The following is a 72,089-nucleotide window of genomic DNA, read 5'->3' on the forward strand; positions in this document are numbered from 1 at the left end:
ATAGCTAGAGTTGACAGATTTATTTTATAAAAAAATATGTTCAACTTTTAATTTGTCCTTCGCCGAACGACCACCAGAGAATGAAACCCACGCATTCCACCGTTGTCGGAAACAACTGCAGACATTTGTTTTACCAATATATTTGCAAGTGCGCGTCATTTCTTAGAGATAACTTAAGAGTCGAAACGGTAGCTCCATTATGCCGAAATTTTTATGATTACGGCGCTGTAGGAGGGAGTTAGCATCACATTTGAATATTGATCCTCATCACGTCCAAGTATACGTCCATACACTGCTGCAAAATTCCACGAATAATTTTGAAGCATTTTCTGTGTGAAATTGAAAAGAATTCCCGACCCTACGTTGGCTCCCTCGTCTCAGCACATACTTTTCTGTCTATAAAGAATTTTTGGAGCACACTGCAAAAATTACATAAGGTAAGATTCTTGTTTTTCCCAGTTAACCTATTCAACCCCTTCTTTCCAGATTTTTAAAGCCTCTCACTTCTTATCTTTATCTTTTCCCCAGCTGTTTCAACAATACCTTTATTCATCGTATCTCTATGCTGTCTTAATCAACATCGTCTGTTTTTCCTATTTATTCTAGAATGTTCTTCAGTCTCTTTTCGTACAGGCCTCTGATGCCAATTTTTTTCAATATGGTATTTCAAAAACTTCTTGTTGTGCTTTTCTTTTCCATTTATTTTCCATTTCTATCTTTGATATCATCAAGTAATCCTATATCTAGTGATTATATATCACATACCCTGAATACTCTTCTATGTTTACCTTTCCCCGCATGTTTCTGAAGGTAAAAAATATGATAAAGATGTACACCTATCGTAAAGTAGCTAATTAATTATACAGTTAACTTTGTTGGTGGAAAATTATTCTGTTACTTAGCCTGGTACCTTATTATGGGAATTTGCAAGTAAATTGGGAATTTGTTACAGAAGATTCTCAGGTCGCCATCTGAACTGGTGGTTCAAATGGCTCTAAGCACTATGGGACTTAACATCTGAGGTCATCAGTCCCCTAGACTTAGAACTACTTAAACCTAACTAACCTAAGGACATCACACACATCCATGGCCGAAGCAGGATTCCAACTTGCGACCATAGCAGCAGCGCGGTTCCGATCTGAAGCGCCTATAACCGCTCGGCCACAGTGGCCGGCCATCTGAATTGACCTACCACTTAATCACCCTGAACATTTGCTTAAAAATAGCGAAGTGGCCTCAGTTGGAGAAAAATCAATGAAATCTTGATATACCTTGATAGTTCTTGATTAATTCTGTAGCAGAATCAGCCTGGGAAATGCTCTTAAATATACTAATAATCATACGCATGTGTGCTGGTCCGGAAGACCCTCGATAGGAAATTGGATAAATACCACGGTGAGTTGTTGAACATTAGGAGTGCCTTTCACCGTATATTTATTTCAGGATTAATTCTTTGAGAGGGAAATATATGAACCAACATATATTTAACAGAAAAGCCTTAACCTACCATGCAGCGATGGTGCTGAACACTGCTGGTAAAAGCGAACTGAGACGCATACATGAATAACACGATCATCTGAAATCGGGAGAGCTGTGGGAAAGATGGATTTCACAGACACACATTCACACTAATCCTTCGCCACAGAGAAAGAGGATGTTCAACTATTTAATAAAGGAAACAAGATCTAAATTGGGTTAGAGAGAGACCAGCATTGATGGACGAATACTTTAACAGAAAATTATTTCCAAATGTATAAAAAATTACGCGAGATTGGAATTATGAACAATGAACGGGAACTACGTCCTGTGAACGATTCTTCCAAAAGACAGGAGCTATCGAAAATTATTAGTAACCACGTGGATACCCACTCAAAAGAAAAATCGATAAAGTATAAGAGAAAATTACGACAAGAAAGATTACGAAAGCAACGTAAAAAGGACGAGAATTTAAATAAGGAAACTAGTTTATTTGGAGGCATAGAATAATAAGCACAATCTTACGAACACAAGCTGTGGTAACGGCTTTTACCAACCATGCACAGAGAAAATCAATCAAATCTGCAGAAAACGCAGTGGCTTTTTATTAATATGACTATCAAATGTTAAAACCGTAAGCACCGCCCATAATAATTTACACTATTTTTGAGGAATCTAGTCACACTCATAAATCCACGTGGCTCTTCCTGGCCCACAATCATAAAGTTATAGAGCACAAAGAAAATACTGCCGAAAATCCAAAACTCGCGAAATTATTCTCAATTCCTGCATACGCAAGGTATCCTGAGTTATTCCGTAGTGGCCGAAATCTATTAAGAAATGAGCTGAGAACTCAGTTTAACTGAAACTTACACATTCACAAAACTACAGCACTAGGAATTAAAGCAAGATGTTGGCTCTCTGATGATTCCCAGCGCAATTAGCCTGCTCGCTACTCACTCACAGGAAGCCGGTGCACAGACCATATGATATTTCTACCTGTGCCAACTTAACAAAAGGAACGTATCATCGCTCGATGGTGCCTGTCTGACCTATAACACTTCCCCTTTGAAATGTATAAAGGTTGACTAAGCCGTCATTACACTCAGAGAAATTTACCCAAATTCCAAAGACACAGAGACACTCCAGCACACGACAAAGCCGTGTCCAAGCAGACAACCAGACAGATGGAAAAAAAAAAAAACATAGCGTGACAACACAAGTATATGATCTGTATCAAATTAAAAAGTTAATATCTCTCAAGCTATTGTGGAAAGTGATTAAAACACTAAATACGGTTCAAAGGTATGGTAATTATGATATTGAAATTTATAGGAGCTCGACACGTAAATAATACTGTTCAGAAAAGTAAAAGTGAGTATCAGTCCTGAAAGTCAATGAAGCGACTTTTATAAAGATGCTTCACTGCATCTTTATTTCTAGTTCGGCAGTCACATTTCGATGTGTTAGGGAGGATACTTTTGGTACCACTTTAGTTTAAACCTTTGCCTATTTCATCTGCGAAAGGTGAGTGGAAAGTACGATGCCTGGTAAGGGCATCGTATTAGCTCCTTTTTATTTAATTTATGAGATGTATATTGCTTAGATGCACTTCGTGTTGTTCAATAAAGGTCGTCATCAAAAATACATTAAAATAATGAAGCAATTCTGTTCTCTGAAATACTTCTTTTTCTGGGTCGTCAGTCATCTGAATGACTTGATCCTGCCCGCCTCGAATTCCTGTCCTCTGTCAAAATTCTTCATCTCGGAGTAGCACTTTCACTTGAAAAAACTCCTCCCGAACAGGCCATGAAGGCCCAACTGTACCGACCGGCCGCCGTGTCATCCTCAGCCCATAGGCATCACTGGATGCGGATGTGGAGGGGCATGTGGTCAGCACACCGCTCTCCCGGCCGTATGTCAGTTTCCGAGACCGGAGCCGCTACTACTCAGTCAAGTAGCTCCTCAGTTTGCCGCACAAGGGCTGAGTGCACCCCGCTTGCCAGCAGCGCTCGGTAGACCGGACGGTCACCCATCCAAGTGCTAGCCCAGCCCGACAGCGCTGGTGATCTGACGGGAACCGGTGTTACCACTGTAGCAAGGCCATTGGCGCACTTTCACTTATCGTCCTTAATTATTTGTTGTATATAGGCCAGCCTGTGTTTTCCCCTTCAGTTTTTGACCTGTATGGCTCCCTATACTACTACGGAAGTTCTTCCATTATGCATTAACACAAATTTCATCATCCTGTCTCTTCGTGTAGTGAGCCCTCTCCACACGCTCCTTTGCTCGCCTGTTCCTCCCTTCACTTAACTGTCAGCACCCTTCTGCAACACGTCACAAACGCCTTGATTTTGTTCTCTTCCCATTATTCCACAGTCCGTGATTAAGACAATGCTCTACTTCGAAAGGAGAAATGAGAAATGCTGGCAACGGGCTCTACACAACGCTGGTGACTACTTTGAAGGACAGTAACAGGTGCAAACATGTAACTCTTTTGTATCGGTTGTGAATAAATAGTTGCCACTATTTAAGTTCCAACCTTAATATTTAACAAAAAGGTGAGTGAAGGCTTCAGTTTAGAATGGAATTTCCACTACGGCGCTCATAGCGACCCCCCCGCCACCACTATTGCCGCTCTCCCCTCTTCCCCAGCCGACTGCGCATCCAGCGGCCACGGCATTTTGCGCGCAGTACACTAATGTAGAGCCCCATGCCCATTGCTGCCGATATTTCGCTGATTCCGTCAACAGTTCAAGTTTGGCGTGCACCATCGTTGGCCGTCCTCGCCTTGATTATACTGATATACGTGGTGTCTGGACGAGTACTTGGCGGCACGGCAGTTGGCCTGCACCTGGGACGCACTGCCGCCACAGCCAGACGCGTATTCACAGAGTCCCCGGTGAGTGCGGTTGGCAGCTCTGCCGTGCTCCGGCGCTCCTGTGGGTACACGTGAGCGCTGACAGTGACGGAGCGTCGCTCAAATATTTGCGTCCCGTCGCGCCCTGTGCCACTGTCCCTGTGGCTGTCTCCTGCTGCCTGCAGTACACCTGGGACGCGTACCGTACACTGCCTGCTGGGAATACCTCCTTACAGCCTTCCTATGTTCTCTCGCAGTACTTCCGAAATACGCGGAAGCGATAAGATTCCGCGCAAAGTCTCCCAAGAGAGCGCCACGTCTCTGTCACACGTTCGATTAGCTATCAGCTCATCTCGTCCTCAGAAGCACTAGTATCTCAAGTGAATGAGTTTTAGACTTCGGTCCTGGGGCGCCATTACAGTCGAGAGATACGGAGCAGTAGTTAAGACACTTGTGTCACGTATCATTCAGGCTGCGACGGCGGTCCCGTCCCCTTGGCTATTGAGCGCTCAATAGCCGGTTTCCAGCACCCTTCGGATGATACTAAGATCATGGGCGCGTCTCTCCGACTGTATTAATGTAAAATTGTATTGGAACAAGCATATCACTGAGCTTTTATAATAATTAAGTTCAGCTATTTCTGCTCTTCGTGTAATTACTAATCTCAGAACCTAACGTATCAGCCTTCTGACATACCCCGAAAAGCCAAATAAACTGGTACACGTGCCTAATACCGTGTAGGGACCCCGCGAGGATGCAGAACTGCTGCAACACGACGTGACATGGACTCGACTAATGTCTCAAGTAGTGCTGGAGGAAATTGACACCATGAATCCTGCAGGGCTGTCCATAAATACGAGCGGGTGTAGATCTCTTCTAACAGTACGTTGGAGGGCATCCCAGATATGCTCAATAATGTTCGTGTCTGGTGAGTTTGGTGACCAGCGGAAGTGTTTAAACTAAGAAGAGTGTTCCTGGAACCACTCTGTAGCAATTCTGGACGTGTGGGGTGTCGCATTGTCCTGCTGGAACTGGCCAAGTTCATCGGAATGCACTATGGACAGGATAAGACAGGATGCTTACGTACGTGTCACCTGTCAGAGTCGCACCTAAACGTACAAGGGGTCACACATCGCTCGAACTCCACACGTCTGACACCGTTACAGAGCCTTCGCCAGCTTGAACAGTCCCCTGTTGACATGCAGGGTCCATGGATTCATGAGCTTGTCTCCATAACCGTTGACGTCCGTCCACTCGATACAATTTGAGACGAGACTCGTCCGACCAGGCAACATGTTTCCAGTCATCAACAGGCCAATGGCGGTGTTTATGGGCCCAGACGAGGTGTAAAGCTTTGTGTCGCGCATTCATCAAGAGTAAATGAGTGGTCCTTTGGGTCCGAAAGCCCATATCGATGATGTTTCGTTTAATGGTTCGCACGCTGACATATTTTGATGGCCCAGCACTGAAATCTGCATAGTTTTTTACGTCTTTGGGCGGGTTTAGTGACATCTCTGTGTTGTGTCTAGACAAGACAGCCTAGACACAATGAGAGGACGCCGACAGGCACGTGCTAAGCCAAAGCAGGGTGCGTGAGGTCTGAAACAGGATACGTAATGAATGCTATAAAGAAAAGTACGTAGCTTCTGGAATACTTAACTTTAATCCATCCTTTTGGTACATCTGGAGATTGTGGCGATACAAGTGAGACTCTTTAGATACACGCAATAAACTACTAATGGCGCCTTGCTAGGTCGTAGCCATGGACTTAGCTGAAGGCTATTCTAACTATCTGCTCGGTAAAGGAGCGAGGCTTCGTCAGTGTAGTCGCTAGCTACGTCGTCCGTACAACTGGGGCGAGTGCTAGTCCGTATCTCGAGACCTGCCTTGTGGTGGCGCTCGGTCTGCGATCACACAGTGGCGACACGCGGGTCCGACATGTACTAATGGCCCGCGGCCGATTTAAAACTACCACCTAGCAAGTGTGGTGTCTGGCGGTGACACCACACTCAGAATAGTCAAAGGAACTGTATCTTGATACAATTTCCACAGTCAACGTCTGTCCTCAGGAGTTCTGGGAGCTGGGGTGAGTATCTTATACAATAGAGTTCTGATGCTTTCCTCAACAGTAAGTAAACACAATGCTACTAAAGTTTGCGGAGTATATAAATTTTTTCTCCTTGCTACCTGACTGGTTTTGAATTCTCTGCACTCTGAAGACCGATCTCGAACCTCGTGGAAGTCGAATGCACTCCACAGAAACGCGACGGGACGCAATTTATTTAAGTGTTCCTTGTTTGTGAGACTCGGCTTGTCGCTCCAACGTCGCTTTCGAGAGTCTTGTCGCAACCGGCTTGGCTTCCGTGACGGATTCGAGCGACAGGTGATAAATCTGGTACGCCCGCACCAGATAAGCCACGAGGCGGGACGCAGCGCGGTATCTGGCGCCAGAAAACACGGCGGACTGCACGGTGCCTCCAGAAATCCGTGTCTCGCGCAGTACTGTTATACAGCACTCGTAAGTACAAACAGCATTCCACGTTTCGCAGTCATCTGTGGATCTGAGCTTTCTAGTGTTAATAGCAGAATACCTTTGTCCTTGTTCTTTTCCCTCAGCAGCTTATATCTCGAAACAAAACTTCTCCTTCAATAAAACGTTCTCGGTTTTCAAGCCACGTTAATTCGAATGAAATCCTCGAGCTTTCGATGACCATCTCCGCCATCGTCGTCAGTTCTCTAATTGCCGGGGCGGCTACGGTTTCTCGCTTATATAGGGACATCAGCAGCAGCCAATCAGATAGACCCAGCCTGCCGGAGTGGCCAAGCGGTTCTAGGCGCTACAGTCTGGAACCACGCGACAGCTACCGTCGCAGGTTCGAATCCTGCCTCGTTCGTGGATGTGTGTGATGTTCTTAGGTTAGTTAGGATTAAGTAGTTCTAAGTTCTAGGGGACTGATGACCTCAGAAGTTAAGTCCCATAGTGCTCAGAGCCATTTGAACCATTTTTAGATATACCCAATGTGCACGCGCTCGTAAGTAGACCCGGGCAGCTAGCGGAGCTATTGCCCGTGGCAGCACTGGTGACGTCAGGTGGCGCCAGGGGCAGGCGCCATGTTTCAAACTGCAGCTCCTGCGCCGCGTCTTTGCTTTCTTTCGATGTCCAACGCCCGCTTCCATACCCTTCTGAGTCTCTGTTGAAATTGCTGTTGTTTAAACGAATCTCGGCCGCATACTTTATAACGGAGTCTCAATATGTAGATGCCTGAGCCAACACTTTTGTGTCCGCTCAACCAAAACATCCAAGAATGGTAGCTTTCCGTGCTTCTCTATCTCGACAGTAAATTTAATGTTGGTTGAGCGGATGGCAGGAGGCCAGCTTGGTCTTTCAGTGTACCGGAAACCAACACACACTGATCGGTACTTGAACGCCAATAGTTTCCACCACTCTGCACACAAGAAAGCGGTCCTGAACACGTTGGTTCACAGAGCCAAGATTGTCTCTGACGACGACCACCTACAGTCTGAATTGCGGGACTTGAAACCTGTTTTTCGGGGAAAATGGATACAGCAAAAGAGACATCGCAAACGCTTTCAAGGGCCGCCGACGAAAGACACCTGGTGAATCAGTAGATGAAGCCAAACGGACTGCATTCGAGCCATACTGTGCAGCAACTAGCAGCAAGTTAGGACGTCTGCTGCAGAAACATGAGCTAAGACCAGTGTTCCGTTCCGCCCCCAAGATATATGTTGCGCCCTGTTAAAAACGACATTGCTCTTCGAGTGCACGCGCGTCTGACTCGATAAATTTCTGTACATTGCACTGGTCGACGAATCTCCTCCTTCTTATCAGAATGCACTTTGAGACAAAGAGGGAAAAGCGGCTCATCACGAAAGGATTGTCTCAACGGGACGCAAATCCGTAGGTGTGATGTTCATCTACAGATAATTATAATTTCAGAAAAAAAATCTGTGATTTACTTGAGAGAAAGAGCGTCATAAATTGAGCACGTTAGTAATATGTTGGTCCACGTCTGGCCATTATGCAAGCAGTTAATCAGCTTGGCACTGATTGACAGAGCTGTCCCCCCCCCCCCCCCCCCCCCTCCTGAGGGAAACCGTGCCAAATTCTGCACAACTGGTGCGTTAAATCGTGAAAATCCCGATCTGGTTGGTGGGCGCTGCCTGTAATGCTCCAAAAGTTCTCGATTTGGGAGAGATTCGGCAACATTGCTGGCCAAGGCGGGCGTTGGCAAGCATGAAGAGAAGCAGTAAAATCTCTTTATTATCTTGCTGAAATACGCTACTGGCCATTAAAATTGCTACACCACGGAGATGACATGCTACAGACACGAAATTTAACCGACGGAAGAAGATGCTGTGATATGCGGTTCGAATACTTTATTGTGTTATTTGTGTATGCCTTTCAGAGGGACTCTGAGGAAGACTTGAAAGGGATCAAGAAAGCAAATGCCTTTTTACCATTCCGGTCCCGCTCTTAATCACAGCGCATTCTCTTATATTCTTTATTATAATTGAGATAAGGGACTTCATCTGTCATTTGGTCAGCGCCATCCAGCATTTTTAATATAAGATCATAAATCAAAGTGACTGAAGGATTAGCATGGTCTCGCGATAAGGAGGATTGAGTAACTTATTTGAATTAATGCAGACAACGACACGCTTTTGTTTCACTGGCTCAGACACAAAGCAGAACTGAATTTTATCTATAGAAATACCTCTGACTTCTCGTTAATCTTGATGATGTCATATTCTGGTATTGACTGTCGATGTTATAAAACTATTGGATTGATTTATAAACTCTTGAAAAAATATTTGTGGAACGTATTAAACGTACCTCCGAATATGTGACGTCACCATGTAATTATTTTGAGAAGTAGTTAGATAGCTAGACGCAGCACGAGATCAGTTTCACATTATAAAAAATACAACTGCCAGAGGAAAGATAAAGAAGAAAGCTTGGCGGTACTTTCTGATTCAGGAAAAAATCTCGACAAGTTGGCCGACGAGTAGTCTAAGCTAGTTATACAAATCTGGAAAGGCAGCGGTTGTACCACGTGGAGAGAGGCAAGTTCGTGTTGAAAACGTCTTGCTACTATTCTACTATTAATATGCAGGAGAAAGAGATACAGTTGTGGAAGGGAAAATAGAGTTGTAAGAATTCGTCTTTGGGACGAGTACGATCATGTTTCAGTTATGCTAAATATTTCCCAATTTTTAAACATGGATGCTCACAATCCTTGTTGGCCTTTCCCAAAGGTAGTTCATGATGAACTGTCAAAAAATTGAAAACGTCGTGACAGCACTGTAATGCAGTGTCCTACCAACTAAAGCTAAACACGCAGTACTCGATTACTTTGAATGACAGTACAACGAAAGCCGAGAACATCTGTACTGCGCAGGCTACGGTTTCCCAAACTGGGTTCCGGGGAACATCGGTGTTCCGCAGGTAGCGAATAAGTGCTTCGTGAAAAACTGTTAATAATATGGCAGTTTTTCTGACACTTTGAGAATGCTAATTATTTTTTTAAAATTTTGTTGTAATATTTGTGTTATTAGATATGATTAAAAATTGAAGTAATCACTGAATAAAATAAGTTATTCTCATTTTTAAAATTTTATTAACGTTCAACATAAACAAGGAGTTACGTCAAAGTATCAGATTTCTCAAAGCGTCCCGTCAGAGGAAATCTTTGGGAAGTCTTAGCATAAGCCTGCCGCATAGCTTATGGCGAAGGCCACACCACGTACCACCGTATAGCTCTTCCCCCCTCCCTCCCTCTTTCCGCTTGACGGATGTTAATTTTAACAACGTATCACACCGTCGAAGCTATGTTGAGGGAATTAGTACGTTTACTGCCTCATTTTGAGAACTGACTCTCGGAGTGTTGTGAGTAATCCTCTCCGTCAACCGCAGTGACTTTTTTGTAGTTTCTGTCACTGTTGTTTGTTGTCAAACCTATGACGATTCGTATAGGTCTTCTTCGAACATTTTTCTCTGTTTTCGATTGCGAAGGATCCGAACTCGACGAAAAAAGACCTTCAAAAATTGACTAATTACTAAGTGACCACTGCCGTGCGTACTTTCTTGGAATTAATCCAAAAAATAACATCATCTTTCCTCAATGCTAGATACACTGATGATCCAGAATGATATGACCACCTGTTTACTGTTTAATAACGTGTCAGTCCATCCTTGGTATGTAAGAGAGCAACAATTTAGAGTGTCACGGAATCAACAAGTCTTGGTAAGTTTCCGGAGGTGTGTTGTCCACGCACACGTCACGCAACTCTCGTAAATTACGACCCGGTAGTTTGTGGCGTGCAAGTAATAACACACTCCAATATACCTGTACATATATAAACGACGCACGACAAAGAAATTATCCTAATGGGGCAAAAATTGGTAGATGTGATGTACATGCACAGGAAAAAGAAATGATTACAATTTCCGGTAAATTCGATGATTTATTCAAGAGAACAAGCTCGACAAATTGAGCAAGTCGATAATGCGTTGATCCATCTTTTGCCCTGATGCAAGCAGTTATTCGGCTTGGCATTGTTGGACGTCCTCCTGACAGGTTCTGCCCAACTGACGGGTTAGATCGCCAAAATCCCGATCAGGTTGCAGGGTCCTCCCCAAAATGCTCTAAATGTTCTCAAGTGAGGAGAGATCCGGTGACCTTTCTGGCCAAGGTAGGGTCTGGTAAGCATGAAGACAAGCAGTAGAAACTCTCGTCATGTTCGGGCTGGCATTATCTTGCTGAAATATAAGCCCAAGATGCCTTGTCATGAAGGGCAACAAAACGAGGCGTGGAATTTCGTTGACGTACCTCTGTGCTGTAGGGGTACCACGATTGATAACCGAAGATGTCCTGCTTTGAAAAGAAATAGTGGCTCAGATCATTACTTCCGGCTGTTTGGCCGTACCGCGGGCGACAGTCGGGTTGGTACACCATCACTGTCTGCGGTGTCTCCAGACAAGTATTTCGCCTGGAATATCATTGACTGGAGTACACTTGTCCTCAGTGATGAGACAGCTTACTTTCTTGTATTCATATTTGATCATTTAAGCATCTTTTGAGAACTAATTTTATTATTTATTCGATGTTATACTGTATCTGTTTTATTCGAGCCTATGTACGTCTTTCATTAGACTAGTGTCTAAAAAGATTCCCCGACATGTAATTGTACACGGTGGGCAAACTACGACGGCTATTCGTTTTCCAAGGTCTGATCTGTCGTGAAATAGAAACCATTGTGAAAATCTGGTGAAATTTTGCACAGATGTATTGGTCAGTATGCCGATCGCGTCATGTCGCTGTTTTCAGTTCTGAGGGCACAGTGAGCAGGTAAAGATGCCTAGAAAACAGTGTCTGCCGCCAAGTATGAGTGCCTGCTACGACGTTTTTCCTAATTTCATGCAACCCACATAACGCAACTTCCACATATTTCCTTCTTCATGACAATTGTCGCAGCACACTGCTGGGCCAATGATGAGGCTCTGCAGCGTTTTCGAGGGGAAGTGTTTGATCATCCACCATATAATCTAGACTTCTCTCCCTCTGAGTTAATCTCTGCTCACATCAACCTCTGGCTAGGAAGACAACCTTTTGGCACAGAGAGGGTGCTGCAGACCAGCGCAGAGAATAGTCGGGTAGCACAGGCGGCTAACTACTAAGGCGAGTGTATTGGGAAGTTGGTAAAACGCTAAGACAAATGTCTAAGTCGCAGCAGCGACTATCTAGAGAAGTTTTGTTGCAGATAAAACTATTTTTGAATTACACTGTGGTTCCCTTATCGAGACCGACTATTCTTTAGTAACGAATAGCCGCTGTTAAAGCTGGCCAAAAAGATACTTCACGCACCTTAAGAGAGACACCTCGACTTGCATCTGGTATGGATGATGCAAGTTGGATTGCCTATCTTCTTAAGGTGCTTGGCACATGTTTCGTACCAGTTTTGTTTTATTTACTTTTTTTTGCCCATCCTGTATATACAGGGTGTAAAAAAGAAAATACGTATAGAATATTTTAGAGTCTTTTGGGGAGACAAAAAGAAATACTTTTTCACATGCCACAAGTGTCATAGGTTTACCGTTTCCCCACTGACTGGTCCCTGAAGGTTTTCACGCTAGCTGTGTTCAGAGGCCGGTCGATGTGGCCGAGCGGTTCTAGGCGCTTCAGTCAGGAACCGGGCGACCGCTACGGTCGCAGGTTCGAATCCTGCCTCGGGCATGGATGTGTGTGACGTCCTTAGGTTAGTTAGGTTCAAGTATTTCTAAGTTCTAGGGGACTGATGACCTCAGATGTTAAGTCCCATACTGCTGAGAGCCATTTTTTGGTTCAGAGACGAATGTTGTTTCAGAGATGTTGGAAATGTCGTCCGTTTACATTAATGGACAACTGGCATCTGCGTGTGATGATTGCCAAATTACCAAAATGTCTCACGAATAACGGCTGGAGGTTAAGCCAAACGAGCAACCAGCTCTTCTGGAGTGTGTCTGTGTCTCGTCCACCAAACGCTTCATCCTCACCACAAAAAGCAATCCACAGGAGGTCTGCAATCTCTGTAAAACTATATTCATCAAATGTCAGTCAGAACGCCGTTACGGAACATCACTATTGTCATGGACCACCCGAGGGTAACGGTGCACCTGTTACATTTTTGTCACAAAAAATGTGTCTTTTTATCTGGTACCAACGCTCTACGACTTTTATAGATTTCTCTCTCTTTTTTTTACTTTTTTTTATTTTTTGCACCGTATACAGTTATGACAATTCAAATGTCACTAAGATGATCCTAGTACTGATCGGAAGTTTTCAGACACATTAGCTCTTTTACACTTATTTTCAGAGAAAGCAGAACACCTTGAACGACTAGACATAGAAAATTTATATTCACAGGACATGTACCTTACTATGTTCTGAAGAAATGCTTAGCATTTCAGTCACCTCGGTTCAGCATGTGTCTGTTGCCTAGTTGGCACGGGGTCCGTAGTGGGCCCTGATAACTGTTCCATCCGTGATGGCATCGACACGTATAAAGCACGACTGGCGTCCACTGATATAGCCACTCATGCTGCATTCACCTTGTTCCGAAGTCCATATGTGGTGGTTGGCGTTGGGTCATACCACGGTTCCTGTAGTTTCACCATAACCCACACATTTTCGATTGGAGACAAGTGTGGCGATCTGGCAGGCCAAAAAAGCAAAAGGCTGATACCCTGTGACACCAAGCAGGCACATGTTGCTGCAGCAACACGTGGTCGTGCATTGTCTTGCTGAAAAATGGCGTCTGGGGTGTTGTGCAGAAAGGGTAAGGCTACGGGTCGCAGGATGTCGTTCACTGCTCATAGTGACCTGGACTCGCACCAACTGTGACTTATAGTTGTACCCAAAGCATCCCACACCATAAGGATTTGAGTTGAAGGTGTATGATTTGTGCGAATGTAGTCACTGTGATGCCGCTCCCCTTGTCTGCCGTGAGCCAAAATGAGGCCATCATTTTCAAACAAACAGAACCTGGATCGTCCTGAAACACTATCTGATGCCATTCCTGTCCTCAGTGACGTCATGCCACGTACCATTGCCGTCTAACATGTTTCTGTACATTCGTTTAACGTGGGCGGAGAAGTGAACGACGCGAACGTAACCCATGCCGTGATAAAAGGTGACGGACTGTCACCCCTCATAGTGTACGACACCGTTCCACTGTTGCACCAGAGCCCAGGAGGACGCAGATCTGTCGTGGAATGCCATTCGGATGAGGTTTCGATCTTCTCCGAGGCTGCTCTGGGTTGTGCCACCTGACGCTTCTGGTCATGTTCTACAGCCTTCCGTGAGCCATTCTGCACACACCCGTTGCACTGCCGATTCACTTCGTCCCACACGAGCAGCAGTTTCCAGGACGGATGCATCACATCCTCTTATGCCAACAACGCGCCCTCTTTCAAACTCAATGATCTGACGGTACGGTTGGCGAATGCGTCTTCGAGGCATCCTGCACGTCTGTTCAAGTCAAGCTGTCCATTACCTTCCGTTTACAGCGACAACGAGAGCAGCAGGCACATTTTTATCGGTAGGCGGCGTTGCCTCGCGATATCGATTAACCTGCCGACATGGTGCAAAAGCTAAACATTTCTGCAGAACATTCTAATGTACATGTCCTGTGGATGCGAACGTCCTATCTCTAGTCGTTCAAGGTGTTCTGTCTTTTCTTAAACATGTGTAATTCAACTTGCCTGCCGACCGAAGATGCTTGAGCACAAGCAGAAAAAAAAAAAAAAAGTTCACAAACTTTCGAGCCTAAATTGTTTTTTCTCACTTCACAAGAAGAGATTAAGGTAAAATCAGCGCTGTAAAACCACGTTCAAACTCGTTTTTCACCTATCTAAAACTAACATACTGTCTTGGACAAAGTCAGAACAACTTGTTGTAAAACTAGTTTTATTGTCAGTCTAGATCGCTCGCTTTAATTTTCTTTTTATTAGAAACTCCGGTTCACCTGGACAACCCTAAAGACATATTGTATCGGTTACAGCCCGTGCCTCGTACCGGGCGGAGGGACTGGAAGCATTGCATTTTCCTGGAACAGAATGAATGTTGCCGAGTTTGTTTTGAGTACGCTGCATACGTTCCTCTGGGAAGCCCTTTCACATCGTCCATACAGTTTCCAACTCTCTCCATTCGATTTTCATGTTTTTAAAGCCATGAAGAAAAACATTCGTGGCCGTCGATTTGCTTCGGACGTAGAGGTGGACGACTGGGTACAACCACGGTTCAAATGGCTCTGAGCACTATGGGACTTAACATCTATGGTCATTAGTCCCCTAGAACTTAGAACTACTTAAACCTAACTAACATAAGGACATCACACAACACCCAGTCATCACGATGCAGAGAAAATCCCTGACCCCACCGGGAATCAAACATGGGAACCCGGGCGTGGGAAGCGACAACGCTGCTGCACGACCACGAGCTGCGGACGGTACAACCATGGTACCGTAGGCAATCGCAAACGTTTTTTTCCATGAAAGTATTGATCGTCTTGTCTCCGAGTAAGATAAATGTATTAACAGTTATCTCGATTACTTTTGAAATAATGAGCAGTTTATTTACTTTTTCCACCAGTCACGTTTTTATTTCATTGTTCGTTACACCTCATCCGTCCTGAATGCAGGTGGTGTAATTTGGGTCAGCTATCTTAAGGGGCTTGAAATATTTTCCTGGCAGATTTTATTTCGCCCACACTGTCGTAGGAAGCTGGACTTTGTATGAATCGCAGGAAACCGTGGTTGCTGAAGAAGTAAAATAAGTATATCGTGTACGGCAATCGAACAAGCGGCCTTTTATTTGGTCGCAGACTCGAACATGATAAAACTATTTGTAAAGTATGGTGCTAATAGTCCCAACGATCGAGCTAATGAGCAAAAAAATGGTTCAAATGGCTCTGAGCACTATGGGACTTAACTGCTGTGGTCATCAGTCCCCTAGAACTTAGAACTACTTAAATCTAACTAACCTAAGGATATCACACACATCCTTGCCCGAGGCAGGATTCGAACCTGCGACTGTAGCGGTTGCGCGGTTCCAGTCTGTAGCGCCTAGAACCGCTCGGCCACTCCGGCCGGCCAGCTAATGAGCACTTCGCTATTAAGGGTAGATAATCACACAGGAAATTATGTTATCGAACTTGGGGATCACAGGAGAATTATTAAGTAAACAGCGCCCCCTTGACAGCAGCGGGCCTCGTAAGTGGCCAATTACCGCTAAAGCAGAAAGAAAATGAATCTTCATGGGGCGCTGTCACGGACGGACTCGGAGCGAAAATGAGGCGTGACGCGCTTTATCGGGTGTCATACGGCGATGATGCGGGTGGTAGAAGGGCGGCGCTGGAGGGGGGGTGGGGTGGGGGAGGGGTGCGCCGGACTCGCAATTACTGCCTGCGGAGGCGCGCCGCTGCCGTCAAAGCAGCGAGGACGCCGGCGCCGTTGCCATGGTAACGCTGTTAGCGCTCCGCGACGCCGCCCTCATCAGCGGCCGTGTCGCCGCGTTTTAGCCGCCATTACTCTTTGGGGACGGCGGGCGTCGCCGCGGGGGACGCGCGCCCGAGCAAGTGTCGCGGAATAGCTGATGGCGCAGAACCGTCGCTTGCGGCTCCGCGTTTCATCAGACGCCGTTCTTTCGCAAATTGTGACAAAGGCCAGATGGGGCCCGCTTGCGGCAAAAGTTGACGGGGTGCAATTATCTGGTCCCGAGCGGGTGAACAGTTCTTCTCCCACTTACTGCGTAGTGAACCAAGAATTCGCCTTTGTCCAGTGCTAATACCTACTGTGAAAAGATATAAAGACGCGACTTCATTTCGTTATCTTTTAGCTCATCTGAGCTGGTCTACCACCCGTTTTATGTTGAGGCGTGTTCTTACCGGCCGGCCGAAGTGGCCGTGCGGTTAAAGGCGCTGCAGTCTGGAACCGCAAGACCGCTACGGTCGCAGGTTCGAATCCTGCCTCGGGCATGGATGTTTGTGATGTCCTTAGGTTAGTTAGGTATAACTAGTTCTAAGTTCTAGGGGCCTAATGACCTCAGCAGTTGAGTCCCATAGTGCTCAGAGCCATTTGAACCATTTTGTTCTTACCAGATGTTACCCAGCAGACGGGACAACACTTACAGTCTAGATTTAGAAAATGCTACATTCTATACATTTTTAACACGATAAACAGGTGTCCCACAGCAAGCAGGAAAGCGGATTGGGGCCAGGAATCTCATTCAAACGTCCGTGCAAAGCGCGTGGCGCCAGTGATAAATTCGAGGAGAAGTAGGAACTCTCTTAAAGGACGGAGGTAGTAAGAAAGGAAGTTTGCCGCCGATGGTAAGCTTCCGTATGAGCGCCAGTCTCTGACGTTGTGTTCATGGTCTATTCGCAAGAAAGTACGCTCTTGGAATTTTTATCACAACGTTATGCACAGCGCTTCCCTTGAAGAGTTTGCCACTAGAACTGGATGAACAAATCCATGACGCTTTCGCGAGTTCTGAACTGAACTATGACGAAATGGGCTGTTTTTCTTTTCATCATTTTTATTCCCTTTATCAGTCCTGTTAGGTATGGGTCACAGACTATCGAGCAACATGCCAGTACTGGTCGAACAAGCGTTATTTTGCAAGCTAGTTCTTTTGCGGGTGGGCAGTAAGTGTAGCATCTGCCTCACTGACGATTACTTTTGCAGAGTCGTTCCACTTTGAATCGTTCCGTACGCTCACTCCCAGATACCTGGTGGACGCGACTACTTCCAACGCTTCTTCGACAATCGTATATAGTAAGCGGGCTTTCTGCCTATTCATGCTCAATACATTACATTTGTTTATACTGAGGTTCAACTTGCAATCCCTACACCAAACATCAATCCACTGCGTGTCTTGTTGCATTACGAGTTTCTGGCGTGGAATCTTCTACATATAAAACATCATCACCGGCAAACAGCCTATAAAACTTTCGACATTATTCATTACGTTTTTTTATACGTGCTCTGTACGGTAAAGGTCCTACAACACATCATTCAAAAAATTCATCGCAGCTGCAGACCCTGTAGCAAATGAAAGTGTTTGAAGTTATTTTTAATTCTGATGGTTTCTCTCCTTTAAGGGCAGGCTCTGTTCTTTTTGCTAACAACTCTCAAATATACTCACAGAAAGGGTTGTCCCGAGCCTGTACTCGGTGAAGATGGCTGGAGAACGATCTATAATTAAATCTCATGCGAATTATGGAACTTATAAACCTTTTATTTGCCTTACCACCAAAAGGGATAGGGGTATTAGTCAACACAGAGTTGTCGTAGCGAGACTGGATACCGTAACTCCTAAATCCACAAAAGATAAACGAAAAATATATCTATTCAAAAAAGCAGATAAAATTTGGATTGATGCCTTCCTGAGAGACAATCTTCACTCCTTCCAAGTTAACAATGTAAGTAGACCAGATGTGGCTTGAATTCAAATCCATAGCCATTGAGAGACTTATACCAAATAAATTAACAAACGACGGAGCTCTTTCCTCATGCTACACAAAACAGGTCAGAACACTGCTGCAGAAAGAACGAGAAAAGCACGCCAAATTAAAACGAACGAAGTATCCCCAAGATTGGGCTTTACAGAAACTCGTAATTTAGCGTGGACTTCATTGTTCATAATAATTGCAACGACGAAACTTTGTCTCGAAACTTGGCAGGAAAAACAAAGAGGTTCCCGTCGTATGTAAAGTATGCTCGCGGTAAGACACAATCAATGTTTTCTCTGGGCGATGGCAATGAAAACACTGTCAACGCCAGTCCAGCTGAAGGAAACTTACTAAACACAGCCTTCCGAAATTCCATCATCAAAGAAGACGAAGTAAATATTCCAGAATCCGAATCAAGAACAGTTACCAACACGAGTAACTTAAAAGTAGTGAAGCAACTTAAATCACTTCATAACAACAAGTCTTACGGTCCAGATTGTATACCAATTCCGGTCCAGATTGTATACCAATTAGTTCCTTTCAGAGTACGCTGATACGATAGCTCGCTCGACGATGGGTCGGTACCCAAAGACTGGAAAACTGGAAAATTCAAGAGGTCACACCAATATTCAAGAAAGGCACTGGGAGTAGTCCACTAAACTTCAGGCCCATACCATTAACGTCGATATGCAGCAGGATTCTGGAACATATATTGTGTTTGAACATTATGAATAATCTATTGAGACACAGGCAACACGGATTTAGAAAACACCGTTCTTGTAAAACACAAGTAGCTCTTTACTCGCACGAAGTGTTGAGTGTTATCGACATGGGATTTCAAATTGATTCCGTATTTCTAGATTTCCAAAAGGCTTTTGACAGCGTACCACACAAGTGTGGCTTGTAGTGAAATTGCGTGCCCATGGAATAGCGTCTCAGTTATCGGAATGGATTCGTGATTTCCTGCTAAGAGAGGTCACAAATGTAGTAACTGAAGGAAAGTCATCGAGTCGAACACAACGTATTTCTGGCGCTCCCCAAGGTAAAGTTGTTGGCCCTCTAAAGTTCCTTATCTAAGTAAAAGACTTATGAGGCAATCTGAGCAGCCACCTTAGGTTGTTTTCATACGTTTATTGTCTACTAAATTCATTAGAACATCAAAACAAATTGTAAAACGATTTAGAAAAGATATCTGTATGGTGCGAAAATCGGCAATTGATTCTAAGTAATGAAAAGTGTGAGGTCATCCACATGAATGGTAAAATAAATCGTTTAAACTTCGGTCACATGATAAATCAGTGAAATCTAGATGCCGTAAATTCAACTAAATACCTAGGAATTACAATTATGAAGGATTTAAACTGGAAAGAACACATACAACATGTTGTGGGGGGAGTCCAACCAGAGACTGCCTTTTATTGGCAGAACAGTTGCAAGAGGCAACAGATCTACTGCTGAGGGTACCTGCATTACGCTTGTCCGACCTCTTTTGGAGTACTGCTGAGCGGTGTTGGACCCATACCTGATAGGACTAACGGAGCACAACGAGAAAGTTCAAAGAGTTGGGTTGGGGTTGTTTTGGGGAAGGTGACCAGACAGCGAGGTCATCAGTCTCATCGGATTAGGGAAGGACGGGGAAGGAAGTCGGCCGTGCCCTTTGAAAGGAACCATCCCGGAATTTTCCTGGAGAGATTTAGGGAAATCACGGAAAACCTAAATCAGGATGGCCGGACGCGGGATTGAACTGTCGTCCTCTCGAATGCGAGTCCAGTGTTTAACCACTGCGCCACCTCGCTCGGTAAAGTTCAAAGAAGGGCAGCACATTATTGGGATAGGGGAGAGAGTGTTACTGACGCGATAAAGGATTTGGAGCGCACATCATTAAAACGAAGGTGTTTCTCGTTGCAGCGGGATGTTATCACGAAATTTCAGTCATCATCTTTCTCCTCCGAATGTAAAAATATATTGTTGATGCTGAGCTGCGTAGTGACAAATGATTATCATAATAAAGTAGAAAAATCAGAGCTCGCACGGAAAGATATGAGTTCGCTTTTTCCGCGTGCTATTCGATGACCCTCTGCCAGGCACTCGAGTGTCATTAACAGAGTAGCTCTGGCTCTGAGCACTATGGGACTTAACTTCTGAGGTCATTAGTCCCCTAGAACTTAGAAGGACATCACACACATTCATGCCCGAGGCAGGACTCGAACCTGCGACCAACAGATGTAGATGTAGATATTAATTGTGTATACTCAGGGTTTCAAAGGAATGTTTGGCAATGTCCGTATGCCACGTATCAGAGATTGTAATTCTTCTTCTTATTGGCATCTTGCACTTCTATATATGGTGATTCATAAGTTAGCGCACCAATTGAAGGAGCTGTTAGAGGAGTCGAAATACAGCGAGATGAACTTACTTTTTCTGACGTAATGCTGAGTTACTGTAACCTCTGGAATTTCGGGAACAAGAACAACCAATGCAGAGCGCCAAAGATGATGTATTGTTTATTCAACAAAGTCATTACATTACAGAGTGTATGCAAAATGGGGAGCACGACAATCAGAAAGGACGTAACATCTTATCAGAAAATTCTGGCGCACTCTACCAAGCACGACACGCATCACACGAACCTCATCAGATGCTGCAAGTATCCAGTGAGAAACATTTCTTAGGTGGAAAAAATTTGCAATTTTGTGATAGGGTCTTGTGGGACCAAACTGCTTGAAGTCATCGGTCCCTAAGCTTACGCACTACTTAATATAACTTAAACTAACTTACGCTATGGACAACATACACACACCCATGCCCGTGGGAAGGGTTAGGGGTGGGGGTGGGGAGGGGGAGGGGGGGGAGCCGCCCTCTTAGGTGGAAACTAGTGTCACATGGGTGAGGTTTTCTTTTAATAAAATCAAATAAGAAATGAATAGGTGTGAGGTCAGGGGTACGTTGTGGCCATGCAGCTGGACCTCCAATTTTAATCCAGCTCCTTGGATATGTGGCACTGTGTACGTAACGAACTCGCACAGGTATGTGAGCAAACTGCCACTGGTTGGTTGGTTGGTGTGGCGAAGGAGGCCAGACAGCGTGGTCATCGGTCTCATCGGATTAGGGAAGGATGGGGAAGGAAGTCGGCCGTGCCCTTTCAGAGGAACCATCCCGGCATTTGCCTGGATTGATTTAGGGAAATCACGGAAAACCCAAATCAGGATGGCCGGACGCGGGATTGAACCGTCGTCCTTCCGAATGCGAGTCCAGTGTCTAACCACAAACTGCCACTGTTAGAGGATTACTTCAAAGACCATGAGTTCGTATGTCAGAGTGGATCCGTCAGTCACTTCCTTCAGCCTTTATAATCACCCTGTGGGTCTAATGCCACCTTCACTTCTGGTCGTGGTCTTGAGCGGCAGTCTTCGCTATAGACTATTACATTATACAGTGTTATATGTAGGTACCTGCGAGGTTTGAGAAGCGACTCAGTGAAAACTACGAGATATATAGGAAAATGAGACATATCAGGAGATAAAGCATTTCTCCAAGTTTCGATTCACAACACACGCTGTGACATAACGGCGCACGGTCAGGCGGTAGGCGTATCAGAACATATTGTCGCACTGTATAGCGTGCTCATAAAGTCCTGACCCATGTCTAAGAAATAATGGATTCATTTATATAACATGCATATACACTCCTGGAAATTGAAATAAGAAAACCGTGAATTCATTGTCCCAGGAAGGGGAAACTTTATTGTCACATTCCTGGGGTCAGATACATCACATGATCACACTGACAGAACCACAGGCACATAGACACAGGCAACAGAGCATGCACAATGTCGGCACTAGTACAGTGTATATCCACCTTTCGCAGCAATGCAGGCTGCTATTCTCCCATGGAGACGATCGTAGAGATGCTGGATGTAGTCCTGTGGAACGGCTTGCCATGCCATTTCCACCTGGCGCCTCAGTTGGACCAGCGTTCGTGCTGGACGTGCAGACCGCGTGAGACGACGCTTCATCCAGTCCCAAACATGCTCAATGGGGGACAGATCCGGAGATCTTGCTGGCCAGGGTAGTTGACTTACACCTTCTAGAGCACGTTGGGTGGCACGGGATACATGCGGACGTGCATTGTCCTGTTGGAACAGCAAGTTCCCTTGCCGGTCTAGGAATGGTAGAACGATGGGTTCGATGACGGTTTGGATATACCGTGCACTATTCAGTGTCCCCTCGACGATCACCAGTGGTGTACGGCCAGTGTAGGAGATCGCTCCCCACACCATGATGCCGGGTGTTGGCCCTGTGTGCCTCAGTCGTATGCAGTCCTGATTGTGGCGCTCACCTGCACGGCGCCAAACACGCATACGACCATCATTGGCACCAAGGCAGAAGCGACTCTCATCGCTGAAGACGACACGTCTCCATTCGTCCCTCCATTCACGCCTGTCGCGACACCACTGGAGGCGGGCTGCACGATGTTGGGGCGTGAGCGGAAGACGGCCTAACGGTGTGCGGGACCGTAGCCCAGCTTCATGGAGACGGTTGCGAATGGTCCTCGCCGATACCCCAGGAGCAACAGTGTCCCTAATTTGCTGGGAAGTGGCGGTGCGATCCCCTACGGCACTGCGTAGGATCCTACGGTCTTGGCGTGCATCCGTGCGTCGCTGCGGTCCGGTCCCAGGTCGACGGGCACGTGCACCTTCCGCCGACCACTGGCGACAACATCGATGTACTGTGGAGACCTCACGCCCCACGTGTTGAGCAATTCGGCGGTGCGTCCACCCGGCCTCCCGCATGCCCACTATACGCCCTCGCTCAAAGTCCGTCAACTGCACATACGGTTCACGTCCACGCTGTCGCGGCATGCTACCAGTGTTAAAGACTGCGATGGAGCTCCGTATGCCACGGCAAACTGGCTGACACTGACGGTGGCGGTGCACAAATGCTGCGCAGCTAGCGCCATTCGACGGCCAACACCGCGGTTCCTGGTGTGTCCGCTGTGCCGTGCGTGTGATCATTGCTTGTACAGCCCTCTCGCAGTGTCCGGAGCAAGTATGGTGGGTCTGACACACCGGTGTCAATGTGTTCTTTTTTCCATTTCCAGGAGTGTATGTTAATTGTCGATGTACGTATACATTTTCGTCGGGCTTCAATATGGCTTCCGTCATTTTGGAGCATTGGTTCCATCGCTGAAGAGAAGACCTGAATACATTCTGACGCCTATCTTGTGAAATAGCAGATGCTGCATCCCAGATTCAAGCTCCTAGATCCTGGGGATCCCTTATCTGTATTTTGTATGCCCTTGTCTTTATATTCTCCCAAGCGAAGAAATCCGATGGTGTCAAATCAGTCGAATGTTATGTTCAGCCTTGTTGGACTGTACACCTGTTAACGAATCTTCGCTGTGAATATGGTATGGTGCCGACACGCATCATCTTTAATACGAGTTAAAAAGTTCAACGATATTCATCTATTTTCTGTATCTCACATAGTTTTCTTCTATGCATCTTTTGAAACGACGGAAGCTCTTATGAACGCTGCATTTAATATGGTTAGAAGCTGAAGCAATGAATTAAAGTTCGCGCCACAGCCAGGACTCTTAGTTACTCGACAGCTGTGCTAACCATCACGCCACCGTAGCATTGTGGCTACCTCAGCTGCACAGAGTAGCGATAACATAACGTTGAGAGTCGTATGTCTCCAGGAAAATGAAATTCCGTCAGATCAATAGGTCACCCATGTCTGAGGTACAGGCAGGATTATTCCATTTCATACAAAGCTCTGTTTCTATTGTCGGAGAACCTTGGCAGTACTGACGATTGAAGTAGGGGAAAATGGGCTGAAGATGTGAATTGAAGTTTGTGTACCGTAGGATGTTGTGCAGCTGTGTTACGCGCAGTCGTGCAATGTTGTCGTGGTTAGTACATCCAAATAGTAACGTGGACTCCTGGGTTCTAGTCCTGGCCACAGCAAAAATTTTAATTTATCACTTTAGATTCTAACCTTATCGAAGATAACGTTGAGAATGATACGTCTCCAGGAAAATGTAACTGCAACTGTATTTAATATTAGAGAATGCTTCATTGCTCCAGAGATCTATGGCCGGTTTATACTATCAAATTTCTTTGTCAAAGATTTGATCAAAGATGTGATCAAATATTCGTCAAATATATTTGAGAAAGATTTTGACGTGGCGCTAAAAGGGGGTATTACACTGTCATCAAATTTTTCGTCAAAGTTCAAGATGGCTGACAACAACTTGTTATTAACCACAGCAGTTGCTTGTACAACAGTTTCACTGTATGCGTATGTGGAAGAGAAGCGGGGGAAAAAAAAGGAAACTTACCTGGGTGAAGCCGTGGGTTTTACGACAAGACGATAAAAGCATTCAGCAAAACTTGTAACGTGATCTTATAATAGAGGATGTCAAGTCGTGCATCAATTACTTACGAATGGATGAGCACACATTTCAGTATGTGCTCAGTGAAGGGTTTCCCCATATCAAAAAGCACAATACTCACTTAAGAACTGCTATATCTGCAGAAGACAGGCTCACTGTAACACTCCGTTTCCTTGCTACAGGAGAGAAGTTAGGTTGGGTTAGGTCAGATCTCCAATCTTCTTAATCTATTTTTCTATTCAGGGTGCCTCAAGTTGCAAAGCGCCTCATCAGCTTCACACATCTCTATTAATTTTGTAGTTATCGGTACACACCAATTGTATTTACCGGCAGTGTTTATAAAAATACTACAGACGACAGAACGCTGCAATGATGCTAGCGCTCCACGTGGTAACATGTCACACTACAGTGAACAGAAGACAAGCGACTTCTTTGATCAAATATACAGCGAAGCCCTACTTTTGCCCAAATATTGGACGACATTTGGCAAAATTCCCTATTACACCATCAAATATCTTTGACAAAGCTATTTGACAAAAATATTTGACAAAGAAATTTGATGGTGTAATACCGGCCTATGGTAGACTGCTGCTACCTCTGTTTCCCCTACAGCGCCTGCTCGCAACCCCCACCACTTCAGCTCTCCCCACGCGCGCCCTGCCGACTGCATATGTACCGGCCACGTTATTCTGCGCGCACTCAACGAGAACCCGAAGCACTGAGAATGGAACGTACGAACGACGTCGACAGAGGAACAAGCTGGAGGTAAACATCCAGAGTTTGTTGGCCGCAAGATCTGACGGACACAGTGGTGTTCGTGTGAGGAGGATACCGGCAGACTCCAGACCGCGCCGCCAGCCGTCAGCTGTCGCCCGTGACGTCACGGGCGGGCTTTGGTGTGACCCGGAGCAGAGATTACGAGGCGGCAATCACGGCCGGCAGCCCGCTTTCTTGCGCCCCTCTGCGGAGCTCCTCTCCTCCAATTCGGGCCGCGCGACATTTTTTTGCGGTTCCGGTGCGGTGTGGCAGGCGTTCGCACGGCTGTGCGCCGTGCCATCGCGTCTAAATATACCCGCCGTGGCGTCTTTATAGCAGACACGGCGGCTTTTTGCGAGGCGCGGCCTTGTGGCGCGGGGTTGTCTTTCAGGTCCGCATGCCGACCGGCACCATCTGCAGCCCCTGAGGGCAGGGCAGGCACCACGGCGACTCACACTGCCGCCGCCGCAGCCGCTGGCGGCGTTTTTGCCAAGAGTCGCAGCGGCGGCGAAGGCTGCTGTTCGGGGCGCGCCCGCTGCAGCTTCGATTGAGACGTCTCCATCAGTTCCTCGAGAGCTCTGTCCCAGCGGCCCGCTCCCACATACGATGCGGCGTTTATCCGTCGCACATGAGTAACAAGGCGACTGTACCTGACGGGATATCTATAAGAAAGTACACAGGGTGTTACAAAAAGGTACGGCCAAACTTTCAGGAAACATTCCTCACACACAAAGAAAGAAAATATGTTATGTGGACATGTGTCCGGAAACGCTTACTTTCCATGTTGGAGCTCATTTTATTACTTCTCTTCAAATCACATTAATCATGGAATGGAAACACACAGCAACAGAACGGACCAGCGTGACTTCAAACACTTTGTTACAGGAAATGTTGAAAATGTCCTCCGTTAGCGAGGATACATGCATCCATCCTCCGTCGTATGGAATCCCTGAAGCGCTGATGCAGCCCTGGAGAATGGCGTATTGTATCACAGCCGTCCACATTACGAGCACGAAGAGTCTCTACATTTGGTACCGGTGTTGCGTAGACAAGAGCTTTCAAATGCCCCCATAAATGAAAGTCAAGAGGGTTGAGGTCAGGAGAGCGTGGTGGCCATGGAATTGGTCCGCCTCTACCAATCCATCGGTCACCGAATCTGTTGTTGAGAAGCGTACGAACACTTCGACTGAAATGTGCACGAGCTCCATCGTGCATGAACCACATGTTGTGTCGTACTCGTAAAGGAACATGTTCTAGCAGCGCAGGTAGAGTATCCCGTATGAAAACATGATAACGTGCTCTATTGAGCGTAGGTGGAAGGACATGGGGCCCAATCAAGACATCACCAACAATGCCTGCCCAAACGTTCACAGAAAATCTGTGTCGATGACGTGATTGGACAATTGCGTGCGGATTCTCGTCAGCCCACACATGTTGATTGTGAAAATTTACAATTTGATCACGTTGGAATGAAGCCTGACGAAACTAAAATGAGCTCTAACATGGAAATTAAGCGTTTCCGGACACATGTCCACATAACATCTTTTCTATATTTGTGTGTGAGGAATGTTTCCTGAAAGTTTGGCCGTACCTTTTTGTAACACCCTGTATACAGGACGTGTTTTACCACCGTCTGCAAACTCTACGTACTGATCGATGAGAGGATACAGACCAAAAATATCATGAATGTTTGTCAGGAAATGCATGGTTTCCATGCTAGAGACATTTTATTGGTTCAAATGGTTCAAATGGCTCTGAGCACTATGGGACTTAACTGCTGAGGTCATTAGTCCCCTAGAACTTAGAACCAGTTAAACCTAACTAACCTAAGGACATCACAAACATCCATGCCCGAGGCAGGATTCGAACCTGCGACCGTAGCGGTCTCGCGGTTCCAGACTGCAACGCCTTTAACCGCACGGCCACTTCGGCCGGCGACATTTTATTCATACTTAGTTACAGAGATGGCGCTCTAATACGCTTTGCACCGTGCAGCCACTGTTACAGTACGCGTGGTTTTGTTCATCAGGCAACTATGATTCCGGGATATTCCTGTGCACAGATGAAGCCCCTTCTACGTGGCGCGCGGGTGTGAACATGAGCTATTATCGTGCATAGCAGCATAGTAATATGTTCCTATTACGGATTAGCTTTTCTCACTCCTTCTTTCTGCTTATCTTTGCAGTGAAATTATGGTATTTGAGGATGTGGCATTGCACTTTCTTCCATCTGCACCTACTTCATATTTTAGATATTTTTTGTGAGATTTTGTTTACTGTGCGTGTTTGCTGTGTTTAGATCAGACAATTGGTGCAGCGCATTGTTTTTTTGTCATTTGTTGGTATTGTAGTAGGTAAAAGAGGTTTCCTACTCCACTTGTTGTTGAAAGGTCGTAGTAATTGTTCTCCTTGGGTTACTTCTTACCCCAGATAATAATTTTATTTTCATGTCATGCTGGGTGAGAGTGGTCAGGGAAAGGTACATTTGCCAAATTGTTGGCCACACTGCTACGACTTGTTAATACGATGGTTTGCACACTCTCTAGCTATAGCTAACAAGCTGTATGACACACGTTAACATGTGGGCTTCGGCTGTCGGACTGTACTTCCCCTACTACACAGAGCCCGTTCGCAACAGACTCGCCACCCCCACTGCCCCCCCCCCCCCCCCTATCGTGACACATGTGCACACTGTGACTTGAGATTGGAGCGGCCGAAGTGTTGGTAATAACCTGCGTGTGTCTCATGTGCTCGCACAGAACCAACATTTTTCACTGCTCTGCACATTAACTCACTGTCGGGAAGTTCCGATCAGTCCTTGCGCTCTCTTATGGCTTGAAGCGAGTAAGTTTTGTGTTGAATAAAGTGAAACAAAGCAACAGAGAAAGGAAGTATTGAGAATGAGTTGAGAAAGTACTAATAATACCGAGAGAAAAATATAAGCAAAATTGCTGATATTCAGTTTAGACATTGTGCTAAACTATTGATTGACGTACACCATATTTTACAAAAAAAATCATTACTAAATACTGAACTCCGTCCGAACAGGCCTCGGGAGGCCCAATGGTACAGATCGACCGCCGTGTCATCCTCACCCTGAAGGCGCCACCGGGTAGAGATATGTGGTCAGCACACCGCTCTCCCGACCGTTGTCAGTCTACGAGGACACAGCTGCTACTTATCAGTCAAGTAGCTCCTAAATCTGCCCCACTAGCGCTGAGTGCACCACGCTTGCCAGCAGCACTCGGTAGATTGGACGGTCATCCATCCAAGTGTTAGTCAAGCCCGACAGCGCTTAAATTCGGTGATCGAACGGCAACCGGTGTTACCACGGGAGCAAGACCCTTCGTACAAAACGTCATTACAGGCACACAAATTGAATATCTCGTCAAATGAAAGAAGGGAACCAATGCAGTCAAATTAAATGAAGTAAAACCTTGCTTTCATGCTCTTTGTCCAAGAGAAATTTATATAAGAAACATGATGGTGTAGGGAAGCAGCCTACTCACGCCATAGTAAATTCACATCAGTCTTTCCATTGTGTGCCAGCCAGTCCGCTGTAACTAGCTCTGACGTCATAAATGTTGCGCAATACTTTAAAAACAAGTAAATAACCTAAAATGTTTCTGGCATGTCAGGAGTAATAGTAAATTAATGTGTGTTGAATATCAGTTCGATAACTTTAGCCATTTTCGAAATTTGGACGTTTTTCTGTAAAAATCATTGGCGCAACAGAAAAGAGCTAGAGACTTAAAAATTTATAATTAGATTCCTTTTTCATAATTATTTAATAGAAACAGTCTTCTGGATCTCACAATTTAAGATTTTAGTTGAAATTCATGATTTTATGGTTTTTGTCTTAAAAATTAAGGAAGCAAGATAGATTAAGTAGGCTAATAAATAAGGCTAGGATTTTTATATTTAAGCAGAATGGAGATCCGCTATAACCATAAAGATGTAAGAAGTTTCATTTGAATAACTATAAAACTACAGCGATAGCGTATCTCCAAAGGGCCAGTTCAGAGCTCGTCTACTGCGTGCAGTGTAATTAAATTAATTCTCTCGCTCAAAATATTTAACTTAGCTACGTCAAACTTTAGTGTTGAATGCACATTTAAATTGAGAGCTTCATCGGCCATCAGCAAAAGAAGCTATGATTTATTCAATAACTTAATGTGGCGCATTACTAGCCCAGCGGCTCGTCGGGAGAGCCGATTTGATCAGGCGTTCCCTTAGCCGTCCGCACCGCGGCTTTATATATAAGAACGCTGCGCGAGGAAGCAAGGCCCCAGTTCTCTCCAGACGCTGAATAGCACGCCATCTGATTCGGGAGTCGCGTCGCGTCGGTATCATTGCTACAAACAGCCTCGGATGCCGTATTAAGTTACTCGGGATACGCGTAACCATGAAATCATTTTCGAGTGAAGTGTTAATTCTGGGATGACTTTAATCATCGATCTTCAGTTTGCGTATGTCGTATTTTCACGTGCCGCCGCGGGACAAACATTCTACCATTATTTAGCGTGGCGTTTGATGAACCTAATCATCAAATTATGGCGAGCATTCATTTAAACATTTAATTTGGACATTTATAGTTGCATCAGCGCATTAGACTCTGAACTGCTCCGTTAGTTAGATTGTGTGGATTCTTTTGTTTTCATCTGTGACTTTCAGAATACAGAACGTTTTTTCACGACCGTTTTTGATTATAAATCCCAGACAATCTCCTAATTCATCAGAGCTATAAACTGTAACTATAAGTGTATTCTCATATGAAGTGGGCACTAGGAATTCTAATTACAGGCTTCACGTTTTGCTAATCACTTTCTGGTTGCCAATATTGTAGTTAGAGAGCCAGTGTTGAGAACGGCGAAAGACAGCATAAATAACATTCTAAATAACAGGAACTGGTTGAACATTCTGCAAACCTAACATTTATTTAAACAACATAAAATTGACATAATTCTACCCGCCGCCCCACAATGGGTGTACTATTACTCGGATTTAGAGCTTTAAAGATTTTTATCTAATTATTTGCTGTTTCTCACTGGCATTTTTATTTATGTGTGTCAATTAATCTCAAGCTTCTCTATAACTGTCCATGTGTCAAACGACTGAATTTATGGCGTTTTCTGCTTATTTTGTACAACCATTAAAAGAGATGTTTAACACAATAGGCGATTATGAGGCACAAAATCTGTTTATAGATAGAAAACTCTTATCATTGTTGCTTATGTAGTACTCCTGCAAATGACGGATGGCAGGATAGAAGTTATCTTACATAAAACATTGAGTAATAGCATACACAGCTTGTAAACGGTAACTGTTTACAACGTACGACAGTAGTGTAGAGGGCGAAACGAACAACATGTTATGGGACATCTGTGTTCTTTCAAGTCGGGAAACTACCTCAAATTGGCTCACAAAGACCACCTAAGGTTCAGCACATGCTTCGCGATAGGTTTCAATTATTCCCTCTCTCTCTTCGGGCAGATTATGTCCTAGAAAAAAAAACGTAGGACCTGTTTTGCACCACTTTTATACTGGAAGAACTTTCACCACAGGTTGCCTTTTTCGAGTTATCTAAGAAAAACGCACAAAAGTGAGCTTCAATCGCACCCCCATCCCTAATGGTCAGCATCTTTACTACGTCATTCGTGGCACTCCCTCTTACCACTCTACAAAAATTTGCCAATAAGCGAATTATTTTTACCCATATTCGACCATTTTTGCTCTTCATTTACTAGGCTATTACGCCACCGTCTTAGTCTGCTATTTCGTTAAAATTCTTAATTTAAACTTTCCCGTGAAGGTAACAAAAGAAAGAAACTTACGTAAAAGTTATGCAAAAACTAACTACCTTTACAATTCGCTCTAAACTTAATCCTTACAAGCACAACAGTTTCGCGGTAGTAATAATGCCAGATAAACAAAACGATTCAATTATTAATTTTATGCTGTTAACATTGAAGAAACTGTGAGGTAAAATTTAAACACACGTCAATTTTACAATTTGTAAGTTCACGACTATACCGGTGGCGTAATAGCACAGTTAATGAAGGCTAAAAAGGTCGAATGTAGGGAACAAACCTTGTAGTTGCAAATTTTGTGTAGTGGTAGAAGGGAGTGACATCAGTGACGTACTAAAAATCCTGACCAGCAGGGAGTGAGGGGGGGGTATGTTCGAAGATCACTTTCGTACGTTTTCCTTGAATAAGTGAAAAACTGCGGCCTCTATCGACAACGTGTCCCAGTAAAGAAATCAAAGTGAATTAAATTTCCTACTAAAGGTCCCATTCATTTTTTCTTTGGAACTAATAATTTGGGCGAAAAGGGCAAGAGAATATAGAAAATTCGCGCGACGGGCTTGTGTTTTAGCTGGACTGGTTTTTGTAGGCCAATTTTAGGCTCACCGGCCATTTGACCGTCTTCTTCTGTGCGGATGCACAAACAGTTCCCGAACTCTTACGGGAATCGGCAGTAAAGCCGCGAGTAATGAGTATAATGGACAGGGGCACTATGAATATTGTGCGGGGCAATAAGTTGCGAATGTGGGTCTGACGGGAGGAGTGCCAGAGATAAGTCCCTGCAGTCACACCATCTGTCCTCGGTGGCTCAGATGGATAGCTGGCACGGTAGCTCAGTGTGTTCGGCCAGAGGACTACGCGCTCTCTGTAATAAAAAAACTGAGTCAAAGAATCAACTTGAACGGATGTCTTGTTACGTCCTCCCAGACCAAACGCAAAGTACTATATCGAATCAAATGAAGAAAATGATGGATAGAGCGTCGTCGGCCGCTGTGGCCGAGCGGTTCTAGGCGCTTCAGTTTGGTACCGCGCGACCGCTACGGTCGCAGGTTCGAATCCTGCCTCGGGCATGGATGAGTGTGATGTCCTTAGGTTAGTTGGGTTTAAATAGTTCTGTTCTAGGGGACTGATGACCGTAGAAGTTAAGTCCCATAGTGGTCAGAGCCATTTTAATAGAGCGTCTGGCATGTAAACAGGAGATCCAGGGTTCGAGTCCTGGTCGGCGCACACATTTTCAACTGTCCCTGTTGACTTGTATCAACACCTGTATGCAACTGGGGGTGCTCATTTCATTATAATTCCAATTTTAGGCAGTTTCCCAATTTGATAGGCAACAAGTGGCCTGCATAAATTTTGCGTTTCGACTCCCTGTACGCCACTGCGGTCAGGTGTAAACAATTATCTTTCACAGCCTGCACATCTTAAGAGCAGTCTTAGCCTATGATTCCACTCCTGCCATTACATACAATATACAAGTGTCGTAGCCGAGGGATGTAGTAGCAACGTACAGCCCTTTTGTGTGTATGTTTCGATGTATCTAAAGAGTGTTACAAAAAGGTACGGCCAAACTTTCAGGAAACATTCCTCACACACAAAGAAAGAAAATATGTTTTGTGGACATGTGTCCGGAAACGCTTACTTTCCATGTTAGAGCTCATTTTGTTACTTCTCTTCCAATCACATTAATCACAGCAACAGAACGTACCAGCGCCTCATCCGTAAAGAGAACATTTGGACTGAAATGAGGATTGACACATTGTTGGATGAGCCATTCGCAGAAGTGTACCCGTGGAGGCCAATCAGCTGCTGATAGTGCCTGCACACGCTCTACATGGTACGGAAACAACTGGTTCTCCCGTAGCACTCTCCATACAGTGACGTGGTCAACGTTACCTTGTACAGCAGCAACTTCTCTGCCGCTGACATTAGGGTTATCGTCAACTGCACGAAGAATTGCCTAGTGCATTGCAGGTATCCTCGTCGTTCTAGGTCTTCCCCAATCGCGAGTCATAGGCTGGAATGTTCCGTGCTCCCTAAGACGCCGATCAATTGCTTCGAACGTCTTCCTGTCGGGACACCTTCGATCTGGAAATCTGTCTCGATACAAACGTACCGCGCCACGGCTATTGCCCCGTGCTAATCCATACATCAAATGGCCATCTGCCAACTCCGCATTTGTAAACATTGCACTGACTGCAAAATCACGTTCGTGATGAACACTAACCTGTTGGTGCTACGTACTGATGTGCTTGATGCTAGTACTGTAGAGCAATGAGTCGCATGTCAACACAAGCACCGAAGTCAACATTACCTTCCTTCAGTTGGGCCAACTGGCGGTGAATCGAGGAAGTACAGTACATACTGACGAAACTAAAATGAGCTCTAACATGGAAATCTTTTCTTTATTTGTGTGTGAGGAATGTTTCCTGAAAGTTTGGCCATACCTTTTTGTAACACCTTGTATAATTCGTTACACTGCCGTTCAGTTTTCGTAAATTAATATTCAGTTTAAACGGAGTAATATTATATCAGAAAGTGAAAACACGTCTCTTTGCTTGTCAGTGACCTCACGCTGAAACACACAATCGCATCCGAACGCTCTGGACGAGCCCACTGCGCGGTAATCTTGGGTGAGAATGCGACAGCCGCTCGGCCGAGCCGGCGCGGTCACGCAGTCAGGAAATCCGGGGCCCAATCCGGCGAGCGCGCCCCGCAGGGCGCTGCCGTGACGTCACACAGTGGCGCACGGTCGGTCTTTTTGCAAATCAGCGGCGCGGCGGTTTGCTTTGCGGCGCCGCCGCTGTTGTTTTAAGCGAGTGATTACAGTCGCGCTGCGCGCTCTCCCGAAATCCTCTGCGGGAAAGAAAATATTTCGTCGCATCAGCATTCTGCGAAAAGCATCAGGTGTTTCAGTAACAGCGCCGCGCTGAAAGAGGAATTCGCTACTAAATTCTGAGCAGCGGTTTGTTTTTAAGAAGCCACTCGGAAGTTTATTCTTTTCGATGAAACGATTACAATGTGCAGCGTCTCACAAAGCGACTACAATATCTAGGGAAGATACGTGTTCCAATTACCACCTCGAAAAAAAAAATATCGCTGCTTATTAAGTTTTGTTTGTTTGTAGATACAAGTCAGCAGCCTTTGTATACTTTGAATCTGAGCGCCAGAGTATCGCTGCTTGCTGCTAGAGCAACGAAATAAAAATAAACGACTTTTATGTAAGTGATCTTTCTTCTGATTGGTTCGATGCGACCCACCACAAATCCCTTTCTTGCGCCAATCTATTGATCCAAAAGTAGCAGTTGCACCTAGCGTCCTCAGTTATTGTTGGTTATATTCCAAAATCTGCCTTGCTTTGGGGTTTTTACTCTCTACAGCTTGCTCTAGTACCATGGATGTTATTTTCTCAGGTCTTAACACAGATCCCGTCATCGTATTGCTTCTTCTTGTCAGTATTTTCTACGGGTTTCTTTCTTTACCGATTCTGCGAGAACTTCCCCATTCCTTATAATGTCAGTCCATCTAATTTGCAACATCCTTCTCTAGCACCACATCCCCTTTGCTTACATTCTCTTGTTTTCCTGGTTTTCACAGTCCATGATTACCTACCATACAATTCTATTCTCCAAACGTACATTGTCACCAATTTCTTTCTCAGATGAAAGCCGATATTTGACACTAACAGATTTTCTTGGTTAGGAATCCCCTCTTTGTCAGCGCTAGTTTAGATTTTTGTAGTCCTTGCTTTGCCTGTCATGTGTAACTTTTCTTCCAAGGTAGCAAGATTCCTTAACTTCGTCTGCTTCAGTGCCCCAAATTTTTTTGTTAAGTTCATCGCTAATTTGATTTCTGCTGGTCCGCATTACGTTCATCTTTGTTCAATTTACTCTCAGTCCATATTCTGCACTCTTTACATTGTTCATTCCATTCAGCACGTCCCTTAATTCTTCTTCACTTTCAATCAGTGTAGCTATGTCATCAGCGAATCTTATCATTGATGTCCTTGCACCCCAAATTTTAATCCCACTCTGGAACCTGTATTTCTGTTATTTCTCTTTGATGTTCACTGAACATCAGTGGAGAAACACTACATCAGTGTCTTACAGTCTCTTCAATGCGTGCATTTCGTTCTTTGCTCTCCATTCTAATTTCTCTCCCTTGGTACTTGTGCATGTTATAAGTATATTATTAGTCTTACCTACAGCTCACTCCTATTTTTCCCGTAATTTCGAACGTCTTGTGTGATTTTACAGTTTTCAAGGTCTACACATCCTCCTGAAAGTGTCCTGATTGTTAGAAAGTCTTACTTCCATTGCCATTCGCAATGTTAGAACTGCCTCTCTGGTTCCCTTACGTTTCCCAAACCAAACACCCAACAGAGCTTCAATTTGTGTGTGTGTGTGTGTGTGTGTGTGTGTGTGTGTGTGTGTGTGTGTGTGTTTGTGGGTTGGGGCGCTCTGGGAGGAGGTTATCAGAGCCTCAATTTTCTTTCCCACTGTTCTGTATATTATTCTTGGAAGCGATTTCGATGCAACGACCGTTTAGCTAATTGTACGACGTTTCTCGCACTTATCTACCTTTGCTGTCTTCGGCATATGTGCCTGCAAGCAACCAAAAAAATTAATTAAGTAACCTTAAGTTTACGCTGTCATTATTTCTTTATTCCAACCTCTTTGTAGAGTCATTAAATGAGGTTAATTGAATGATTCCAGATATGTTCCTTAGCACACATTTCTTCTGACGTTTCCCTGTTTAGGGGTACTAAAAATAGTTCGAATGATATGGAATCTCCGTTCTGTCTCGTTTTTCACTTCTGAATTTTCCACTAACGTAATGAATAGCGGAAACAAGTATACATTCTTCAGTGTACTAATAGCTGTTGAATCAGTAACTTGCTTAGTGTATATCTTGTTTGACGAGAGTCTAAATCTTTCTCAAATCCTATTAATACCAGACGAATGACTGTTTCATGGACTTTGCTCCATTTAGTAGATTCGTGGGCTCCGAGAAAATAGTACGCAGACTTCCAAAGGCAGCTTGCTCTTTTGTTTGAGTAAGTTCTAATGCTGTCTTTTGCGGTTAGTGATATTTTTAGTGAACATCTCGTACGTAAGAGACAGAATTTGGTGGCGTTACGGTAAGTATTCACCTCATAGTTCCAAGATGAATGGCAAATATTCATGTTCTGTACCGCCAAAAGAAGATTACATTTTGCATACAAAAGAAACCAGTATTTGAACGACTAAAAACGAATAATTCGTCTTTATGAGCAGAGTTATTTGCAACATTCATGAGAACCTTAAAACGTTCATTTTATGTACTGCGGTTTACAAGTGGTACTGGACAACAGATTAGACAGTCATATTCCCTGGATACGTTTGTAACCGTTTAGCTAGTCTATGCAAAAATTTCTCTGGAATGCCGTTCTTGGCAGTAATAGAAGACTTGCGACGTAATTACAGAATTAAAATGTTCGATATGTGACAGAATGATAAACGTGTTCCAAAGTTTAAGCTGTCGAACGCTGCTATCGCCACTCAGTGTTGGTAAACAAATCGGTAGTACTGGGAAGTATTATCGGACGCCATGTTACTGGTAGTCTATAGTTCCTCATTCGTCAATTCTGACTGATTTGGCAGCGTTGCGATGAAAACTTTCGTGTCAGTAAAACGTGTTCGACCAGCTTAAAAACGACAGTGAATGGGAAAGAGTATTCTTATGCACACTAATAGTATGCAAATGCAAGCGATCTCTGATACAAAGAAATGGCATGTGAAATACTATAGGATAATACCAGTTAATGCCAGACAGTAACCGCAGCTATTGCGTTATATTGTGAATCATTTTTGAAAGAAAGCAACCGAAAGTTTTTATCTTTTTTATGATCGAATAGACAGGGAGTGTACTGCCAGTTCAGTGTCCAGCGGGCAAAATATTTCGGCGATCAGATACGTCGCCATCTTCATGGTGCTCTGAAGAACAGGCCTCCTAGGCGCGCAAGGTTGACAAAAATATGAAAATACCGCTTGAAATGTATGCTTCAACATAAACGCAGATGCTATCCAAGCTGTTCTATCTGACTACGAAAGGCACCTGTACAGTGTCCTCAGTACTTGCAATAGCCTGTCGGGCCCAGAACAGTATTCTGTAGAAATGCGAGGCATTATGTCGGTGCTAAGTGAATTTCAGCGTGGCCAAGTTGCTGGTGCTCGTATGGTGCATGCTTACCTAAATGAGGTAGCCGTATCCAAGATTTAGGTCGCGCACACTGAAAGCGGAAAGACATTATCCGCTAACTCACAACACGAACGAAAGTGTGTGATGCGCTATCGTTACGAACGGTTATTGAAGAGGATTGTAACGAAAAATAAGAGAACAACAGCTAAAAGAGTGACTGCAGGACTGAATGTCGCACTCGTGGACGCTTTCAGCACCGAAACGACGAAGAGGGACCTCTGTAAGGTGGGAACTGCATGGCGAGCGGAAATTCCAAAACCACTGCTCAGTGGTGCAAATGCCCGTACTAGGGAAACGTTGTGCCGAAGCGACAAAACCTGGACGATGAAGCAATAGAAGAAAGTCACTTCTACATCCACATCGATACTATACAAGCCACCGTAAGGTGCGCGCTGGAGGGTACCCTGTATCACTACTTGTCATTTCGATTTCTGTTCCACTCTCAAATAGAGCGAGGGGAGAAACGACTGACTGCATGCCTCCGTATGAGCCCTAATTTCTCTTATCTTATTCAAATGGCTCTAAGCACTATGGGACTTAACATCTGAGGTCATCAGTCCCCTAGACTTAGAACTACTTAAACCTAACTAACCTTAGGACATCACACACATTTATGCCCGAAGCAGGATTCGAAACTGCGACCGTAGCAGCAGCGCGGTTCCGGACTGAAGCGCCTTGAACCGCTCGGCCACAACGGGCCACGCCGGGTGATACGCCAGTATGGCGATGACGAATACACGCTTCCAATGTGCATTCACCGCGATGTCGCCAAACACGGATGTGACCATCACAATGTTGTAAACATAACCTGGATTCATCGGAAAAAATGATGTTTGCCATTAGTGCACCCAGGTTCGTCGTTGAGTACACCATCGCGGGCGCTCCTGTCTGTGATGCAGCGTCAAGGGTAACCGCACCCATGGTCTCCGAGCTGATAGTCCGTGCTGCTGCAAACGTCGTCGAACTGTTTGTGCAGATGATTGTTGTCTTGCAAACGTCCCCATCTGTTGACTCAGGGATCGAGACGTGGCTGCACGATCCGTTACAGCCATTCGGATAAGATGCCTGTCATCTCGACTGCTAGTGATATGAGGCCGTTGGGATCCAGCACGGCGTTCCGTGTTACCCTCCTGAATCCACCGATTCCATTTTCTGCTAACGGTCATTGGATCTCGACCAACGCGAGCAGCAATGTCGCGATACGATAAACCGCAATCGCGATAGGCTACAATCTGACTTTTATCAAAGTTGGAAACGTGATGGTACGTACTTCTCCTCCTCACACGAGGCATCACAACAACGTTTTACCAGGCAACGCCGGTCAGCTCCTGTTTGTGTATGAGAAAACGGTTGGAAACTTTCCTCATGTCAGCACGTTGTAGGTGTCGCCACCGGCGCCAACGTTGTGTGAATGCTCTGAAAAGCTAATCACTTGCATATCACAGCATCTTCTTCCTGTAGATTCAATTTCGCGTCTGTAGCACGTCATCTTCGTGGTGTAGCAATTTTAGTGGCCAGTAGTGTATCTCTTACGATGACTGTGACGGTAGAGCTACAGAAATTCGCCGACAGCAGCAGTCTGGCAACTACTGGAGAGTGTAGGTGCGCGCTGTTTACTCGCCCCGTGCATTCAAACATGTAAAGCTCGGATCCGAGCAGCACACGACGCACAAAAATACTCGCCCCCGTTATTCTGACGTTGTTAGGGTATTTTTGAGACTCAATTAGTATGGCTCCCCGCGCCCGGCAGAGGAGAGTGCAAATAAGTGGCGCGCGCTCTCTGAATTCTTGAGGAAGACGGCGCTAGCGTTAAGTGTGTGCTGAATAATTCATAGCGGACAGCGGGCGCCCGCGCGGATCCGCGCCGCGCTGCGCCTCGCCGAATTGCCGATCCGGAGCGCTAGGACGCTTGCAGGCAACTCTCGTGACGTGGCGATGTTGTGGCACTCTTTAACTCGTGTTATCTGTGCATTAACTGATACGGGAAGACTTCCCTAATTGTCGCAAAAAAAGGTACAGTCAGTTCCAGACGAAAGTGTACGCCATAATTTTAAATGTAATGTCCGCAGCGACATCTCTGCTAGTGGTCTCGAATCTGTAATCAATGCCCATTTGCACAGTGTATAGAGAAACAGTGTGGGAGTTGAATGTTTTATTTTGTCGGTTGCAGTTTAAAATGAGTGCAACATATCTGAAGCGTCACGAGGCAGTGGTCCTTGTAAATCAGCCAAAGGGACAAAGCTTTCATATGGAGCTGCTGCTACGATTCATAGAAAGTCAAAGACATTCGTTTGAAACGATATTTAGAGGTTGTATACGTGCGTGATTAACCGGAGAGAGGGCTAAGATGCCAAGCTATAATCGATGAGAATGGCGATTGGATCAACTATTAGGTAATTGTGCAAATAGTAATAACGCGTACGAGGCGTATTCGGAATGTAAGGTCCGATCGGTGGCGAAATGGTTGGGGTTGGGCTGTTTGGGGAAGGAGACCAGACAGCGAGGTCATCGATCTGATCGGATTAGGGAAGGAAGTCAGCCGTGCCCCTTCAAAGGAACCATCCCGGCTTTCGCCTTAAGCGATTTAGGGAAATCACGGAAAACTTGAATCAGGATGGCCGAACGCGGGATTGAACCGTCGTCCTCCCGAATGCGAGTCCAGTGTGCTAGCCATTGCGCCACCTCGCTCGGTGAGGCGAAGTGGAAACCACTGTCAAAATCAAAAATGTTTTATTTACATCAGTTAGCTACAACTTCCAGCTACTTATCTACATAGTCGCCGATCGAGACTTAGACGTTTGTCGTAGCGTTGCACCAACTTTCCATTACCCTCGTTATGGAAGGCAGCCGCCAGTGCTTTCCGCCAATTCTCTATGCTGGCCTACAGCTCATTGTCTGTGCCAAAACGTTGTCTTCATAGCCAGCGTTTCACGTGAGCTGAGATGAAACTCAGAGGGAGCGAATTACGAGCTGTATTGTGGGTAATCAAACATTTCCAGTTGAAAACGCCGCAGGAGTATCTTCATTGCCCCGGCAAATTGCGGCTGAGAATTGTCTTGAAGAAGAAAACGCGTGACAGTTATGTGAGGTGGGCTGCATAGCTTCAGGCGAAATTTCTCATTAGGCCCTCGTACTTCGTGGGAGACACTATTTCCTATGCATCTTTATGTGTTCACCGTGCACTCAGAACTGAAATGAGCGACGTGATGCGATCGAAGGGCGTACTAGAGGCACTGCCCAACGCGTCTGTGCAAAGCTTCGTGGGATTTTCACAGTGGTTTACATTTCGCTACATTTCGAATAAAAATGGTTCAAATGGCTCTAAGTACTATGGGACTTAACATCTAAGGTCGTCAGTCCCCTAGACTTAAACCTAACTAACCTAAGGACAGCACACACATCCATGCCCGAGGCATAATTCTAGCCTGCGACCGTATCAGCTGCGTGGTTCCGGACTGAAGCGCCTAGAACCGTTCGGCAACATTGGCCGGCTTACTTTCGAATACACCTCGTGTTTTCAGGTAAACATATATTTATAATACTGTCTGTTATTTCATACAGACAACGGCGTACGCTTTCTTGTGGAACTGACAGCTACGCAGTTTGTTGCAAATGGTAGCTAACACTATGTTGGGTGAGGAGCAATCTCAGCCGCAAGTAGACGTCCGGACCCATATTACACTTGAGGAACCGTGCACCTGCACTTTGTCCTTACCTTACGATACGCTAATTGCACCATTTATTCATAGACAGGGAGTGTTCGGTCCCGTCCCTGTTGCAACTTTAATGTCATGATTCACCACGTAAGTAACATGCCCTGTGCTCACTGTAGAATGTAACTATAATTCGACAATCATTGTAGCGAACGATTTTTCTAATTTAGTTGATCTAATCTGATGATGTGGCTACCAGGCTACGAAACCGGTCGTTAAATAAGCTATTTACAAGAGCAGCAAAGATCACGACACTGCACGCGCATTTGGGGGACGGTTAGTGCAATGTCGTGCATTCTACGTCTTGTGGGAAACTTTTCATTAATCAAAGGGTACCATATAGCTCGGATTTCCGCCACGAAATATTTATGGCTAATCGGTCGCCATATCGCATGCCACGCCACTCCTGGGTGGCGTCTCTCAACCCCATTCTGATTCTTCATCAACAGGTCGTACACTTCGCGGGCCGTAGGTGCTCTTATACGGAGTAAATTCGTGAGCTGCCACTTCGGACATCCGTGCACATCTCACGGACGATACGAACTTCCGTATGTCACAGCGTCTACGTCCCACAGTGCTCGAACATTACACGTGTGATTCTCTCATACGGAGAGACAACGTGTTTCTCGTCAGTTTTCCTTGCTTTGGCGTGAAATATAGTGAGTGCCGAAAACTCGTGGGCAGTAAACCAGTTGACGCGGCTTGAAACCCGAGAATGTTTTACTAACGGATATCGCCGCGAAAGCATGCGTTCGTACATATGAGTGCAGTTTCTGTATTTGTCAGGCTCTGTATACTTCCATGCAAATGTCCTTCAGACATGCACGAATGTCTGAAGCAACAGAGATTGCTGCCGTATTAAATTATGAAATGCATTCGCATACTTAAAATACGATATGACATTAGCCACAAGGATTACTGCAGACACTTGAAAATTTATGCCTGGACCGGACTTCCTGCTTACTGCGAACGGTCGCCGTGCATGCATCTCTCAAGGGCATTTAAAATGAAATGTACAGACACTACACTAACTGTATTTCATGACAAACTGACGGGAAACACATTGTCTCTTCCTATGCGCGAATCACACGAACGCTGTTCCAGCATTATGAGACGTAGTCGCTGTGACATGCGGAAGTTTGGATCGGTCTGGCGGATGTCTACGGACAGTTGTTAAGGCAGCCACTCACGATAACTGGGAAATCCGGGTTCTAGTGCCGGTCTTGCCCAGATGTTCATTAATCTGTAGTAAACCGTACAACTGATGTAATATCGTATTCTCAGTTTGCGAATACATTTCATAACTCGCAAAGCTTTTTATTTTACACTCCACAGGTGCTCCTTTTGTTATCCGTAGACCCTCTAGGTGGTATTCATGTTCTACCCTTGTCTTTCCCAACATCCCTTCCGTCACTACCTCTGCAGCTTCTCGTATTCGCGCCATAAGTTTTTGCACAACAGTAACTAGTGAACTGAATATTTTCTCCTTAATCCCACAAAAAAGGCCAAGAGGGCTTGTGTCTGTTGAATGTGTTGACCACGATGTTCGACCGCCTCCACTGATCCTTTTGTCCGGGAAGGTTTCATCCAAGATCCGGCGAACAAAAACTGACAGAGTAATCCACGAAACAAAATTTCAGAATTTTAAGTGCTGCTCAATACAGTTAAAAAGACGAATGAAACAGTCTGCCTGCGTGCTGTACTGGATACGACTATTATTGCACATCTCAGATATTAAGTACCATAATGCTTAGAGCCATTTGAACCATTTTTTGTGAGTTCGAATCCAGTCAGGTACTTTGAATTTTTATCTAAATAACTTCGATCATTACTTTTAATCAATTAATTGGGTAAATATCTTTTTTATTTCTATTTCTTTGTCGCATTATTTTAATCACCTTATGAACTTTTTTAGTTTGTATCATTCTTTTTCGAATCGGACTATTGTGAAAAGAATTTAATTATATTTATCTACTACACTACTGGGCATTAAAATTGCTAAACCACGAAAATGACGTGCTACAGACGCGAAATTTAACCGACAGGAAGAAGATGCTGTGATATGCAAATGATTAGCTTTTCAGGGCATTCACACATGGTTGGCGCCGGTGGCGACAGCTACAACGTGCTGACATGAGGAAAGTTTCCAACCGATTTCTCATACACAAACAGCAGTTGACCGGCGTTGCCTGGTGGAACGTTGTTGTGATGCCTCGTGTAAGGAGGAGAAATGCGTACCATCACGTTTCCGACTTTGATAAAGGTCGGATTGTAGCCTATCGCGATTGCGGTTTATCGTATCGCGACATGGCTGCTCGCGTTGGTCGAGGTCCAATGACTGTTAGCAGAATATGGAATCGGTGGGTTCAGGAGGGTAATACGGAACGCCGTGCTGGATCCCAACGGCCTCGTATCACTAGCAGTCGAGATGACAGGCATCTTATCCGCATGGCTGTAACGCGGTCGTGCAGCCACGTCTCGATCCCTGTGTCAACAGATGGGGACGTTTGCAAGATAACAACCATCTGCACGAACAGTTCGACGACGTTTGCAGCAGCACGGACTATCAGATCGGAGACCATGGCTGCGGTTACCCTTGACGCTGCATCACAGACAGGAGCGCCTGCTATGGTGTACTCAACGACGAACCTGGGTGTACGAATGGCAAAACGTCATTTTTTCGGATGAATCCAGGTTCTGTTTACAGTATCATGATGGTCTTATCCGTCTTTGGCAACATCGCGGTGAACGCACATTGGAAGCGTGTATTCGTCGTCGTCATACTGACGTATCACCCGGCGTGATGGTATGGGGGGCCATTGGTTACACGTCTCGGTTACCTCTTGTTCGCCTTGACGGCACTTGAACAGTGGATGTTACATTTCAGATGTGTTACGACCCGTGGCTCTACCCTTCATTCGATCCCTGCGAAACCCTACATTTCAGCAGGATAATGCACGACCGCAATTTGCAGGTCCTGTACGGGCCTTTCTGGATACGGAAAATGTTCGACTGCTGCCCTGGCCAGCACATTCTCCAGATCTCTCACCAATTGGAAACGTCTGGTGGCCGAGCAACTTGCCCGTCACAGTACGCCAGTCACTACTCTTGACGAACTGTGGTATCGTGTTGAAGCTGCATGGGCAGCTGTACCTGTACACGCCATCCAAGCTCTGTTTGACTCAATGTCCAGGCGTATTAAGGCCGTTATTACGGTCAGAGGTGGCTGTTCCTGGTACTGACTTCTCAGGATCTATGCACCCAAATTGCGTGAAAATGTAATCACATGTCAGCTCCAGTACACCCGTTTATCATCTGCATTTCTTCTTGGTGTAGCCATTGTAATGGCCAGTAGTGTATAATATTGAATTAACTGAAAATTCTGGTGTATCACTTAAAAAACAAAATACCAACTAAAATATTTATATTGACTGTACGGTGGTGTGAAATGTGTATTTTTGTTGCCAGATGTGCATTCTTTTGCATGGTAATCGTCATACAAGCATTTAAAACATACCTTGAATACCTATTGCACCATGGATAAAATAACGCAGATGAAGATTTAAATGAAAGAAGTGTTTACTAGTTTAACAAAATTCAAACAAATTGGGAAGTAGATATAATGAACGCAATAATGTGGCCGAAGACACAGGATGTTTGAACAAAGGAAACTAAATCGAAGTTAACGCATAAAATTAATCAAAATCACATGGACATAGATTACAAGTAGGAAAAGAATGACAGAAAGAAAAATGAGAACAAATGAAGAAGAAATTGTGCCCGCATCTCGTGGTCGTGCGGTAGCGTTCTCGCTTCCCACGCCCGGGTTCCCGGGTTCGATTCCCGGTGGGGCCAGGGATTTTCTCTGCCTCGTGATGGCTGGGTGTTGTGTGCTGTCCTTAGGTTAGTTAGGTTTAAGTAGTTCTAAGTTCTAGGGGACTGATGACCATAGCTGTTAAGTCCCATAGTGCTCAGAGCCATTTGAACCATTTGAAGAAATTGTGATTAAAATGATGTGGCAAAGGAATGGAAATAAAAAAATCATTTAAATCAATTAATTAAAAGAAATTATGTTCAAAGTGATTTCGATAAACATTTAAAAATAAAATAAATTACCACGCTTGGCGACATACGAACCCACAACCTCCAGCATGTCAAGTTACTGTCCTACCCTGCTCAACCTATTACACAACACAACACAACACAAAATTCCAAAATTTTTTTCGTCAGTTACGCAGATGGGGACTCACCCGAGAGAATGGCTGCTGTGTCTGATGTCTGGGATCTTAACATACATAGCCATACAGATAGTTTCCAAAAGTCAGTCCCACTGCCGGCGACCTCTCCTTGTTAGAAACATATTGGGGAACGTCAGGTTCTAAAGGCTGGTGGAGAAGAACTGTCCCTCAACTCTAGCGCTAGCGAGGCACTTGTCGTGCCACTGCGGTGTAAACTATGGAGGAACGAGGAGCAAGAAGCAAGACCACTCAAGCCATTCTGAATGAAAACAGCAGTGCGTTCCAGAGTGGCAACAAGGTATCTGTTGCTAATTAGCTTTCCGTTGTACGAACTTAACTTCGTAGTGTTGTGTTTCGTTATAACTAATATTACGTTTTTACTGTATCGTTAGATACAACTGATATTATTGTCTATGTTGTAAGCTGTGACAATGTCTAACCCAAATACTAACAATGAGAGTGTTAAACTACCACACAGGTGCAAAATAATTTTGTGTTGTGCGGGACAAAGCAGATGGCATAAAAAACTTTATGTTCTTTTTTCCTTTAACAAGAGAAGATGGAGAAATCATGACACGAATAGAATAAAAACAGCGTGAAGAGATGTGTGGAAAAAGTGCGCTTTCTTGAAATGGTAGTCAGGGAAGCGAGTGGAAACTATTCCGTTCCGTTTAAGTGAAAGTCTTAAAACTTCTGGAAAACACAGGTGGCCATGGAATCCGTTTTATGACATAACGAGATTTTTTTCTCCGAGAACATTCGGTGATGAACGGGGAACGGTATTTTACTACCATGTTAAAAATCTAGACGGACAGCCTTCGAGTGAAGATGAATTCTTAAATCTGGTGTACAAATAAGCAGATCAAATGAAAATAAAGCATTAGTTCACTTAGACAAAGATGAAAGCTGGGAAAGGCTTTGAACATGATTTTGTGAAAAGGCATGAAGATAAACGGGTAGGGACAACTTAATCCAAGGGTCTGCAGCGAGCAATTTCCTTCAGCAAGGAAAACGTTGATAGGTTCTTCTACCGAGCAGCTGAGGTGATAGACAAGTTCAGGTTTTCAACCATTTCGATCCAATTAAAGTTGTTTTGCAACAAAATATTCTTTTTTTGCATGTTACAATTTCATCACCGACAAAACCACCCAAAATTTAAATGATGAAAATTTAAAGGTTTGAGAAGCATTAAAAAATGAAATAACGTGTATTTTTGCGGCATTGAGATGCATAGTTCCATTAAGTCACCAATCACAGGACTGTTTTGAGCTGAAAAAAGTTGTAACACTCCCTTCAGAAAAAGCTTACGTGTCCAGTAGTACCCGGCCTTCTCCTATATCCGACTCTAGCACGCCTTATTCGCTCAGTTCGTGCCATACATACACATCGTTAACACTAGAGGAACGTGGATTGTGCAGGGATATATATGTCGACAGCAGTTAAAGGGTTAAACGGCTACTCGTTTAGGTTCACGGGTCAGCGTGGACTCCTCCTTCGTTTCAACCTCACTTTCCCCCCACCCTCCCCCTTCCCCTAACCCTCCACAAACAAAGCACAATTCGCGATAGTGTCAGGGTAATCGGACTCGGCTGTTCCGCATCAGCAGCAGAGCGCCTGCGTATCATGGCTGGGCGCTGACATCAGCCTTGGCGGTGGCGCTGAGTCAGCCGGTGACGTCACAGGGTCAGGTGGCGGAGCGTCAACGGACGGCGCATTGGCTGCTTGTACACGGCGGGGATTCCCCTGCCGGTCCACAGTGGCACCTGTTGACAGGCAACTACGGCTGTTCATAAAATGTCGATTAATCCACATATTTCCAAAAATGATCGATATTTAACAGCGATATTTTTCCTCCCTACATATCGAGAGCCGATATTTTTATTTTATATTATTTTTTTCACCATTTTCGATAAATATTTGAAGTTGTTCTTTTGAAATTGTAGTAGAATGTAATGTTACTTTCACTGTGTTTAGGAATCTTCCTACATTTTGAGCTTCTGTCACGTCCAGGCCTAAGACGACAGGCAAGCTTCCTTTAGCCTGCTTGGGTTGGGCACATCTTGTCCTGGACGGGAGAAAACCAGCCTGCCCGTTCGGCTGATAACGTTTTGTCTGCCTGGCTAAGGGGCGAGTATAGGCAGGTTAACCCTGCTGTTATTTTCGGGTCAATATCACCCGAAAAGGAATTTGTTTTTCCACAATTTCTTACTGTATTACTCCAAACTTGATGAACTTGTTTTTATAAACATTCCAAATACTTTAAAGCTCAAATTAAAATATTACTTTTCTCGCCCTTGCTAGAACTTAATTTGTTACACTTGTGTTCCTCGGGTCAATATCATCCCGAAGGCTTAAAAATTCGCAGAATGTACAAATATCATAGTCAAGTTTAATTTCTACATGCCTGAGGTATACACTTAACAGATTTTTACGAGAAAGCAAATACCTGATTCTTTATTGTTGAAATGTGCGAAGCTTATGCAACAATGCAATTCGCTGATTGCGTTCATATTATTATTGCACATTAACATTAACAGTTACATTCTATCAGCTGTTGTATGCAGACGCAGTTCATATACCTATCATTGTAAGTTCTGTGTGGCTATCACGACAAAACGAGTTCTCTCCGATGACCAATTGAAAGCATCAGTAAATACATCTGACAGCGAACAGAATATTTCTGAAGACGAAAATCACACCAATGATAACATTCATCCTTCATCGGATTCAGAAGACAAATCAAATACTGTTATCTTAGATGACAATGTTCAAGCTGTGCACATGATCAGTCTGAAGACAATAGAATCAAGTGGAACACTGAACCTCTACCGCAAACTGAAAGAGCGTCTAGTGCAAATATCCTGCTCAGACAAGATACACTATCGCCAGAGTTAAGTGATACACAATTATCTTTTTAAGTTAAGACGAACGATAATATCGGGGTGTTGTTGTGGAAATGACTGATACTGAGCGTCGAAGAGTTTATGGGGATAGCATTAAATGAAATTACGCTTGAAGCCTGTGGTGGTCTGTTGTTACTGGCTAGTGTATATATCATAATATGGTGAATCAACAAAGAGTCTGTGTAATCCAGAAACAGGAAGAGATGCGTATCGTGCCGTAATGTCGCTGTAGGGGTTCCCTTGCACCCCACGTGTGTTACGTTTCGATGACAAGTTGATTGAAGAGCACGAAGTCTAAGTTACACGTTGGAAACTATACGAATTCTGTGAAATAATTCGGTCGAAACATTTTCAAAACTACACTGAAGCGCCAAAGAAACTGGAATAGGTATTCAAATACAGAGTTATGTAAACAGGCAACGCCTATATAAGACAGCAAGTGTCTGTCGGAGTTGTTAGTTCGGTTACTGCTGCTAATATGGCTGGTTATCAAGATTTACGTAAGTTTGAACGTGATGTTATAGTCAGTGCACGAGCGATGGGACACAGCATATCCGAGGTAGCGATGAAGTGGGATTTTCGTGTCCGACCATTTCATGAGTACACCGTAAATATCAGGAATCCGATGAAACATCAAATCTGCGACATCGCTGCGTCCGGGAAAAGTTCCTGAAAGAACGGGACCAACGACGAGTGAACAGAATCGTTCAGCGTGACAGAAGTGCAACCCTTCCGCAAATTGCTGCAGATTTCGATGCAGGACCATCAAGAACGGTCACAAACATCCTCAATATGAGCTTTCGGAGCCGAAGACCCACTCGTGTAACTTTGAGGACTGCACGACACAAAGCTTTACGCCCCGCCTGGACCTATCAACCCCGACATTGGACTGTTGATGGCTGGAACTATCTCGCCTGGCCGGACGAGTCTCGTTTCAAATTGTATCGAGCGAATGGACGTGCACGGGTTTGGAGACAACCTCATGAATCCATATGAATCCATGGACCCTGCGGCCGGCCGAAGTGGCCGTGCGGTTAAAGGCGCTGCAGTCTGGAACCGCAAGACCGCTACGGTCGCAGGTTCGAATCCTGCCTCGGGCATGGATGTTTGTGATGTCCTTAGGTTAGTTAGGTTTAACTAGTTCTAAGTTCTAGGGGACTAATGACCTCAGCAGTTGAGTCCCGTAGTGCTCAGAGCCATTTGAACCATTTGAACCATGGACCCTGCATGTAATCAGCGGACTGTAGAAGCTGGTGGAGGTTCTGTAATCGTGTTCGTAAAGCCCAAGCTAGATACCACTGCCCAAATTGTTGAATTCTAAGTCAAACTCTATTCTAATTTTTCCCATGATTAACAGGTTATACTACTTAAACACCTCAGCTCATTGAGGGCCAGAGCTTACAACATTTCTGGGATCGTTGGCATGTAGTATTGCAAAATGTGTTTACATTACAACAAATAAACCTCCAATTAAAATTATAATAATGTTTAAAATATACAATCATCGGGGCCTCTAAATACCATACTGGGTCACTATGACCCTTAAGAGGATACACTGGTCAGTCAGAACAGTATGACCACCGGCCTACTATCGATGTAAGCCCGTTCAGGCGATAGCAGCGTCGCCTGGCGAGGAATGACTGTTAGTCAGACACTCGCACAGTCCATGTAGTATCAGTAAGCGTGCTGTCCCTATGGAAGAATTTGGAAGGTGCGCGATCTGAGTTTGACTCAGGGCAGACTGTGATGGCACGGATGGTCAGCACGAGCATTTCGGAAACGGCACGAGTTGGGTGTTTGAGGAGTGCTGTGGTGAGTGTCTTCAACATGTGGCGAAACCAGGGTGAAAACACGTCCAGACGTCGTGGGGTTGAGCGGCCACCCCTCATTAAAGATGTTGGACATCGTAAGCTCGGCAGACCGGTGAAACTAGGCAGGCGGCGATCTGTGGTGTAACTAACATTGGACTCTAATACTGGTCAGAGTACAATTGTATCTGAACACTCAGTGTATCAAACACTCCGAACGAAGGGCATCCGCAGCCGAAGACCAGTGCATGTGCTCTCGGCAACTACAACTGAAATGGGACCACGATGATTGGCGCAGTGGTTGACCATTGTATGGTCTGATGAATTCTGATACCTTCTTCGTCATGCCGAACGGAAGGCGCGAATCCGTCATCTTCCAGAGGAACAGCTCATTGACACTTTTATAGCAGGACGGAGACAAGCTGGCGGCGGCTGCAATATGCTCTGGGGACCACTAATGTAGGCACCCATAGGTCAAGTGGAGCTCGTGCGACCCATCGTGACGGTCAAGGAGTATCGTACGCTGGTAGCAGACCACACTGCTTTGTGACGATCATGCGAGGCTCCCCCCCCCCCCCCCCCCCCGCCGGAGGTCGGAGGTTCCTCGGTTGTTGGGCATGGTTGTGTGTGTTGTCCTAGGGTAACTGAGAAGTGTGTAAGCCTAGGGGGGATGACCTCAGCAATTTGGTCACACAGGAACTTACTGTCACCGTGACGACCATGTTTCCTGACAGCAGTGACATTTTTCATCAAGATAACGCGCCATGTCACAAGTCCAGGAGTGTGATGGAGTGGTTCGAGGAACACAGTGGCTGGCCCCAGAACTCGCCAGATTTGAACACAATTTGGGATTTGATTGAACTTGGCGTCAAAGCTCGTACCACCCCTCCTGGGAATTTACAGGAATTAGGTGACTTGTGTCTGCAGATGTGGTGCGAACTCTCTCCAGCGACTTTGCAAGGCTTCATTGCTTCCATGCCACGATACGTCGCCGCTGTTATCCTTGTCAAAGATGGACAGACCGGCTTTTAGATGGGTGGTCATAATGTTCTGGCTGATCAATGCATGTGCGTAGGTTCCTTAGGGAAGGTAGCAGGGTTAAAGACGGAATGGGCACACCTCCGCTTAAGCCCGTCTCACACGGAGCAAGATTCGCTGTAACTATCCTTACTGGCTCGCGCGGCGGCTACCTTGCGGGCTCCGTCGTCTGCTAGCGGGCTACCTTGCTGGGAACCTTGTGAGATTTCCAGGATAGGTCCGGTGCTATTTTTCTTGGAAGGTTCCCTGCGTGCTACCTGCATTGGCCAATCATGTGGCGTTTCATTTGTGACGTCAGACGCGGAAAGCTTGGGCGGGAAGCCTTTGTTGTTAGTCGCTTTTCTGCTGTTGCGAGGTGCCGTAGGAAGTTCTTATAATTATTAAATAATGGCACCGCAGTGGTCCAAGGAAGCGATTGATGCATTGATATGTACTTATAGGGAACAACAGTGACTGTACGTCGTGAAAAGCGCAAACTATTATAATAAACACTTGCGTCCAGAGGCACTCGAAAGAGTTGCAAATACCAATACATCCATTCGTATAAAATTTGCAAACGATGTACGATCTTCTATCCTATAAAATAAAGTCGTATATAACAGTCATTATTGGTATATTTATAAAATCAAACAGTAATGAAATGGTGATACTTTTCAAACAAAAGTAGGTGTTAGGCGAATTAACCTCAACTCTTTATGAAGCATGGAGAGCACACCTTTTCCAGCGTTTCTCCTCTTAATACAGTTTTTCGTTCATTCTTTCTTTCTTCTTCTCTCATTAGCATGCATTTCTGCATCGTTTAGCACCAAAACAGCTAATAACGCCAGTTCAGTACATCTGTACCTTAAGCAGCCATCTTCGTTCGATACAACATGCAGCCGATCACAACACAACAAGCTGCCGATCTTGCACCGTGGGAGAGCTTCGGCGTGGAAGATAGCCGACTCCTTCCCTGCAAGCCGGCAGGCATGCACGCCATCTCGCCAACTTGCGGCGAACCTCGCTCATTGTGAGACGGGCTTTAGGACAGGCATAAGCGCGCCCTGCTGGTAGCCCTGCTACGGCTCTGTCCTGCCTCTGCGGTAACGGCAGAAGACGGTGGAGGGCGGACGGTTTCGGCGGCGGCGACGCCGGGGTAAGCCGATTAGGCGGGGGTGTCGAGGTCGCACGCGCCATCAATCCTTCCGGCGCTAATGGCGACAATAGGCTTGTCGGCGCCACCCCCGGGGGTTGTAAATCAGCCACGCGTGGCACCCCTTTGATCGGCGGCCGCCTTAAATGACGCCCGACCGGAAGGCCCCGTGCCGTCCCTGAGGACAGACCGCTGCCAATCAGCCGGCATTATTTCCGCCCCGCGGGCGTGCGGGGAGCCTGGCTGCCCTGGCACAGATCGCGGGCTGCCGGGGGCGGCGGCGTCATCATCATCGGCGTCATCCCTCAGAAATAACACCGTCCACTTGCGACAACTCCTCCCTCCACTCTTCCAAGCTACCCGTGCCTCAGATACACCATCCAGCCAAAAATATCCGGACATCTACACTACTGGCCATTAAAATTGCTACACCACGAAGATGACGTGCTACAAACGCGAAATTTAACCGACAGGAAGAAGGTGCTGTGATATGCAGATGATTAGCTTCTCAGAGGATTTACACAAGGTGGGCGCCGGTGGCGACACCTACAACGTGCTGACATGAGGTAATTTTCCAACCAATTTCTCTTACACAAACAGCAGTTGACTGGCGTTGCCTGGTGAAACGTTGTGGTGGTGCCTCGTGTAAGGAGGAGAAATGCGTACCATCGCGTTTCCGGATTGTAGCCTATAGCGATTGCGGTTTATCGTATCGCGACACTGATGCTCGCGTTGGTCGAGATCCAATGACTGTTAGCAGAATATGGAATCGGTGGGTTCAGGAGGGTAATACGGAACGCCGTGCTGGATCCCAACGGCCTCGTATCACCAGCAGTCTAGATGACAGGCATCTTATCCGCATGGATCGGGCAGCCATGTCTCGATCCCTGAGTCAACAGATGGGGAAGTTTGCAAGACAACAACCATCTGCACGAACAGTTAGACGACGTTTGCAGCAGCATGTACTATCAGCTCGGAGACCGTGGCTGCGATTACCCTTGACGCTGCATCACAGACGGGAGCGCCTACGATGGTGTACTCGACGACGAACCTGTGTGCACGAATGGCAAAACGTCATTTTTTCGGATGAATCCAGGTTCTGTTTACAGCATCATGATGGTCGCATCCGTGTTTGGCGAGATCGTGGTGAACGCACATTGGAAGCGCGTATTCGTCATCGCCATAGTGGCGTATCACCCGGCGTGATGGTATGGGTTGCCACTGGTTGCACGTCTCGATCACCTCTTGTTCGCATTGACGGCACTTTGAACAGTGGACGTTACATTTCAGATGTGTTACGACCCGTGGCTCTACCCTTCATTCGATCCCTGCTAAAGCCTACATTTCAGCAGGATAATGCAAGACCGCATGTTGCAGGTCCTGTACGGATACAGAAAATGTTCGACTGCTGCCCTGGCCTGCACATTCTCCAGATCTGTCACCAACTGAAAACGTCTGGTCAATGGAAGCCGAGCAACTGGCTCGTCACAATACTCCAGTCACTACTCTTGATGAACTGTGATATTGTGTTGAAGCTGCATAGGCAGCTGTACCTGTACCCGCCATCCAAGCACTGTTTGACTCAATGCCCAGGCGTATCAAGGCCGTTATTAGGGCCAGAGGTGGTTGTTTTGGGTACTGATTTCTCAGGATCTATGAACCCAAATTGCGTGAAAATGTAATCATCTGTCAGTTCTAGTTTAATATATTTGTCCAATGAGTATCCGTTTATCATCTGCATTTTCTCTTGGTGTAGCAATTTTGATGGCCAGTAGTGTATTTAGTGGACCCTTCGCCTTTGTGATGGCCAGAGCTCTGCTGGGAATACTTTGTCAGTGAGATTTCTGAACGTCTGTCTTCCTCAACAGCGGAAACCACAAGAGGTAGTGATCTTCGACTCTGGGGTCTAGAACCACGTCGACATTCAAACGCGTCACAAAGTTGTTCCATTGGGTTCAAATTAGGATTCTTTGTAAGCTAACCATTTCAGGAGTGTTACTGTCCACAAACCACTGCCTCACTCTCGCTGCTTTATGATATTGTGCATTGTCATCCTGATGCAAACTCATTGTCTCTGAACTGTTCCAATTGATCGAGGTGGCGCAGTGGTTAGCAGACGGGACTCACATTTGGGTTAAACACGCGTCCAGCCATCCAGATTTAGGTTTTGCGTGATTTCCCTCAATCGTTTCAGCCAATGCCGGGATGGTTCCTTTGAAAGGGCACTGCCGACTTCCTTCTCCATCCTTCCCTAATCCGATGAGACCCATGACCTCACTGTCTGCTCTCCCCTCCCAAAATCGACCAACCAAGCAATCTGAACTGTTCCTCTACTGTACACAGTACACATTGCTGTAAAATGTATTCGTACCCTTCCGCATTTAGTGCTTTCTAGAGTGCATTCGCAACGGCGGTTAGGGAAGTAAAGTAAATTGCTGATCACGTGTCTTTTTCGTTCTGTGCTGAGGCTTCACTTTGCTAGTCGCGAGTGTAGTTCTAAATAGAATTGCAATTGCCATGTCAGGATTAGACGCTTGAATTAACGACCGCGAATATATCACAGGACAGTGCCAGGCAGAGCGATTACCAAATGTGAATAGGCAGAACTAAAATGTTGCTCGTACTGTGTAATCTTGTATAGAGTAAATTGCAGAAGAGTAAATAATTTAACACTTCTGAGTGTATCATTTCATAGCTAGTACTTTCCTTTGTCATTTTATTATCTCCTTATTTGTGTACTTCATGTTTACAACTACCTGGTGGAGGTAGTGTTTGATGGTCATATACTGAGGATATGGTTAGAAACCAACCAGATTTGCATACGACTAGTTAACGTCACGTATAGAGCAAAGGATAAGCTTTCCCTTGTGAAGAGCGTATAAGTGTCAGGGCGACAAATTAGCGTTACAAAATCCGTTGTGCAAATTTTTCGCTTATACGTTCGGCTCGCAGGCTTATCCATCAGCAGAAAAGAGCAAACCAGAAGCGGTAGCTTACAGCATTTGGAGCACAACCTAATCATAAAAAGAGACTTACACCGTAAAACCACTTCCTCCATTCTTCGCTGTTGGTACTACACGTCATACCAGGTAACGTTCACTATGAATTTGCCAAACTCAAACCCTTCCACCGGATTGCCACAGGGTACAGCTTACGCCCCTGAGAGGCAGTAGAATGTAGGCGCTCTGCAGCAGGCGTATCCCTTGTGTGCTGCCTATAATCCAGTCATCTGCTAGTTCGGTGAAATCTAGGCTTCCCATGACGGACGGCTAGCGTCGCTGGGAAGCATCGGCAAACCTTTTGCCTGTAACAAAAGTTGTTCCCGATCACGTGACCTGCCCCACCTACGCATTTCATTCAGAGGCGTTACATACTTGATCCAATTGTATGCTGTGAGTCAAACAGCAGGGTCGTTTGCCTCTTTCTGTATGTTTCTATACTTTCGTTCCATCTTTTTGGATGTAAGGATGGACGACCTCGGCAGAATCCGGTGAATCCTACTTTGAATAAATAACCAGCTGAAAAGAAGAAAACGATGAACAATGTTACCTGTTCAGAGGAAGTAAATAATTTTAATGGGGACTTTGCCTCATGTTCGGATAACTGAAACCGTGCCAGTTGTCTAATAGGATATTGCTTCTATGTGGCTCACGATAACTTTGACATCTTCTCCATTTACTGTAAGCAGAATGGAGAAACACAGATGAAGCAATGCTATAAAATGTTCACCAAAGGTTGCTTCTTTGCTTTGAAGGGCAAAACTACACCAAACATCCCTATAATAGCCAAGTAACAAGTTCTCGTTTCAATTATAGGAACGTGTGGCGTAGGTTTTGTCTTTCATAACGAAACAGAAATTAATGACAGCAGGCAAATGATATTAATTTGAGTTCGATTAAAAATTACATTTTCGAGAGTAAAATTTCTTGAAGCGGATTTCATCACATAATAACTAATTCGATATATGTTCGAATGGCCAGTTCCTATGAATAATATTTATACACATTGAAAGTAAGTTGAAGATTTTCTATGCCTGGGGAAGATCGCTTATTATCGAAACAGTTGAAATAATTTAAAAATTTAACAGCTACGGAGCATCTCTTATCAAAATTTCCTTTAATGTATCGCACTGAAATGAACAAACATTCGGTTACATTGATCTGTGCCTATCCTGACGAGTCTAATGACTGAACTGGTAGTTGAGTACGAATTACAAGACCGATTCTTTCAACGAATTCTGTTAGCTTCTAAGAAACTGCTGTATCCGCATAATTTCTTGAGACCCTTGCAGAGCGAGACCATATTTTTGTTTCGATTTTTTGATTGAAAATTTACATCTTTGACAATAACGATTTCCAGCAAAATTGATCGTAAACCATCTAAAACAAAAAAGTGCAAAAGCCGTTATTGTCGAATGGCTGTTGTCTCTGACCATGCCAACTGCTCCCACGAACTCCCCAGTGATATGTCTCGAATTTCCGCTTCTCTCTGCATCATTACCATTGTGGACAAAAACATGCGCAGTATATGGGAACTAATATGACCTCACCTGATACCTGCAATGTCTCTCACTGCAAGCGAGTCCCTTTCCAGTAGAACCCTGGCTAATTAAGGAAGAAAATGATACTTGTACTTACCGTCTGGTTCAGTGTATTATTGAACTGGCAGGAAGAAGAGGCTAGGCTGTTTGGCGTTATTTTATCAGCCAAAGTTGCTCCTTTCCACTGTGATGAATCTCTGTATCGCTTATTTTTGACACTCGACAAATTCTTTATCTGCCTCATCCATCACCGGCACTGATTGCTTATGCGACATTACAAACTTGACGGTTCTCACGTAAACTCAAACATAGGCATTTTCTGTACGTATAGACAGAATCTTCACTATACTATCTGATAATCACAGCAGTAAAGTGACTGCGCTGCCAAACCAGAAGACAAATCTCTTCCCTGAAAATGTGTGCGAGATTGGGACAAATACTTAAAAACAGCTGCGATAACAGCCCTCAAGGGTAACACAAATTTCTGTAAATGAAGGGTAATACTGAAAATCTTGGCCTTCCAAATGGACCCAGCTACAGCATTGGTAAATCGCATAGTTGATATCATCTAATAGAGGAAAGACCTTTAAGGACCATCTAGATTCAAAATCCACGTGGAGTTCTGTTAAAATGAAAGACTTGTGCTTCTCAGTTCGCCATCTTTTCCCGCCTACTTTCATCGTCTACCATCTACGAATAGCAGATGAAAAACAATCTTGGCCAGATAGCAGTAATCTGGGCTAGTGGTAATGGGACTCCAAATCGGAAATCACGTGTCCTGAGGGTCAGAAGCGTGTAATTTTATGTCTATCTGCACCCCATGAGCAACTGAGCTTGTACACGTGTGTGTAACGGAGACCTCAACAACCAAAATAAAATAAATGTGTTATTCCCATTTTCCTGTTTTGTTTTAACTTTTTTTTATCCACGTCACTGATGCTTTTGGATTTCTTTCAAAAAGTTAAAAACTTTTTTGTTATCCATTTCTCATCCGATTTTCTTATGGGTCCATAAATAAAACTCTTGTCTGCTTCAGTGTTTCTAATATAATTTACATTTACTCTTTTTTTAATTGTCTGATTACACGATTGAAGAAAAATCAATGTAAACAGTAACTACCGTAAAGTACCTTGGAATAACCATCTGGAACGGCTCTGAATGACTGGGTAAAACAAGTTGTAGAAGAAGCAGGTGGGAGGCTGAGACTCAGCGGAGGAATCTTATAGAATTGTAATTTATCCACGAAAGAAGAGGCTTACAAAACAGTTGTTCGACCGATTTTTGAGTATTACTCATCACACTGAGACCCACCACCAGATTGAAGTAATGGAAGAGACTGAGAAGCTCCACCGAAGAATGGCACGTTTCGTCACGGTGTTGTTTAATTAACGTGAGAGAATTTCGGATATGCTCAACAGACTTCAGTGGCAGGTGCCAGGAAAAGAGATGTTCCGTGTCACGGAGAGGACTACAGTAAAGTTCCGAGAACACACATTCCAGGATTACTTCCTGCCACACATGTCTCATGTAGTGACTACAATGAAAAATCAGATAAATCAGACGTCGTACGCAGGCTAATCTACAGCCATTGTTTCCACGCACCATTACTGAATGGAACAGATAAGAGCAGGATCAGTTAATGTACCAGAAGTTCTCTCTGTCACACACCATAAAGTGGCTTGTGGAATATAGATGTGGTGGTAATATGTCCTGTCTCTGAAACTGAAACAATGATTTCATCATCATCATCATCAACAAAACCATATTATTTTTCAGGGGTAAAGCGTGATTCCTGTTCCGCCTTCATGGACTTGCCTTATTCAGCCATTTCTCCCTGAGTCTTCAATGATGTATTTTTCCGTGTGCTACATATCTAATCGCTTGTAGTGGCATTCGCCGCTCTGATGTTCTTTCGTCATTGTACTTCCATTTATCTGCATATTCATCTATTATATTGTTTATTAATTCAACTTTTAAATGTTGTGTAATATCTAATTTTTTTTTATTTCATCTAATTTCGTACATACAGCTCTTGGGAATATCACGTCAAACGTTTGAATATTTCTTCTCTGTCGTTCGGTAAATGTCCAGCTCTCATGGACGCAGAGAAGTACAACGACTTATATAGTTTAAAAAGTCTAACATTAATTTCTTTTGACAACTTATTTTTTTTAAGTTCTGTTTACGGTACAACACACACATTAGAATTTTAGACTTATTTATTCACATCTTGCTGTTTTTGTTGTGTACCCTCTGACATTTCCTGTATATGGGCGCAGTCGACCAGTTTTGCGTTCATATGGCCACTGCTTAATCTAACGATTCTTTCCCCTGGCTGTAGTATTTTAGAACGTGCTATCCATTTCGTACATCTGTATGTTAATTGTTGTGGGTTGGCAGGAGAGCCAACCCCGAGTTACAAGAGGAAGCCGAAAGGCACGCGTTTTTAGCTCACGCAGGCTGGCGTGAGGTCTGGAACAGGACAAGGAAATTAGAATTTACAAAAACGGACGTAGCTGGTGGAATACTTAACTTTAATCCATTAATGGTGAACGTCGGCCTGACGGTACATGCATCACAAGATCAATAGCAACTGATAATGGCGCCTTGCTAGGTCGTAGCAAATGACGTAGCTGAAGGCTATGCTAACTATCGTCTCGGCAAATGAGAGCGTAATTTGTCAGTGAACCATCGCTAGCAAAGTCGGCTGTCCAACTGGGCCGAGTGCTAGGAAGTCTCTCTAGACCTGCCGTGTGGCGGCGCTCGGTCTGCAATCACTGATAGTGGCGACACGTGGGTCCGACGTATACTAACGGACCGCGGCCGATTTAAAGGCTACCACCTAGCAAGTATGGTGTCTGGCGGTGACACCACATTAATGATCTCAAGAAACCAAAGCGACGTATCGATTATCGTCAGGAGATGCTCAAATCGTTCGCTGATGATGAGGTTCTCAACGGGAAAGCGACATAATCCGTCAATTACAAGGAAATGTGCGACATCTTTGATAGTATTTCTACTTAGTATACTAAATGGCAGCCTTGATGAATTACTGACAAATGCAAATTAATGCGTATAAAGAAAAATTTTCAGGCACCATTAGCCTGTCCCATTTACAGCGTACTTAATACTAATACTATAAAGTGACTGGAAATGGAACCAACCGCAAATTCAGTAGTAGGGAAGGTGAACGAAAGACAGGTTTCTGCGATGGATTCTGGAGAAATGGACAGCGTATCGATTCAAGAACCATCACACAAAAATTAAGTGTTATGCATTCTTATGGGTGGTTCCACTGTGTGGAGACAATATTAATTCGCAAAGTGAAAGACCACTACCGAATTAAGTAACGCGCCTTTCAGGCCGGTGTCGGAAACATGGAAGCACAACAGAAATTCTCAGAAAATGTAAATGGGATGGTCGGGAGGAAGATAACATTGCTGTCGGGAAATCGTGTTGCGTAAATTCAGAGAACTTTTTCAAGGAAGACTGTGCTACAGTTTTCCTGCCTACATCGCCTATCTCAAGTTATGATGTTGAAAATACGATACTGAAGCTTAGAACGCACACCGAAACGTACACCATCATCATTATCATCATAAGTGTTTCTAGGGCAGGTCTTCACATGTACCTCTCCAAGGAGCCCTGTCGTTTGCTACCCTTTTCGTTTCCTCATAATTGTTTTCTATTCTTACACTGTCCATCATCTTGGCACCTTCTCCGTCTTCTTCTACTTTTTTCTCTTTCCTCTTCCATTCACGGTTTCTTACACAGTATCAAATGGTTCAAATGGCTCTGAGCACTATGGGACTTAACATCTGTGGTCATCAGTCCCCTAGAACTTATAACTACTTAAACCTAACTAACCTAAGGACATCACACACATCCATGCCCGAGGCAGGATTCGAACCTACGACCGTAGCGGTCACGCGGTTCCAGACTGAAGCGCCTTACACAGTATCCATTCGTAAACAATCTCTTCCTTCTTCCAGATTACCTCTAAGATTTCTCTCTCTTCCTCCATTCTTCTCGACACCTCCTCATTTTTCACTTTGTCTACCCGCTTTATCCCTTCCATCCTCCTACAGATCCGCGTCTCAAATGATTCTATTCTTGTTTCTTCTTCTGTCGTCAGTGTCCATGCCTCAGCTCTGTATAATGCAACGCTCCATATAAAAAGCACTTCGCCAGTCTCTTCGTCAGGTCCTTGTCCATGCATCCACATAGAAGCCTCCTTTTCTTATTAAACACCTCCTTGACAGTTCCTATACGCGTTCTCACCCCCTTATTGCACTTCGTGTCTCCCATAATTATGCTTTACAGACCTCTGAAAGCACTAATTTGTCCTATAGCTTCCTGTCCTAGCTCTACAGTTGTCCTTACTTATTCCACTTATCACCATACATTTTCTTTTCTTTTTCTTATTATTCTCATCCCGAAATCCTCACTGGTGTTATTTAACTCTTTTAGTAATCCAGTTATAGTTCTTTCGCTCTCTGCCAATAAAACGATATCATCCGCAAAACGAATACATTCTATCCTCGTACCACCAACTCGCACTCCTTTTTTGTTTTGTTTCAAACATTTGTGAATAATATGTTCTAAATATATGTTAAACTGTATTTGGGAGAGACAACAGCCCTCTTACACTCACCTTTCCATTGTGCTTTTCTCTGTCATCTCATCCCACTCTGTACTCGCATTTTTTCTGTTTAGATATAGATTCTTAATCAGCTTTTCGTCCCTCCAGTTGACTCCGTTCTGCCTTAGAACATCGCCGGCCGAAGTGGCCGTGCGGTTAAAGGCGCTGCAGTCTGGAACCGCAAGACCGCTACGGTCGCAGGTTCGAATCCTGCCTCGGACATGGATGTTTGTGATGTCCTTAGGTTAGTTAGGTTTAACTAGTTCTAAGTTCTAGGGGACTAATGACCTCAGCAGTTGAGTCCCATAGTGCTCAGAGCCATTTGAACCTTAGAACATGCGTGTTATTATTTTAGTTTATTTCAGTGCACTCTGCCAAAGGTTTTCTCCAAGTCAATGAAAACAGTATGAATTTCTCTTTTTCTATCAATGTACCTCTCATGTGCAGTCCAGTTGCATCTCTTGTTCCTTTTCCTATCCCAAATACATACTACTCCCCTGCAATACCTTTCCAGTCTTTTATTATCACCCTTAGTAGAACTTTCGCTGCTTGAGAGATCAAACTTATGGTTCTAAAATTCTCAAGTTTCTTCTCAATAGCTATCGTTATTGCCGAGAAAAGGTCATCCAGCCATTCACCTTTTTCATATATCGTATCACACAGGTAAGTTAACCCTTTCACATCACTATTACAAAGGTTCTTAAGCATACAGGCAGTCACTTTGCCCTCTTTCCATACATGAATTCAGTAGAAAAGAATATTGCTGAACGTAGCCTCCGTCAAGAACTGCAGCATCGTCTACTTTATATACATGTGGAATTGGAAATCTTACCAATAACAACACAAGGCGATTATCACATTACGTCGGTGGGAATAACGGAGAAAGAAATAGGACAAAGAGAATGGTCAGACCAAAAATAAAAAGCTTCGAGGGCTTACAGCAGAAAACAAAGAAAGAGACTGCTGCTATATGGATAGAAGAAGGAAGAGAATAACATAGGGAAAGACTGAAAAAACTTCTATTAAGAAAGAAAGGAGAAAAGAAAGCAAACGTAAGTTATTTCATGTGGTTCTTAGTAGGCCAAACGAATTCGTCAGGGTGTTCATAAAGAAACGTGATACGTGTCAGGCTGAAAACGAGCGTTGTAGCGACCTACGTGTGATCTGAAGTACGCACGAGTTTGTCGTAGTACCTCGAGCAAACTGCGTTAGCGGGGCTTGCGTGTGAAGCTGTGCTGCTTCCTGCGGCTGGAAGTGGGGTGGACAGGTTTGGACGCGGTGGTAAGCGCCGGCGTTAAAGCCTCCGGCTGGCCAATCAGGGCGCGCTGCGCTCCCTCGGGAGCTGACCAATCACTCGCCGCGGATTACGCCTGCCAGCGCCGGCCCTGAAGATGCCCGAAACGCCGAAACGACGCTTCTGGAACTCGGTCTCGGCCCGCGAGCTACTCTCACTGGCCACGTGTGTGGAGCACAAGAGTATCAGACGACTGTGGCATACCGTATGTTGTTAGAAACCTGACAACAACCGAGGGGAGTACAACTGATACAAATGTGGAATCCTTCTAAGTTCAAAGCTGAAATCTTTCACTACCATACCAGTGATGTATCTTACGAAATTACCTTAGACAGTTCAAACTTCCGTTTGTAAGTATTGTTTTCCATATTCATTGGCATCATCTATGCAAAAACTGCTCACCTCTAAAACAAGTGCTGGCCGTGGTGGCCGTGCGGTTCTAGGCGCTTCAGTCTGAAACCGCGTGACCGCTACGGTCGCAGGTTCGAATCGTGCCTCGGGCATGGATGTGTGTGATGCCCTTAGGTTAGTTAGGTTTAAGTAGTTCTAAGTTGTAGGGGACTGATGACCTCAGATGTTAAGCCCCATAGTGCTCCGAGTCATTTGAACCATTTTTTCTAAAACAAATCGACAGTGTTAGTTGTACTTTAACAGTGAACAGTGCACAACAAACAAGTTTACTGATGATATGATGTGCAAGTTACAGATCCAAAAGTAGTGTGATGTGATTGCCGTAGTGGCAGGAACAGCTGAGCATAGTCTGACTGTGCCGCTCTGCCATCGCATTCAGCGAACCCATACGCACAAGGTGTATATCGGACAAATCTTAGTCAACAGATCTATCCACAGTGCCCAATATCACTGTCAACGTACGACTGCCATTGCCAGAGAAACACACCCTAGATAGATCCGAGCAATGCTGAATGCAAGTTTGATGGCGAAGCGAGCATTGCTGTTGTCGACAGCAAACACCGTGAGTGATTGAAACATATTTCCAAAGCAGACTTACATCGTACATCGTCGACAGTTGCACAGCCCTGTTTTCAGTGCGATACAGGGAGGAAGATAAAGGATAGTTGGAAATCAAACTAAATGCAGCTACTCTGTGTGGCTCCGCCGAAGACAGTGGGTGTACTATGCCAAATACACAGAAAATATCCCTTAATAACTATAGAAATTTTATCAGTGGAGTTCGGTAGAAACCGTATAGAACGGTGGTATAACATAAAAATAAAAATAATTTGAACATTGTACAGGGTTTATCAGAATTACGTTAACAGATACTAAGGGAAGATGCGTAAACTAGAAAAAAGGTTCGTATAGAAATATTTGTGTAACTTATTTATTGATAAAAGGACATTTTGCAAAATATCTCAAGTCACAAATCTGTAACAAGTGTTCCGAAAACCAATCGCTTGCTTCAAATGGAGATGCAACGGTTGGATCATGGATTGCTGCAGCATTCCAGCAACACAGGGCGTCAAACAATGTCGCTGGCTTCTGTGGGTCATTGATTTAGATGTGCGACATATGAAACCAACGTTATTTTTTATTTTTTATTTTTTTACACTGAGTCTATATCTACTCTCGCCTTTTTTTCTAACATGCAGAACTTTCTCACAATGTGATTTCGTTAAGACCTAGAAGATTTGCAGAACACACGTAGCTGAATAAAACTTTATTTTACAGTATGAAAAAAGGTTTTACCGAGTTATAATCATGAAGACACCTCTTTATTGCACAGAAATTACAGGTCCATTTGCTTGTGTTTCCTTCCTCCTTTCCCCCTCAAGGCATCTAACACACTTTTGTCTGCGATAAATTCCCTGTTATACATCTCGGTAAAATGAGCAAAACTTATCTCCAATCACGCTGGTTTTTCAGCAGCCCAGATGCCGTATTTGCATCACTTCGCTGCCTTGCTCAAAGAGGTCTCCTTGTTCTTCACTTAATCAGCCAAATTTTCGGGGAATGTATCAACGCAAATCTGGAAATAGTGAAACTTGCGACTTATCAAACAGCGCTACTTCTTGAAATTTTCCGGCATGGTGGCAATAACAGAGATATTATGTTTCTCCTTGTCTATTACCGTAGTGACATCTTCCTTAAAAGATAACCAAGCCTCACTGTCATTCAGTCAATTTCCATTTAAAGTTAGAAGAGTTATTTTTTCAAATGTCAAGTTCAAAAAACGAGAGTTCTGTCAGTTTATCTTTTGACAGATGAAGAAACGTGTCGCAAAAATACTTGAAACATTCATCTTTTTTTTGGGAAAAGCTTTCACAACCTGTTTCATTAGGCCCAACATAATGCGTAGAGATAATGACAGAACTTCTCTTCGTATTCACGTGATACTCCAGTAACCGATAGAATAAACAAAAAGACCTTATCATAGTAGTCACGATTTAATATACGAACTACTGCCACTAAAACTGCAGCTTCATATTGCTATTAACTGAAGTAGGATGTATAATATTTGTATAAATAAAAATGTAAAGATTCTTTTATTCAGAATCGTGCATCTCCGAAAGATGTTGACGGACTGCTTTGAAATTTTGACCAACTTTGCATTATAAAACAGGCAGGTTTTTGGTACTTATTTGTTACAATATATATATATATATATATATATATATATATATATATATATATATATATGTGTGTGTGTGTGTGTGTGTGTGTGTGTGTGAGTGTGTTGTGCGTGTCTGTAACTTGTTTAGACTTTTGTAACAACGTTCCCCGATTATTGAATTTATATATTGCATATAATTAAAAGTGGGTAGATAAAACACGCACGTATACCCATGAAACCTTGCGTCAAAATTTCAAAGCAATCATCAAGCACTTCCGGAGATATGCGATTAGAAACATCTACATTTTCAAACGCAGATGTTCGTTTTTTCAGAATCTCAGATCTCCGAAAGTTTTTCATGGATTCCTTTGAAATGTTTGCACGACGTTGAATTCGAATACTCTAGTGTTTTTGTACACCTACTGAAACGCCACCTAGTACATATGTAACATTATGTAATAAAAGGGGAACTTTATAAAATGTAGATGTCGGTTTGTTCAGAATCGTTAATCTCCGAAAGTTTTCGGCCGATTGCTTTGAAATTTTAACACGACGCTGAATGCTACATAAATATATGTATAAATTATACAATAGTGAAACGTTCTTAGCAAACAGGAAAGTTGTATTTATGGTTAAAATGGTTCTGAGCACTATGGGACTTAACATCTATGGTCATCAGTCCCCTAGAACTTAGAACTACTTAAACCTAACTAACCTAAGGACATCACACACATCCATGCCCGAGGCAGGATTCGAACCTGCGACCGTAGCAGTCGCGCGGCTCCAGACTGAGCGCCTAGAACCGCTAGACCACCGCGGCCGCCTTGTATTTATGGCTTATTGGTTTGTGATTACAGTACTATTAGAGGCTCTGAATGTAAGACAGCAAAAAACGAGGCTCAAGGTCAGAGAGAGAGGAAGAGGAGATGGTCAGAGCGGTGGGAGGAAATGGACATAAAAACGGGAAGGAGGAGATGGACAGAGAGAAGAGGAAGAAGGGGATGGAGAGAGAAGCTTAGGAGAAGATGGAGAAAGAAAGAGAGGAGGAGGTAATAGATTACGAGAAGGGCAGAGAGCAGTGCAGGAGGAGATGCAGAGAGAGGAAAAAGGAGGAGATAGGGAGGGGCAGGGGGAGGGGAGGTAGACATAGAAAGAGAGGAGTAGGTAATGGACTGCGAGGAGAGAGGAGGATAGGAGGAGACGCACGGAGGAGGAGAAGATGATAGAAAGAGGGGAAGCGGAAGATGGACAGAGTGAGGGGGAGGGAATGATGGACAGAGAGAGGGGAGAGAAGAAGACTAGGGCATTATCCAATTCCCGTACTTGTTAGAAAAGTGTGCTGCCTCTTTCTTTTCTCTTCCATTTAAGCAGACAGCAAAGCGTGGTCTCCAAAATCGTTAAAAGTGCCTTTTTTAGGTTAAAGTGTTAATTGCAAAGCATTGTGGGTGATACGGCATTTTTGTTACCGTACTGGGATTCAGCACATCAAAAGCCGCAAGACTAGCCCTTTCATTAGAAACGTTTTTCCATCGTTACCTAATGCAATTGTCGAGCGCGGTTGGATGTATCTCCAGCAATTAAGTAGGAGCGCTGTCGTTACATGCCACACGTTTCCTTTTATTTGCTGGATCTAGTCGTGTAACAAGTCTGGAATAGTGTTTCGATTATAGTCATCGCAAACAGCGCCTGTAAGAATGTGTTGACAACGTATGGATGTGCCTAACAATCAGAATTCCAGCCACTCTAATGTTAAGCTGTTACTAATATCTTGCCTCAATGTACCATTAGGATTTCAAGCTTCTGATAAGTGTTTGCTGTGAAACTCTTCTATTCGCTGTCTTGGCTGTAATATAGAAGATGGAGAGTTCGTGCTGCAAACCAACAGGATAGTTTTTTCTGCACTCGATGATGAGGAGGTGAAAGACTCTGCGCATACTGAAGTTTGTGCCGATAAACTAACTATCCGTGAAGTACCTACCACATGGTATGGCGACGTGTCTTGTGTTAAAACAGGGCTCTTTCTCGAAAGTCTATAAATTTCAGTACTCCTGAGACGGGAAAGCTTGGATATCTCACCAGTTTTTCTGTCTGGAATCGGCACTGACTCAGCCGCGGAGCATTCTACGAGTTATCAGTTGTGCAGCAGCACACAAAAGTCTTATCTCGTAGCTTCCATATGGGTGGAGGTGGTGGGGACGTGAGATGAAAAGACTTTGACGGTAAAAAATAGATACCCCATCTGCTCACGAAATAAATAGCCCTTCAAAGATAAGCGGAATACTTATCAGGGAATACAGAATTACTACACACATTAAATATTCGAGGCGGACTAAAATGGCAAACGACGAACGTGTCGTCGCCAATGTTGACTGGTGGCCAATTCTCAATAGAAACATATAAATCACAGCAGGTTTGTCATTAACGTCGATAAGGTGCTGGTTGCATGGTACAGATCTGCAACGACTAAAATAATCAGAAGTCGATGGTAAAAAATAATATATATTGTACTTAACTGATTGTATAGGATTCTTCTTGGCTGCATACATATAATTACAAACAGACAGCTGCTGAGGCCTCATTTAGGACATACGTTACTAAGCGCCCTGTTACAGGTTGCTTCCTATCAGCTGAAGCCTATGCTACTTTACTACTTGACGTCCCGAGCAAGAGTGGCCGAGAGCTCGCTAGATACTTGTCACAAGCCGCGGAGCGGCGCTGGTCGCGACTCGTGGGTCCAACGATATTATTATGGGCCGTGATCGATAACTGCAACCCCTAACAAGTGTGCTATCGAACGTTGATACCACAGGACATACGTGTCCACAACAATACGCAGTCATCAAACACAACAAGCGTACATTACTAGAGAAATTTATGCTGCGTATTTCTTACGCTTATCTAACGATTATAATGTGTTTCAGTTATTGGCTTCCAAATTCAGCCTTCAGATTTAATATCGAAAACTAGTCAATGTAAGTTTTCTGTGATGTATTTTCGACACGCGTTTATATGTGAATTTTACCTTGTGTTCGGTTCTAGGAATCCGACCGGAAGTTCTTAACATCGTCGTTGAAACACTTTTTTATTTTTTTATTTTAAGAATGACTAACACAAAGAGTAAAAAAGGGCGTGCCAAATCGTAACCTTCTTAACTATATTTTATTACAGACGTTTGAGTTTGATTGAAGATGAAAATAGCGACCACTTGGTGCTGCATGGGCAACAGTGCCCGTGGCAGCTCGAAAAAGAGTGTTCCTAATGGTGAGAAATCTACAGACCTAAAAATCGTTTTGGACGTGCCGCAAGGGAGTGTTATCAGAAAAAAAATGGTTCAAATGGCTCTGAGCACTATGCGACTCAACTTCTGAGGTCATCAGTCGCCTAGAACTTAGAACTAATTAAACCTAACTAACCTAAGGACACATCCATGCCCGAGGCAGGATTCGAACCTGCGACAGTAGCGGTCACGCGGATCCAGACTGAAGCGCCTTTAACCGCACGGCCACACCGGCCGGCTGTTATCAGAATATTACTGTTTGAAGCACGTATCAGTTACCCAGTGCATATCGTCCGAAACTTCATCAGTCAATTCGCTGTGGTGTTGTTGTTGTTGTTGTATACAAAAATTCGGCTTAGTTCCAGACTGGTTTTCTTTCGATGTTGAATAAGAAAGCGATGGAAAGATAATATTTTCTCTTCATACTCTTGTCACATCTTGTGAGCTATTTTGATTTGGTTCGCGTGCTAGTCTACGATGCTTCATAGTCCTGCAGCGCCAACTAACTCCATCCTTAAAGTCTGTTAAGTACCACCGTAGCGCTAGCTTACGGGCGTGTATTTGAAACATTTTTGTATTAATTTAAATGCCATTTTGATGGTGTCCTTGAATCCATGTCAGTACGTTTTCTTCTAGTTTTGGCCATTTTGCATTCAGTCCTCTACTTGCACATTTAGTCTTCCTTAATTTTTTCAGTTCTTTTTTACCAGCCCGCCAATCGCAAATGGTTTTTTCTGTTGGTGGAGGGCCTAAATGTCTATCAGCTACTCTGTTTCCATGTTCTTCTATATATGTTATTTCCTTCAATTTATACCCCTTGTCATACGGCCGGCCGGTGTGGCCGTGCGGTTCTAGGCGCTCCGGTCTGGAACCGCGTGACCGCTACGGTCGCAGGTTCGAATCTTGCATCTAGTGTGGATGTATGTGATGTCCTTAGGTTAGTTAGGTATAAGTACTTCTAAGTTCTAGGGGACTGATGACCACAGATGTTAAGTCCCATAGTGCTCAGAGCCATTTGAACCATTTTTTTGAACCTTGTCATACGAATACCTTTTATAATTTCCACTACGGAACTAGCTACTAACAAAAATATTGTACTGTTACCGATAACACAAATCACTTTCAGTTCAAGTTCACTGGCACCGTAGGCTGCGCAACGACGCATCGTGGTCTAGACCAGGGGTTCCCAACAAAAGTTTCTCGAGGACCCCTTCTTCGAGCATGATTGGTGCCTTGTCATATCACAGTATCAAGTACCTAAAAAAGCCAAATTAAGAGTCTTTTTATACATTTTTTATTTTTGGTACTTAGAAAAAACATTGACATATTCATTATTGAAAAAATATTGAGCAGCCAAAACAAAAAACCCCTGGGGTTCCGCGGACCACCTGTTGGGAACCACTGGTCTAGACAGTGTTCTGGGTTTGTGACGGCATGGCGGGAGGGAGACAGTGTTAGCAAGCTTGTGGATTCCCGCTACTCACGTTCGTCGCATCGGTGCACTGCTGCTCTCAGTTGAATCCAATGTTGCCAGATAGATATAGGTTTCCCGCGGCATCGAACATACGGCGATTTTTAAGACGGACGGTAATTTTAAATCAAAAGATGGACATTTTGATTTTAATTTCGAGTATAAGACGCACCTGAATTTTGGAGGCAATTTCTTTTAGTCCGTAAAAAACGTTGGTCTTCCCGCTTACTATTCGGTAATAGATCACGGAAGGATTGCGGGGTGGGTAGAGGGGGAGGGGTGGGGGGAGGTTGGATTGGCAGTGGTACGCAAATTACCTTCTGTCACCTAACCCCACACCCCAAAGACTCACACACACACACACACACACACACACACACACGCGCGCGCGCGCGCGCGCGCGCGCGCGAATACAGTGAGATAGCATGGAGAGTAGAGATGTAGAAGTAGATGGAGATGAGTGAAAATGTTTGGAGAAAACCTATGGTTCGCTGAGCTGCGGGAGACGGTAGCCTTCCTGTGCCCACCCCGTGGGCAGCTGGTGGCTGGTGCTCTTGCGACGGCAGAAAGCGCACCTCGTTGTGCTCCTGGGCCGGCCTTATCTCCCTGAGCAGCTGTGCCGGCAGCTGTCACGTCGTCCTGTAAGACGGCCGGCCACACCCTGCCACCAGAAGGCCCGCTCTCACGATCCTGCCACGGCTGTGAAGTCTTCTGCTGAAGCTACGGAAACGATGATATTGAATCCGGCTTTGGTAACACTCATATGTAGTTTTCACTGTCCTTTTTTAAACAAATCACTAATAATGGCCCTTCAACATCACACCCTTGTGGCAATAACAAGCTAACTCGGTAGCTCTATTTACACTTACGAGTTTATTACTTACTAAATATACTGCCTTATTAGCGCACTGGTGCCACACAGACTAAAACACTTGTTTCAGTTAAAAATTTCAGTGTCGTGCCGAGAGATTGTGGTTAATACATAACACCATTCTCAGACATTTAATCTCCGACAGTGCAGGAAGCTTCGGACATGAAATGGTAACCGCAACTGGTCTGAGACAAACGACAGGGAGCTATTACGACTGCTGATATTTTTAAAAATATTGGGAATCCAATATTATTATCGGCTCACGATGTCTGAAGAAGATTATCGATGTATCGATATGCAGGCGGAAGAAATATCGACGTTCCGGCATATAAAATTATCGGCTGCATATTGTAAATATATTTTGCCAGTTTTAGAGCCGTACATTTAGGTACGGATTTATTATTAGATACTCTGTACATCAACTTGCTAGCAGTCTGCCTATCCCCGCTGGAGCAAGAATTGAGAGGAAAACGACGCACGTTCACGCTTGGAGATGACCACTTTGCGAACAATGTTCACTGCATGTAAGTACCACAATAAAAGGTGTCCGATGGCTCTGTCAGTCGGTTTTGTCACATGTTGGATTTGTCTGTATCACTTCATGTCGACTTCCCTGTCTTTTTTTTTTCATTTTGCCAGCGCCAGCGACCTAGCAGTAGTAGTGTCAAAATTGCGTGGTGAAGCTAAATGTTACGGTTTCAACCGGAAGCCTCTAGCGCAGACTACATCAGCATTTCCTCTCACACGTCTCCGACCACCGCAAAGACCGAGCGCTTGTTCTCATTTAGATTTTTGTTACCATTTTCGGCAGCTGCATCTGAAGATTGCCGATGCGAAGAAATGCACACTAGTTGGGCAAAACGCTGTTTTTTAAGGCAACTGGTGTGTTATTTCTTCACACTGGAAATCTTGTTATACCATTCTCACCGCCAACCTCCCTCCCCCTTCCCAGTGCAATTGGACTTCTTCTTTCGTGTTACCTATACTTACTTCACATAGTCAAAAGAAAAAATTACACATGATGAAAGCCCAAAAAGTAGTAAGACATC

The sequence above is a fragment of the Schistocerca americana genome, chromosome 5 (genome assembly GCF_021461395.2).
Source record: "Schistocerca americana isolate TAMUIC-IGC-003095 chromosome 5, iqSchAmer2.1, whole genome shotgun sequence".
NCBI classification, from domain to species: domain Eukaryota; kingdom Metazoa; phylum Arthropoda; class Insecta; order Orthoptera; family Acrididae; genus Schistocerca; species Schistocerca americana.